Below are 72,089 nucleotides of genomic sequence, written 5' to 3' on the forward strand. Positions count from 1 at the left end.
CTATTCGACATGCTGGCAGGTAGGCCACGAAAGTAAATGGTTTGATAAAAGCTAAATTTCCAGAATCACAGTTGCTTTACATTTGGAGCTATATAAAGGAAATAATCAAAGGCCCCTGCTCATATAAATATTGCTGACAAATTATTATATAGATTAATCTTTATTTGAACTTTGATCTAAGGTACAGTTTTTTGCTTTATGATTTTAGTTCTGAGTGTTCACATTGCCATGGGTGGATGAATTAGGCTTGCCAGGTCAACTCTTTCTGGCTTCATACATTTGAATTAGATGCATACAATCATGTAGAAACTGAAAAAAACTCCTTTTCATATCTGCAGCCAAAGAGAGAGCAAAAACCCCTTGCATGTTACAGGTTGAAAAGAAGGAAAAAGAATTTTCCTGTCATTCTCAACACTGTAAAATCTCCTCATTGTAAAAAAGCTGAAGATCCATCTTGATCTAATTGCTACCATAGGATGCCATTACTTCAGCTCAATCACTAAGTGCAATGAATACCTTTCCCATCAGTGTAACAAATAAAAATTGCTCGGGGACCATCTTCCCCTTTCTTTTGCTGAGAAGCTATATGACAGTATCTAACAGGCTAACTTTGGAAGACTGGGACCTTTCTTGTTATAGATAGAATCTTGGTGCTATAAAACTATGGCTGAAGTCCAGTAATATGTGTATTACTGGGTAAATAAACAGCAATTCTTTTATATGAAAAGCATTCATTTTCCACCTCTCCTCCCAAGAGAGCTATTTGAAACGCTTACTGTTTTTCTTGGTTTCACGGGCATCCTCCCATGGCCAGGGACCAAATACTGGCAGCTCACGACTCACAATTTATTCCCATTGGTTTCTAGGCACACAGCCTCATCTCTTTTTTTTCTTCTGAAAAGTCATCAGCTTTCATCAGAGGAACTCCAAGTTCATCACCCATATAAAGCTTCATGCCTCTTTCTGGGTCTCCACTGCTTTCCGCTGGAAGAAAGACCCATTCTTTTCTCTAGGAAACAGAAAACACTGTTTCCTTCTCAAGCCAAACACCCTCAGGTGAGCCAGAGCAGAGAGCAGTCAATGATATCTATGACTAATCCACTACTTGCTCACCTGAATGCACAGCTCCCAGGTTGACAGAGCACTTGGAAACCTTAATCCATTGTGTCTGCCTGCAATCACTGCTTCATTGTGTTTTGTTTTGATTTACTATCTCAAAATGGAAATCATTAAAAAGACTGTTATAATCAAACATTCTCAGCATCTTTAGACATTTACTTTACTTTGTAGTCTGGAAGTAGTCATTAAGATATTAAGGCTTAAAATAAGCCTTCACAAAGAAAGAATTAGATGTAGCACTTTAATTATGAGGTTTTTAAGATGGTACTGTTGGAATCAATAAAATTTAGGAGCTATTGGTCGCCTCTCTTTTCCTGTGCAGATAAATGGTGTGTTTAACTGATGTGGTGGGCTATTCACAAAAGAAAACTGCCTTTTAAAAACAGCAAGTATAAAACATTCTGGCATTATTTGTCTCCAGTAAACCCACTAACACCAGTTTGGCATTTTAATCTAACAACTTTGGAACTCATGTACTGACCTCAAAATGTGTCTCTACAAACTGAAAGTGCCATTCACGTTACATTCTATAAAAAAGTAGCAGCCTAGACATGCTGAATTACCCTAACATGGTAACAGCAAGCATTTAAAGCGTTTAAAAACAGATCATCTCATAAACGTACACAAAAGTGGAGGAACTTCAAGTTAGTATTTTTAATAAATCTGCAGTTTTTGACCAATGTTCACAATCTCTCTGAACAGCACATCCTGCTCATCGTGCTAAGCCTGACCATAAAACACATGCCGAAGGATTTGCCATTTAAAAGAATTTGTAAACAAAATGGGATAATATTGTACAGCTCAATAGTTACTCAGCCACAGTAGTACAACTGCATAGCAGTATCACAGCAGCTGGACTGACAGAGCAACAAGAAATACTGTTTACTCTTCTGACCAACCTGAAGTATACAGTGAGTCTCCTTGTGCAAGTCTCCTATGTGTTTTGTGGGAACGCAGCACATATGGACTCCCACAATGACTTAAGAACAGAGAAGGCACAGAAACTATTGTACTATTTCCTTTCCACCCTTCTTAACTGGGGATGGCTTGGGTCCCAGAAAAGACTTCACTCAGATCACTCTTTCCCTGTTGTGGTGGGTCGACCCTGGCTGGATGCCAGGTGCCTACCACAGCCGCTCTCTCACTCGCCTCCTCAGCTGGCCAGGGGACAGAAAATATAACAAAAGGCTTGTGGGTTGAGATAAGGACAGGGAGAGATCACCCACCAATTGCCGTCATGGGCAAAACAGACTCAACTTGGGAAAATTAGTTTAATTTATTACCAATCAAATCAGAGTAGGATAATGAGAAAATAAAAACCAAACCTTAAAACACCTTCCTCCCACCCCTCCCTTCTTCCCAGGCTCAACTTCATTCCCAATTTTCTCTCAGTTCATCACACGCTGTCTCTGCTGCTCCTTCCTCCTCAGGGGAGGACTTCTCACGCTCTTCCCCTGCTCCAGCGTGGGGTCCCTCCCACGGGAGACAGTCCTCCATGAACTGCTCCAACGTGAGTCCTTCCCATGGGCTGCAGTTCTTCACATCCTTCAGGAACAGACTGCTCCAGCATCAGTCCCCTCCGGGGTCATGAGTCCTGCCAGCAAACCTGCTCCAGTGTGGGCTCCTCTCTCTCCATGGGTCCACAGGTCCTGCCAGGAGCCTGCTCCAGTGCGGGCTTCCCACAGGGTCGCAGCCTCTTTCGGGCATCCACCTGCTCTGGTGGGGGGTCCTCCACGGGGCTGCAGGTGGATATCTGCTCCACCATTACCCTCCATGGGCTGCAGGGGGACAGCCTGCCTCACCATGGCCTTCACCACCCGCACCTTGAGCACCTCCTCCCCCTCCTTCTTCACTGACCTGGGTGTCTGCAGGGCTGTTCCTCTCACATATTCTCACTCCTCTCTCCATCTGCTGTTGCACAGGGTTGGTTTTTTTTCCCCTTCTTAAATATGCTATCACAGAGGCACTGTCACTGATGGGCTCAGCCTTGGCCAGTGGCAGGTCCATCTTCGAGCCAGCTGGCATTGGCTCTGTCAGACATAGGGGAAGCTTCTAGCAGCTTCTCACAGAAGCTGTAGCCCCCCCCCACCCCCCCACTACCAAAACCTTGTCCCACAAACCCCATACACCTGTGCACTCTCACAGGGGACAAACAAAACTCAGCTGTCTATAGTTGCTACTTCAGTTCAAGCCACTTACCCCCGTATTAGCATAAGCCATAGTCTGCAACTGGCAGTTCTGTTTCTCCATCTTTCCACCTGACATTGATTTTGCTAGCCTGGATATCCATTTCATGGATCTTGGACAAACTGATAGTTTAGGTGAGACAGAAGCAATAAAACCAGAATGTTCTGTTAAAATGCCAACGACGTGATTTTAGCTATCATGTTAGTATCCACCTATCAGATTTTCACATCACAAGCTCGCTTATTTCTCCAAGCATCCCTAGAGATTTTTTTCTTCCTTTTACTTGGGCTGATGGTTGCAATCAGCATCTTACAAAACATTCAAAGTAAGAGTAGTTGTATTCCAGCTTTTTTCATCTTTATATATCCTGGTCTTAGTAAGAGTAGTTGTATTCCAGCTTTTTTCATCTTTATATATCCTGGGCTTAGTAAGAGTAGTTGTATTCCAGCTTTTTTCATCTTTATATATCCTGGTCTTAGTAAGAGTAGTTGTATTCCAGCTTTTTTCATCTTTAAATATCTCGGTCTTATCGTTTCTCTGCAAGAACTAATGAAGTAAAGGAACTAATGGAGTCTGCAAGACTGAAAACAGTGCTGTTCACAGTAATCTGTACTTTTCTCAACCAGGACTCCCATGGCTGTAAAGGGCATTTTACCCAAATAAGGATTAAAGGACTATATTCTTCTTATTTAGGCATATATTCCAATTCGAAATGGCTCTTGATAATAGGACAGCGAAGTTATTTGAAATCAACTGTTCTCAATATTACGGATCAAACCCTGCTTTCAGCTGTCAATGTATCAGCCTACGAGGGGCTCCTGCAGGGAGGGGCTCGGCCCAGGAGCGGGGCCGCAGCGCCCTGCCCCGAGGCGCAGGGACCGGCCGCAGGGCCCGGCGGAGCCCGCCCGCAGCTCCCCCCGCCCGCCTACTCGCCTGCCTCTCGGCGGCCTCACGGCGCGGCGCGCAGGCCCGGCCAGGCCGAGGCGGGGCCTGCCGTTTCCGCGGCAGCAGCTCGGCCGGCCGCGCTCCGCCTCGGGCCCCGCTCGGCAGGCAGCGGGCCGGGAGGCGCCGGGGGCACAGCCGGAGCCGCCGCGGCGGTCCCGCCGGCGGGATGGGGCTGGAGCCGCTGTTCCAGGCCTGGAGCTACTTCAGGCGGAGGAAGTTCCGGCAGTGCTCGGATATCTGCTCGCAGCTGCTGGAGAGGCCGCCCGGCGAGCAGGTAGCGGGGGCCGGGCCGGGGGGCGGGGGGCGCCGGCGGGACGGGCCGGGGGGCGGGGGACGCCGGCTGGCCGGGGCGGGAGGCGGTGGTGTCGGTCGGCAGCGGGCCGCGTCCCCGCTTCCTCGGGGCCCGGCCGCCTGGCAGGGCGAGCAGCACGGGACTCCCTCTCTACCTGTTGCAGCCACCGGAGAGGCCCGGTGTGACCCCCCCGTTAGCGGGCCGGGGAGGGCTGGGCCGCGCCGTGCTCCGCGGGGAGGAGGAGGAGGAGGAAGAAGGCCGGGCAGCGCCTTCTTACCGAGCTCCCTGAATCTCTCCTGAAGCGAGGCGGTGAGTGGGGGGCTGCCGGCTCCTCCTCAGACAAGCTCCTGGTAGGACCCCTCCCGCCTCAGCCCCAGCCAGGCGAGGAGAGGGGAGTGGTGCGACGGATACCTTGTATGGCTGGGAAGGAAACCGTGGGGGTAGTGGGGTCCCAGGACTCGCCACAAGAATTTTAACTCACTCAAGGTTTTGCAGAGTTAAAGGAAGAAAAGCCAAGACTGAAAATCAGGTCTGCTTAAGGTTGTTACTGTTGATTTTCCACAGATGTTGAGATATCACAGTTTCTGTGTGGACTAAACCTCATAAGGCACCCATTTTAGCTCAGCTTACGTGCGAGCATTACCATGGGACAGAAGGCATTTCCATTACTCTCTCTTTGCTCTTTCTCCATCTGCAAAGTCTCTGGAAATGTTGGGCATGTGTTGTTCAATACCTGCGTATTTTCTCACCCCTCTGTAAGAAGGAAGGATTTGAGAATGTTGTTTCTGGATTAATATTTATATGCATTTAAATATTTTTTATTGCCATATTTGGAAAACAGTAATTGAATGGACTTTATCTTCATCATAAATACTTTACAGTAAATTAATAAGTCTCTCAAAGCATCCTGTACCTACATATCTTGAAGGCAGTTCTTTTCATCGCAAAGGAAAAGTCTGTAAAGAAAGATGCACAGTCATACGATTGTGTAAATGTAAAGCACAGTAATTGTTTAAACTTGTATAGGGTAGATATTTAGAAGATCTTTTTGTTAATGTTATATACTGTAAGGCATCAACAAGGAGCCATCAGCAGAAAAAAATTTAGCAGAGAAGACATTCCAAGAAAATTGGTCCTGAACACTAAATGGGATTGAGTATTAGTTCTGTGCCAGACCTGTATCCTTTATGTGTATTTCCATTATTGGGTCTTGATACATGTAATCTTTGCATGTGGAAGTACAGCACTTGATTTGTGATAAAAACTTTTGAGGCAGTACAGATAATAACAGTAAATAAGAGTACTAAAGATCATAGTGCTTCTGTTGCTATTCATTTATAATTTTTTTAATTAGTAAAACATTTTTCAATCTATGATCTCAACATGGAAATATAAAGACAATTGCATTTCTACTGTGTGCTAAAGCTCAAGTATAAAATTGTTTTGTTAGACCTGGCAACTCCAAACTTTTGCTGGGCTGTTTCCAGTAGCACTGGGGAACTTGTTGAAGACATCTGCAACTGACAGAAGTGGGGTAGGGAATAGAAGGTGTACAAGGCTGGGAAAAAGGTTTAGGAGGAAAATAACACATTCTCCTCGGCGAAACAGGATCTTACATACCAGCAATATGAGAGTTTTTCCAAATACTATATAAAATCGGGACAAACAATTGATCACTTTAAATTAATCTTTGAAATGATCACACCAGCCTGTAAGCTTCATCTTCTATAAGAATGAAAGAGTGAAAACGTTTAAGATAATTATGCTTTGAGAAACAGTGGAGGATGGGGATATGAATGGTGTCTATACTACATCAAATCACAAGCTCTTAGAAGAGGTCTTATATGAAGTCTCTGAATTTTAAGATCAAGTTTCAGCAGTGTTTTGAAAAGGTACTTCCAGGTCATGGTTGCCTGAAAAGGACTGGACTTTATAACTTCAGTATGTTCGTTTCAGAGCTATATTCCTGTGCACAGATTTATGTGAAAAAGGTACTCTTCATCAGCAGTGTATTTCAAACCTACTGGAAAGTTTAGATGGAAGAGAAATGGCTTTGCTTTCTGTAGAGGCAAACTTGAAATATGGTTTGGTTCTTGCCCCATCTATTATCTATCTCTTATTAAGAGCTCTTTTTAAGCAGGAATTAATGACTTCTAAAATATTTTAAAATATGCTTACTTTAGCTTGGAAAATATCAGTTTAAGTATCTCTTTACCGTTTTAAAAGTGCATGGAATGACGTTTCAGTCTTTCTCTGAAAAGAGATTTCATAGAGCAATGTTCAAGTAAAGCACATCACAAGTTTGCAGACACCAGCAAGTGTTTTTTTACTCTATATAAGTACTTTATGTAAGTGGAATAACAGTTCAGAGACTTTTTAAAAAATAAAATAAATGGAGAGGTGGCTATTAAGTGGCAATTCAGCATGTTTCTTCAGAAGGATCATGGAGTATACTGTACTTCATGGTGTATAAGGTAATGGCTACACAGCTTTCTTCCATCATTCTTCTCTGTTAGTCCAGACAAAGAGCACAGCTCCTGACAGGAGAAGATGTAGCATTGCTTATACCACCTGTTTATTTTGGTACAGCAGGTTGGAGAAACAAGAATATTGGTTAAATAACTTTCAAGAGAGTGCAACTTGAACCAAACTCAAACCAGCTCAACATACAAAATCTTACAGCTGAAATCTCTTCAAGTAAAACGTTTTCTAATTATCTAGTTAAAATATAGCTTTGACGTTCATGGCAGACTTAACGTGGAATGGTATTTCTCTTCTTCAGTCAGCTGTGCTCATGATGTTTTAGACTTTATGCTTTTTATTGTAATCAACACAAAATCTTAATATTTACTAGTTATCTGTCCAAGTAAGCCTGTATTTTATTATTCTGCTTCTGATTTATAAAGCCTTGCAGGTCTTTTCCCTAGCTATGTTGTTGCACTTTCAGCTCATTATTTTCTAGCACTTCTTGCTTTCGGGTACCAATCTGTCAAATATTCCCTGCTAGACTTCAGGTACAGAATAAAGGAAGTAGTAATGTGCCTCAAGAATGTGTTTTATATGTAGTTGAAACCTTACAAACTATTTTGAACCTACTTAATACAACAGAATGAAAAAGCAAATCATGTTTATGTATTGCAGCATGTATAGTTTGCATTCAATAGAACCGGTATTTTTATAAAACCTTTGAAAGATACTAAAATCCAAGTCTGAACACTGAGGTAATTAGAACTCAAATAAGTGACATACGTTACTTAATTCTCCTAGCTTGCCTAGTCTAATACCATTTTACATTGTAACATATTTATTCTAATGGTAGCATATCAGTTAAGTTGCTGTAGTTGTGAATACTAGAAAAGTGATCTAAGATTACTGTTTTTTAAGGTTAATTAAGAATCCAAGACCATTCTCAGGCAGATTGACTGTTGATTCCCTAAGTCTGTGTTACTTTTGAAGGTGGTGTGTTAATGAAATCAATAGTTCATAAATATTTTGATCAAAGTTTATTTCTGTTTTCTTCAGCCACCTACCAGAAAATGGTGCTGTCTTCCATCTGTGTGAATTACCTTAGTAGTATTTTAGTATAACCTGGAGAAATATCTAAAATCAAGTATGTGTCATTTTTGGTACCTAACCAAATATGTGTGGTTTATTATGCTTAAAAAACACATAGCATTTCTAAAACATTTAATGGTCAAAATCTTAATGGGAGCACTTCTGCAAATCAGGCCCAAGATATGTCATGTTGGGCATAAGAGCGAAGAGACAAATGGCAACACTTACAGAAAGTTTGGATTAAGTGAGCTGCTGTGCAGCACGAGGGAATACTCAACTGCTGTAATCACTGTGCCATCTGTTCTCATCCTCTTGTCCCATATTCCACTAAGCATGTGCCTCCCAACCTCTGCAGCCAGGGAAGGAAGGGTCTTATAAGAACAGTAGCCTTGGTCACTCTTCAGGGATTCAGTTCTTTGAACAGCATGCATTGGGATAGGATATAAACCAAGCCACGGGAGATGGTATACCTTAAAGAGTTGCTCAGGAATGGTTGAGTTAAACTGTGACTGTGACAGGTCAGAACTTTTTCACGCTCAGACAACTAGCCTTCTCCCTTCTAAGACATGTCATGTAACAATAAGTAAGTAAAGACTAACACTGCGTAATCTGAGAGTGTTTTCATGCCTGAAAGAGATGACCTTGCTTGTCTGAAAGCCTGTCCATTTTTCCCAGCTCTCAGATGGTCTGCTAAATGATAGCACCACTCCTGCTCCGTTGCATCTGCAACACAGTCACAAAACTTGGGCAGCTGAAATCAGCTTTCTACAATAGCCTTAGAAGTAGGCATTTTTGCCAGTCACACTTATAAATGTAATAAGAAATTTTCTTGACCCGTACATCTTGATATATCTCTTAATTTACCACTCCCTGTACATATAACTTAGTATTCGGAGTAAGTTTTCATCAGAAGTATAACGACATCTCAGAAGTTCTCCTTTAAGAGCATGGTAAAAGATGATTTGAAGATCTCAAAAACAAGTTTACTGATAATCCAGTCAATATTTACATGTACATGCATTTAGAAGCTATCTTAAATGATGTAGAACTCTTTTTAAACTCTGTCACGAGATGCGGTAAGCCCTAGGAGATTTTTAAGGTATGGTGTTGACTTTCAGCCAACTGGGCATGAATGAGGAATTTTCTTACGTAGCAGTATCAAATGCTATGCTATTACAAACTTGAATTCTTAAAGAACACATCAATGAAATCCAAAATATTTTAAAATCAATTATGTTTTCCTGAAGAGTTCTTAATGAATAAAATGTGCTGAACATTTTGATAGAAGAATAATTAGCTGCTACTGAGCTAGATTTTATGGAAGATTGAAATATTTTTTTCTATAAAATGTCCTGTGCATTTGTCCATTTAAGAATTAGGAATATAAATTTTGTTGATGGAATTTACTTCTATGCTGACGATCTTATCTCAGGATAGATAAAAGCTATATTTTATATGAGTAGCATTTGGGCATATAAACACGTAAAGCACTGATGTTCAGTTTAATTATTTCCTATTGTAAGCAAACAGGCGTTGTCTTCTATGTTTATGGTAATAGCATGACCTAGAGGAAATACAATCCAGGGCTGTCGCTGTTGATCATCCTGATTAGTTACCTAATCTGATTACTCTTCTTTGTGTTCCGTATGTCAGATTCAAGGCAATAGCCAGCACCGATGTATGAGGCTTGCTTTAGTTTAACAATTAAAAAAAAAATGCCTAATGTAATTAATACACATACAGTAGGTGTCCTGCCTTTAACTTGATTAATTGTGTTCATTTGTCCTTTCTTCTCCCATGGTGAACTTTCAGCTACTATTACTTGCATACTGTTTTTTGTAAGGTCATAATAAAATTGTCACGGATATATTTATGTTCATGGAACTTAATTTGACAAAGCGTCTTCAACTGAAATCAGTTATTGGTTCAAGAGACTGTAATTATTAAGTTTATGCATAAAAATTAGTGGTACATACAGGGAAGTAATTGTTCCTGGGTAATGTTTTTTTCTGTTTCTGCTCTTAATCCTTTGAAGAGCATTTCTGGAATATACTGATTTTAATATTCTGCATGTATTAAATCATACTCACCTGAAATTAATTATAGAGTAAAGCTTTATTAGAATATAAGGTATGTAAGCTTGTTTCATTCCCTCTTCTAGGCTATAAGCATCAGCAAATTTATTTTTTCTAAATATTTTTGGTCTCCAAATAAACTGACTTTACACATTAACTTTCATTTTAAAATGCCCTCAGTGAATTTGGAGATCTGGGTTAAATCCTTCCTTCATTGCTTTTACAACCGTATTAATTTCAAAGGAGCTTTATATGTGTAAATGAAGAATAAATTTGACCTTTTGTTTTGAGATACAAGCTTACAGGGCAACGCTATTTGTTAATCCTCTCAAAGAAATCTTTATTCGGAATCTTGTTCGAGTGGATTACTTGCATGAGTAGCAACTGCTGGATCCACCCATGTTAAAATATATTATATTTTAATGTTAATTTTTATTGTTCCAGACTTGTGTTTAATGGGAGGGTTCTATCACCTGCTTGAGGGTTATTTAAAATCTTAAGTTACTACTTCTTGTCAAAAACTGAAACATTATATTGGGATGTATGAACAATGCATACTATCACCTACCATTATGAAAGGGCACTGTTTTTAGTAAGTATTATTGGTCAACCCTACCTTTTTCCGAAGTGATGAGGGATGTCATTTCTGAATTTTTTAGTAATATGAATGCTCCTACATAAGCAAATTTGGTTTATTTTTAAATTATTTTTTAAACTAATGAACAGTGCCTAAAGTAAGATGCACATCTGTAACGTCAAGGCATTTTCGAGTTAGTGTTGACGTAACATTCCTAACCTTGTCCTTGTTAGTTACTGTAGCACGTATGTTATGGAAGATCGCCTACTGCTCTTAAACCATTTTCTAGTACAGCATATGTGCTGTAACACTTGGACAAAATGGGGTGAATAAAATGCAAGCTGAAATATTTCAATGACGTTTTCTTTATTACTTAGAAAGCTAGAACAGTTTATTCTTTAGAAGATGAATACTATAAATAAAACAACATATTAGAAGAACTTGGAGTTCATTTAATCATACAGCTAAAATATAAAGGCAGTTTCAAGTGCCTTAGTCAAGCCCAGGTACATCACAGACAGCTGAGATTAATCCCTCAATTAACGTTTAGTTCCATAGATATTGAATTTATAAGCTGTGTTATGCATTCTAACACCAGTGAACAAGCTTGTGATTCCAAATATGATCCTTAAAAGGCCACAGAAATTCCAGTACACTACAGAAGTAAGATGCGAGAGCATCACCAGTCTTCAGGTCCCTGCTGTCATGGAATTTACTGAATAAAAATGCTCAAATTGAAAGAAGTAGACCATGTCTCATACTACAGAGTAAAAGGGCGAGCTTGACCTTGCCATTCTCTTGGTGAAACGTGAGCTGGCAGTGTGTCGTGGCTGCAAAGGAAGCTAACAGCACGCTGGGCTGTGCTTCAGCTTGAAGACATTGGTGTGACCTAATAGCGGTCTTCTAACATTCAAGGAGGTTATGAAGAAGATGGAGCTAGGCCCTTCACAGTGGTGCATGGAGTGAGAGGCAGCAAAGATAAATTGAAATAAAGAAGGCTTTGGCTTGACAAAAAGGAAAAACGTTTCTCTGTAAGGACAGTCAGGCACTGGAACAGGTTGCACAGGGGCATTCTGCAGTCTCCATCCTTGGAAGTTTTCAAGACCCAACTAGACAAAGCTCTGAGCAACCTCAGCTGACCTCATAGCTGATCTTGCTTTGAGCAGGGCTTTGGACTAGAGACCTCCTGAAGTCCCTTTCTAGCCTGAATTACTCTAAGGTTCTATAGTCAGTCTAATATAGCTGGCTTAACTGTGATAGATTTACACAAGGCCAGATATGTAAGAAATTTTCCGCTGCCTCTAGGAGCAGAAGTTATGTGACTCTACAAAAGACTAATAGTGATTTAGAAAAAGTAACATCTATCTCCTACCTTCCCTGTCTTTCCCCCTAAAGCTAAGTAATGCATTAGAGAGGAAAAATTCCTCCCCAGTTCCTGGAAGTGAGCAGCAGAAGCCCTGAAGGATAGTTCAAATATTGTATAAACATGATAATTAGATGATACATGGTGATAAACCTACATTTCCTATTGTTGGTATTTACTCACTTTTACCTCAAGTTTTCAAGCAGATGCAAGTTCCTGCTTTTTGGCTTGTAGTAAACTTCATCTGATAGTTTTCCTTTTGTTTATTAGATGGTGCAATAAGCCATTAGTTTGACGTTTATTCCACTTACAGCATTACTGTCCAGAATACAATAAATACATCATTTCCATCATAAAAGTACAAAAAAAAATTCAATATGTGCAGAAATTTTATTTTATGTACTTCAGTGATATCAGTGTGATCACCATCAGCAGCTAACAAAGGTGCACAAAGATTGATTTTATTACATAGGCGTTCTAAAGCCCATGGCCTAATAATCTGGTTAACTTTTGAGAGATTTGCTTACATCTTCCAAGTTTTTCTTTTCTTTTTTTTTTTTTTTTTTTTTTTTAATGTACCATTTTTCAGTTTAATAATTCTGTAGTGTTAATTTAAGATTTGGCCAACATGATCCAGCAGAAGCAAGAAAGCAAAAGGTGTCTGAAAAATGTACGTTCTGCAAATCTGCTTTCATTATGTAAAACATCGATTAGCTCCCTAATGTGTGTAAGTTGAGAAAATGTAATAAAATGGAAATTTGGATATATGTGTCAGAGAGACAATGTTTGTGGAAAATGAGGTGGTCACAGAGTACAGTTCAATTTTTTTGTTGTTCTTTTTATTGTTTAGCATTTCCATTCCTCAGCTTCTATTTCCTCTGTTTTCAGGAGCCTGATTCTGAATACACGGTGTTTCAGGTAAAATTCTTTTCATAAATACAATTATTAGATACAATCATTAGAAAGAATTTCTGATACACTGAATAATACTTGTTTTGTTGTTAAATCCTTAATGGCATATATTTGTTTTTCATCATTGGTAAGGCAGTACATTTGATAAGGGGTATTTTAAATAGGCAGCTTTTATATTTGATAGAAGTTTATTTCTCTCACGTATTTCCTGTAGGTTTATTCAAAGGTTCAGTAGCTTAGTGCCTTCTAAAAGCTAAATTGAATCTATTTTGAACGGAATGACCTTCATCTGCTGATGAGATTAGGAAAAAGCCAATGTGTATTTCACAGACAGAACAATGTTTATGCTCTTAGGGCTCACTTTGATGTTTCATTTAAGGCAATGTAATGGTGGGCTGTTACCCATGCCCTTCCTGCTCCTACAGCTCATTCTCACTGCCTACCTTCTGTAGACTCTGATAGTCTTGAAGCTGCATGATGATGCTTTGCATAAGTGGTTGAAGACAGAGTAATTGATTAGTTTTCACTCTCTCCATATTAGCACTAGATTACTGCAATGGGAAGAATAGTAATGTGCAGGTGGTGGCATCTTAGGTTAGCAAATGTAACGCCCATCTACAAGAAGGGCCAGAAGGAGGATCCGGGGAGCTACAGACCTGTCAGTCTGACCTCAGTGCTGGGGAAGCTTGTGGAGCAGGTCATCCTGAGTGCCATCACACGGCACGTGCAGGACAACCAGGCAATCAGGCCCAATCAGCATGAGTTTATGAAAGGCTTGACTAACCTGGTCTCTCACAAGGTGACCCGCTTAGCGGATGAGGGAAAGGCTGTGCGTGTTGTCTACCTGGACTTTAGTAAAGCCTTTGACACAGTTTCCCACAGCATTCTCCTGGAGAAACTGTCTGCTCATGGCTTGGATGGGCATAAGCTTCGCTGGGTAAAAATCTGGCTGGCTGGCCAAGCCCAAAGAGTTGTGGTGAATGGAATTAAATCTGGTTGGTGGCCAGTCACAAGTGGTGTTCCTCAGGGCTCAGTATTAGGGCCAGTTCTGTTTAATACCTTTATCAATGATCTGGACAAGGGGATCGAGTGCACCCTCAGTAAGTTTGCAGACGACACCAAGTTGGCCAGGAGTGTTGATCTCCTGGAGGGTAGGAAGGCCCTACAGAGGGATCTGGACAGGCTGGATCTATGGGCCAAGGCCAACTGTATGAGGTTCAACAAGGCTCAGTACCAGGTCCTGCACTTGGGTCACAACAACCCTATGCAACGCTACAGGCTTGGGGAAGAGTGGCTGGAGAGCTGCCCAGTGGAAAAGGACCTGGGGGTGCTGGTTGACAGCCGCCTGAATATGAGCCAGCAGTGTGCCCAGGTGGCCAAGAAGGCCAATGGCATCCTGGCTTGCATCAGGAATAGTGTGGCCAGCAGGACCAGGGAGGTGATTGTCCCCCTGTACTCAGCACTGGTGAGGCTGCACCTCGAGTACTGTGTTCACTTTTGGGCCTCTCACTCCAAGAAGGACATGGAGGTGCTGGAGCGTGTCCAGAGAAGGGGAACGAAGCTGGTGAAGGCTCTAGAGCACAAGTCTTATGAGGAGCAGCTGAGGGAGCTGGGGTTGTTTAGCCTGGAGAAGAGGAGGCTGAGGGGAGACCTTATTGCTCCCTACAACTACCTGAAAGGAGGTTGTAGCGAGGTGGGGGTCGGTCTTTTCTCCCAAGTAACAAGCGATAGGACAAGAGGAAATGGCCTCAAGCTGCGCCAGGGGAAGCTTAGGTTGGATATTAGGAAAACTTCTTCACTGAAAAGGTAGTGAGGCACTGTAACAGGCTGCCCAGGGAAGTGGTTGAGTCCCCATCCCTGGAGGTATTTAAAAGACAGGTAGATGTGGTGCTTAGGGACATGGTTTAGTGGTGGACTTGGCAGTGCTAGGTTAACAGTTGAACTTGATGATCTTAAAGGTCTTTTCCAACCTAAACGATTCCATGATTCTTTGATCTTTTGGCTCCAGCTCACAGTCAGAAGAGATTAAATGCAACGTGAAATTGCATCTTTAAATACAGCTCAGTAACATATTTTACAAGTCTCCGATTACATTCCAGTGAAGTCATTGAAGTTGTTTGCATACAAAATCTTTTCAGTGAAATACTGCCAGATATGTTCTTGACTTGGAAGATAACCCTTCACAAGGTAGTTGTTGCGTTCTGGGTTTTTCACTGTGTACAGAATAAAATGTATGATAATGGAAAGGGTTACTGGAGAATGAACCCTTTTAGAAATATGCGTTACCAGATTCAGAAAATACATTTAGGTTTAGATTTTAAGTTTATCTTTTTTTAATTTCGTTTTTGGACTTTCAGGAACAAGAGGAAGATACTCGATTCAATGACAAACCAGTTCTCAGGAACTATGTGAAAAACACTTTGTCACTTTTCTTTCTGGAGTACAGACTTCCTAAGAAATACTATATCACATTTCTGTACTTACAGTACTTAAGATATTGCTTCCCTCTTTAATTACTATTAGTTATTGTGAAGTTCTGTTCTGATTATGAGTTAAGCAAGCTAAATCTGTTATTATGTTGTGAATATGTGGGTTGTCTGAAATACGCTGTCCCTTTCTTGTTCCTACTGTTTAAGTGCCTATTTCATAAAAATGCAAGTCTTCTTCATAAATGCCAGACACGTTGCTTGTCACGAAACAAAATTATCGATCCCGCAAAGAGAGAGCAGATAATATAAATGCAATCTGAGGCAACAGTTTGAGTGGAGAAACTTGTGCTAAGTCGATGTGTAAATAATATTGTCATGTGGTTACTCAGAAATGTGTGCATTTATTTTTATGGCTTTTTGTGATTATAAGTGAGCCTTCCTCTCACTGTTGGCAGTGTGGTTCTTCCAGTTTTGTGCTGCTCTTATTCATTTTAATTGAAGTTTTTCAGCTGAAATTCTTCTGCATTAGTTTCAGATTAAACCTTTACAGGTTTTCACTGAGCGAAAAATCTGTGCATTGTACTATAGTAAATTACTAAAATTGTGTACTTTTTTATGAACAGAATTGTTAAAATTTTTCTGAATAACTGAAAACTGCAATGCAGAAAGTAGGCCTCATACAAGGATGAAGTAGCTATAGGAAATACCAGGACTACTGGTGTAAATTCTTTATAGATAGTCAACAGAAGTTGAAATTACTGAGCTGTTAAGAAAATCTCTGAACCTTGCATGAGTTTTAGGTCTCATGTGATAAAAGACACGCTTATGAACAAAAAAAAAGATCAAAATTTGTTGGGGAGGGTCTGTTTTAACAGAGAAATGTACATCTCAGGTTTTCTTTTAAAAAGTAGAACAATAGCCATATGCCGTAGTTCTAATAAAGTCCTATGTGATTTTTTACAAATAAGTAGCAAATTGTTTATGAATGAAAAGGGTGTCAGAAATGTCATTTAATTCTTTAGAAAAAAAAGATCTTTTTCCTACATCTGCCTTTGTATTTGTGTGCCAGTATACATTTCTAATTCTTTTTCCCACACCTCGATTTTTCAGATATTCAGCATAACTGTGTGCATGCACAGAAATGATACTTTTGTTTCATATGGGTCTTGTAACTAGTAGTTAGGAATTTTGAATTGTCTTCTTGTCTCCCAAGGTAAAGGTCATCTTTCTATAGTTTAAGTAATGAATTTGACATTTTTCTCTCTCCTGCTGTTTTGATCAGAAGTCCTGTAACAAACATTGCTGCAGGCAATACTCTAATCTACAGACTGATGTTTAATTAAGGAATAATATGCAATATTTGAATTTATTGTTGGCTGGGCAGCCTCAGACTAGGAGCTTAAGACTGGAAGAGCAGCCTAAGGAATCTATTACTTATGACAGATATTTGTCCAATAATGATAAAAAGACATGTTGCTTTTAAAAACACATTATCTGATGTTTGTTACTGGAAAAATCACCATGATATACTTATGTCTATGTTAAAAACTGGCCCCAGTTTTAGCAATTAGCGTAGAGAAGTTGCTACTTTCAGTTCCCAGGAAAAGATCATTACTATGGGCAGCTTTTCTTATCTCTACTAGGAAATTAGCCTGTGTTTGGCCGAACTGAGAGCTCTAATTTCAGCATGTTCCCAATGAGACGTGGTGATGTTGACTTCAGACATATGTCTTTGAAAAAAAGCAGAGTACCATCAAGGTGTTAAAAATTCAACAAACTAAATACTTCTATAGAATAATGAAAAACAGTTAAGGGTGTTGAACATCTAACTGCAAATCTCAATGCTAATTAAAGGTTGTCACCCTACTACATAACAAGAAACTAAAAGATAATAGAGCAGATCTGGATTATGTCTGTCTGGCCTAGATTCAAATCATCCTGCCCTGTTCCTTCCTCTTCGTACTTGAAAAAAGGTTTCTAATTGTGGTTGAACTGACTGGCTAAATCCCTCCTTCTGCTTGGAAGAAAGTGCTTTTAAAAAGAAGAGTTAAATATTTCAACATTTTTAGATATACTTTCTTTTTGATAGACAGTTATAAAGTTGCATAGAAATATGAGGGAAGTGTAGGGGAAGGGGTGGTCTGAGACATGATGCATGAGAAGTGTCCCATTAAATGATTACTTAAATTCTTAAATAAGCCTGAGGTCCAGATCTCCTATCTCTTATTTAAAGAGCAAATGTTTCCATGTGTTCGACCTTTAGTTCTATTAAGGTAGCATCAGTCTGTTTCTATTTTGAAATGTCTTCTTAGCAAATATTAAACTGCTTTTCCACAGACGGCTGTACCCTGTGTCAGAAAAGAAACTAATCTAATTGTTTTGGCAGTGATTTTTACTGTGGAAAATTTATGATGATCTGTTCAATATCTGAAGGAAGATCAGGGATTGGTCTTGTGGCTCCCTTTATCATGCCAGCTCTACGAGTACATTACAGGCATATTAAGTTATCAAAGTGGTTAGATCTGCACTTACTTTGTTGGTACTTCCGTATGGCTGCCACTGGTTTTTTTCCCCATTGATTTGGTGTCTCTACAGTCTACACAAAGCTTGTCACATAGGCTAGAATTATGCTTGCCTTTCCACACTGCTCATACAATCCTCCAAGACATTTCATGTAGTAATTTGTCAGTTCATTTCACTAACAAGTACGTCAATAATCTCACAATCTGAGATGCTTAATGTATACATTTACACGTTTTTTACAGCTGATGCTTTGAACAAAGGAGTTTTAGATTATCTTTCTAAAGACTGTCACTTGTGGATAGTAATGTACTGTATCTGTAACTACTGGTTGAAAGATTTTCCGTCTTTCTTTACAGATGCCTGGGAAAGGCATTATTTTGCATTACGGTGGTTTACTTACCTTCCTCTCCCATCCCAATTTAAATAAGGTGTCTGTCAGTAGTGGGTTTTGAATGGCACTGATAGCTGGGGATTTCTTCAAAAGCACAAGATCTCAGAGAGTTGCCTGTGACCATGACTTTTCATGAGGCATGAAACTCTGTCCTCCAAACTCAGTTACTATAGCTGTTCTACTCCAAAAGAGTTGTCTAAAATCTTGGTCCCCTTTCCACTTCCATCAGGCAACTGATGGATATACCCAGCTGTTTAAGTACCTTATTCAAGCCTATTAAAACTGTGAGGGGAAAAATAATTTAAAAATGGCAAAATTACTGATTAGAGTATTCACTTGGTGTCTTGAAGATATTTTACTTTTTACTTTATCCTTATTCAGGCTGCCTGGAGCCTGAAAACACGAGCTTTGACAGAAATGGTGTACGTGGATGAAATCGATATGGATCAAGAAGGAATCGCAGAGATGATGCTAGATGAAAATGCCATTGCTCAAGTCGCACGTAAGAACGACTTTCACTTAAATATGTTGAAGCAACAAGAGCTCTTTTGGTCAGGATTGTCATCTAGCATAAAATAGTACATACTGAGGTGACCTGATACGGCTTTTAGCTATTGCTACAAAGAAGGGTTTTAGATTGTTTTATGGCTGCATGGCAATGTTGAGATACACCACATGATCTTGATGTAGCGCTCAGGCCTGTCAGACAGGGGTTGAGACAAATAGTGTTTTGTCAGCTTTTCCTCTACATCTCTGTACTCACTAGCTCTTTTCCGTCAGGGCACCGATTTCTTTTACTCCTTTCTGGCTTCTTTAGGCACTATGGGGAAACTAGAGAAAAATATATGCCCTTGATGTACTGTGAATCTCATCCATATGCCTGTACTGTAGGCAACAGTCTGGCCAAATCTGACATCACCTTTTTGTATCATTTCCCGCAAACATTTTCTGAACTGATATTTTCTCTTCTGCTTTTCTCTACTTTTTCCTCTCTTCCTTCCCAGGGCAGTTCTTAAGCCCTGTCACTGTATCTTGTATGCAGCTCTTTTCAGCATCGTCAGTTCCCTTCTAAGTGGGCAGTAATTAGTAGTCTTCCACTAGTTTTTGACATTATTTCTATTTTTCTTTGCTTCTTTAGTACAGTCCACATGGGAATTTTTATGCATCTTATTAGATGTGGCTCTTAACTACCTACCATGTCAAGGAATTAAAGGGAAGAACTGGACATAGGCCAGAACTAATACTTGAAACATTAAAAGCTTTTCTCTTTTGGATAGAAGTAGGCAATTGCACATCTATCTGATTACATTTTTAAAATTTGTCATTACATGCTTGGTCACATCTAAACAGTCAAGCAGTACTCAAACTGTGTTTATACATTATGATAATCTAATTACATGTATCAGTCTTAAAACAGCATAATAATATAATTTAGACTTTTATTTGATTTTATGTCCCCTGTGGTAGAGAAAAAATCATTTGATTGAGAAATAAGGCATTCTGGAAAAATATGCTCATACTGTATTTAAACAGAAAAAAGGTGACTTTCTGGATAGTGTGTCACAGATTTCAAAGCCAAAGAAAATCATTATGATAGTGTAGCCTGCACTCCTGAATCATTGAGATAAGACTTTGCTATTCGTGCTTCAAATCCACTAGATGTGCCTGAGCTAGTATATAGTTTTTCAGAAAGTATAAGAACTTTCCAGAGGGAAAGAACCCCCTACGGTCTTTAGTAAATTATTAAATTTGCTAGTTTTTATCAGTGTATGCCATATCTTTAGTTGGAATTATCAACTATAGCTCCAGCTGTTACTTCTTTGTGTACATTTTATGCCTGATATGAAGTCTTTATTTTCAAAGGTGTGTTTCCAAAGTAAATAGTTAAAAATGTCATTAAGTCATCCAGCAATCTTTTCTTTGGTAAGCTAAACAATCTTCTCATTCTGAGGTATATCTTTTAATTTTTGAGTTGAGTCTTGAAACTCTCTTCTTAACCCTTTCCAATTAATCTGCGTGCTTTTTCAGTTGTAGTCAGCAAACCAGACAGCAGTCCACTGACACATAGAAAATAAATTTTTATTCTACAGCTTGATTTTACTTTCTTTATACATCTGAAGTGTTTTTCTGTTACACTTTTATATAAAAAGTAAGCACAGATATCACTAGGGAGGGTGCAAAGAGGATGGGGACAGTGTTTGCAGTGATGCCCAGTGGCGGGACCAGCGGCAGCGGGCACAAACTGAAACACAGGAGGCTCTGTCTGAACATCAGGAAACACTTTTTTTACTGTGAGGGTGACTGAACATTGGCACAGGTTGCCCAGGGAGGTTGTGGAGTCTCCCTCCTGAGAGATATTCAGAAACCGTGTAGACAGGGTCCTGGGCAGCTGGCTTTAGGTGGCCCTGCTTGAGCCTGGTTGGACCAGATGACCTCTAGAGGTCCCTTCCAACCTCAACCATTCTGTGAGTCTGTGATCACTTCCACTTTTACACATGATTTAATAAAAATGGGTGCTTGCTGACTGTGGGCTTTTTCTTTTGCTCTTAAAGTGTCTTAGCCATAGTTGGTCTTGACTCAGGGTCTTTTACTGGGGCAAATCTTCCAGGATATCCTCCCCCACTATAATTATAGCTTGCAAACTTAAAAATTTGTAGCCATAGCTCCCATATTGCAACTGGTATTGTCTGTACTTTGCGTACTAAGCAGTGCAAATCCTTTTGCATCAGTTACGTGTCCATTTCAGTTTTGCATCTCTCCTTATCTTAGTTTCCAGATTAAACTATCTTAATAATGATTTTGCTCTCAGCCTTGCATTATTAAATAATTACTAAATTGTACAGGGTCCACTGGAAACAACTACTTTTCTGTGGTTCCTCTTCACACATGTATAATGGAAATCTGTCTTCCACCAGTTTTTAAATTTTTATAATTTTGCTGGGTTAATTTTCCATCAGTCTTGTTTAATAATAAAAATGACCTATAGCATCATTTTACAGAAAATTCCCAGTATGTTACCTTTGGACTCTTAACACCATCAATTTTATCAGCTAAGGTTGTAGTCTTGTTTAAAAGTGTTACCTTGACAACATAGTTTTCAGAAACTCATACTAATTAGTGTTATGGATAATTGCAGCTATTTCATTAACTAGGGAGTTAAAGGAGTCATCTGCAGTCATCACTAACTGCTGAAATTATGCTCTTAAATTCTGTCGCTCTTAGTGGTCGCATGCACTGCTGTGGCCTCTTGATGCCTATTTATAGCTAGTTCAGTTGGGATTCTCAAAGTAAGGACTGAGTTGCCTGGGGTGAGATCAAGGAAACTAAATCTTGTAAGCATTCTCCTAGTACACCAAAAGGACAAAAGAATTGTGGTTATTAAAAAACATGTCTGGAAAAGGGTTTTTAATGGCCTACCTTTTTTATATTATTGCGATAGTTAAAAAAAAAAAAGGCTCATAAAGTGGAAGACTAGTTTGATGTCTGATAGCATGAAAAGTTGAAAGCCACTTTCTCCATTTCTCAGAAGAGTGCCCTAGTTATCATGTTAGAAACTGTGCTGGGTGGACTCTCCACCCTTTCTGTTGTGGAGTAAAAAATTCAAGATTCACAGTACTATAAAGAGCAAGTACTATAAAGAGCAAGTAAGCAACAGAGATCCTAGTGTGGCCAGCCAGAAGAGAGAGAGTTTTGGTCCATATTTTAACATCACTTACATATTTAGTTGGTTTTGCTAAGGAGATCATGGTTAATACCTTTTTTGTGTCATTTAACTTTAAATACAGCTGTAGCCAGCTGGCTACTATAATATTGGAGTCAGAGGTGCTTGGTAATCACCATGGATTAAAAAAGCTAGAAGGTATTTAGATTGAGTTATTGATTTGGACAAGTCTACTAAACTTGCTTAAACAATGGACTGGTAGTATCTCAGAGGTGATTACAGCTTGAGGGCGGGAGAGAGAGAATTCTGAAAAAGGGCAAACTTGGGCTTTATCTTGCGGGAAAAAAAGAAGGACGGAAGCTATCTACCTATCAGCTTAACTTCAATTCTTGGAAACATTTGGAATAAAAGCAGTTCATAAGTATCTAGAAAGTAATTAGATGAGTAGCAGTGATTTGTCAAGAACTGGCTGTGTCAACTTAAATCGCCTTTCTTTCTGTACATGGGAACAAGCTGTAAACAGACCAGAAGGTATAGATGTCATATCTTGCTTTTAACCAAGTTTTTAAAAACATCTCTTACAGATTCACTTGGGAGGTTAGAAAAACTGACAATAATCAAATGTCAGTGAAGGTGATGAAAAATCTACATGCAGAAACTATTCTTAATATTCCACTGTCAAAACAGAAATATGTGAAAAGGGGGACCCTTCATCTGTTCACCTGGTCTCAAGCCAATTGAGTATTTTCATTGACGACCTGTGGATATGGATGAGTTTGAACTTTACTGTGCCCTAAATTGTGGTTGGGGTTCCTACATGGGTCTAATGACATGAGATATCATTCTCCATCTGCCCTGTAGCTGAAGGTTTTGGTTTAGTTACTCAAGTCTGGGTGCTATTTTAGTCCCAGATAGAAAAGATACCATTTCAAATTAGTATGATCTCATTGTTCCAGTAACCTTTCTTACTTCAATGCTTTCTGTTGCTCCTAAGGTGTTCTTGAGAATTGTTGTGGGTTAACCCTGGTAGGCAGCTAAGCCCCACACAGCTGCTCACTCACTTCCCTCAGGTGGGGTGGGGGAGAGAATGGGAAGGGTAAAAGTGAGAAAACCATGTTCACTGTGGCAGGTTTCTTGCAATAGTCTGACAATTTATCAGTAGCACAGTGCAGTATTTGTTTTTTGTCTTCTTTGTCTAGTGCTATGCCCCCTCAGTTTGAACAAAGACATTTCCAGTTTATTGTAAGACACAGTAATTTTTTAAAGTCCCCTGGATGAGGGTGTAGTATCTCAATGTGAAGTGAGAAATGCTCTTATTTTATAGGACCAGGAACGTCTTTGAAACTCCCTGGAACTAGCCAAGGTGGAGGCCCCAGCCCAGCTGTTAGGTATGTGATTGTTTATTTTAAAAACTGTGACTAGTTACAAATGAGCAAATCCTAAATTTAGCTTCTGAAAATTAAATGCTTCAGATATAAGTGTTTAAATTCTCTATCGATAAATACCAATCAACATAAGGATAATGTGCTTAACATCTTCAGGCCGGTAACTCAATCAGGAAGACCTATTACAGGATTTGTGAGACCCAGCACACAAAGTGGACGGCCAAGTACTATGGAACAGGCTATAAAAACACCTCGAACAGCTCTCACAGCTCGTCCGATTACTAGTGCTTCTGGGAGATATGTCAGGCTAGGAACGGTAAGTTGTTCGACTGTTCTCAGAATGATGGCTTTCTTGGTCGTGGTGTCTGGTACAGTGACATTGTAGTTGACTTAAAAGCTGCATCTAAACTCAAGTTTGAAGGAGGTAAGCATTTTTAGATTTTTGTTTAAATTGTTTTCAAAGTAGAGTTTGAAAATGTTACTTCTTGTTAGTTTGCTAGTCTGTTTATATAAAAAAAAAAGTACATACATTCACAAGTTCACAAAAATTAACATAAATTCCTAATTCACAAGTTCTGTGAGACTCATTTTTATTCACTGAAGGCCATGAAAAGACTATGACATGATTTCACCCTAAGTATGTTGAAACCTTCTCCAAGTTTTTCAGTTTACTACAAAACAATTATTAATCTCTGAATGTCTGTCATTTCAGAAGATAAGGAAAATAAACTATACTAGTTTTATCCTGTTGGCAAAATTAATAAACAGCAACTGGCACAAATATGTAATACAGATTAACATCACATGAATGGCAATATGTGGTATCTTCTCACTATTGCAGGTATGAACTGATCTTTCTAAATCTTTCTTGAAGATTTTTTTTTGTTATGTGTCCCAAATACCTTCAGTCCATCTAACAGTTAGTCCAAGCTACACGCTTTTAGGCACATTATGGAAATAGTGGAGAGAGGGAAGAAAAAGGTAGTTCCAAAAGGTAATTCATGCAGCCTCTTTCAGGGACTATATGGGAGTAGGGCAAAGTCCTGGCTTTCCGAAAAGATGAAATTCAGTAAGAAGAGTCTGTACTGTACAGTAGAGCAGTGCACCTACAAATGCTTTGTTTGGGTTTTTTGGCTTTTTGGTTGGTTTTTTTGTTTGTTTTTTTTGTATACTATTAATATTTTGAAAACTTTCAGGAAAAGTGTAGGGGATCTTCCCACTTAAAAACTTCTTTCTCCCCTTCAGGCTTCAATGCTAACAAACCCAGATGGCCCTTTCATAAATCTGTCTCGACTGAATTTAGCAAAATATGCTCAAAAACCCAAACTGGCAAAGGTATGTAACTATTTTGGTTAATGTTGTGATATCTTTTTCTTATTTTCTGGCATCATTCTAATGTAACTGTACATGGGATTGGGGATACAAACAATGACAAACTGTGTTGTAGATGTAAAGTTCAGAAAAATAGTGTGTTACTTATCTTTTGACAGCAGTTACCAGACTTGAAATTGAAAATATGTCTGAAGACGTCATGTTGAAAGTATAACCTAGGAAAAGCATTTGTATAAAATAAAATATTCCATTGGTAAATAACCTTGAACAGTGCATACAGGAGTGACGAAGGGCAACTAAATAAAAAAAAGCCAAGAGGGAAAAACCACAGCAGAACCCTCCTTAGGGTCCGGAAATACAGTTCTGTGTACAAATAGATGGCAATCCTGTCCTAAAAGTGTTCAAGTGGTTTGGATTTGTCTCTTTGATTTTATGGCATGAGTTAGCACTTTTTATATAAAAAGATTTCATCTTTTTGTTCAGAATTCTTCCTCATTTTCAGTTGAGATGTTATGATTGACAGTCATTGAAACTGAGACTATCTGCCCATAGAACAGGTTTATCCAGGTTATCTGCCTGTCTTAGGGGTTTCAGCTCTGAGTGGAAGGGACCTAAGAGTTGTGTAATGATTTATCACTTTGTGGCCTTTCAGTTGAATCTTTCCGCAACACAACCAGTTAGTTGTATAGATGAAAATGTTTTCTGTGCATACGTTGTTCACAAAAAACAACTGTTGGATTGAGACCAAAAACTCGTTTTGCACAAGGTATCAAACAACTTTCAGACACACTCTCAGGGGCTGTATTTGGCTAGCAACCTAGAGTTAAAAGAACCTGTATGTATTCAGTCTATTTTGAGAAACGTAGTGGTGAACACTGTTAGAAGACTAGCAGTACCTAATAATCTACTGGTGGAAATTAGCTCCTCCAGTCCAAAACTTTAGTTAATAATTTTTCATAAATGATTAGCAAATTCCTTTGCTTTTTAAAACCTGATCTAGACTGATTAGACTGATTGCTTTTCAATGTGGTTTTCAAAGGAAATAAATTTTGTGTGATTGCACTGTGTTCCTCACCCACTCCTTACATCTCTGTCCCTTGGCCTCTTAACCAAACTAGGTAGAAGAATAGATATCAAATATAGTAAGTTGTAGTCTGGTGAGATAATGAAAGACTTCCAGACTATCATCTGAGGGCAGTTAGAAGTCAGTTTTTTATCAGTTCTGAAAAAACTGCAGGCCTTTTGTCCAATTATGTCCTTGCCAGCAGTCAGCCAGCACACACATTATTCTAAATCCATCACAGTCTGTAAAATAGGGAGAATGTAAGAAACCTGGGAAGAATTAAAAAACACAAGACACATCCATAAGAAACTAGGCTTAGTTCTTCTGCATGAACATAGCTAGTTTTTAATTGTGTTTGGTAACTCTATATACTATTTAAGTAGGTAGCTTAGCTTTCAGATGAAATACTTATTCTCATCAACAGCTCTCAGGAATGAGAAACATATATAATTTTAACAATTTTTGTTTTTCATTAGCATTTTGTGGGACAATGGGGTAGCTCTGTCTTCCTTCAGTTTGGTATGAAAAGAGGCTTAAGCCAAAAAATGTAAAGCAACAGTCACAGAAACATCCATAGGCAGCAAATGTACTTGTCAGATTATGAAGCTAATACATTATGACATTAACATTTCACACAGAATGTAAGATCTAAGTTTAAATTTGGAGCTACATGGTTTTATAACGTTTTTTTAAACAAGACAGCATTAAGGCTAAAGTCAAAGCAGCAGGTGAGACTGTAGACAGCACTATGTTAAGAATCATTGATTAAAGTTTTAAAACTCTTTGAGCTGTCACCTCTCCCAGGTGCAAAAGGATGATAAATCTTGCAACTATTAGATTCACATAATTAGCCTGTCCATTCGTGTTGGTATATACTCCCCCTACGTACTTCTTTCTTATGTGTTTGCAAAGTATACTCATCGCATCTTTTTTTAGGTTAGATTATCTATCTTTTTATTGCATGACTAGGTCTTCCGATGTTTTGAAGTATACAGGAATGCGGCTTCTGTCTGACTAGCATCAGCCATGTTAAGGACTAGCGCAGGAAACTCCGTAGTAGACATATGAGAGATCACCTGTCGCCAGAGCGAGCCTCTGGTAAATTCAGTTAGCATCTGGTTTATGGCATAAAACAGGAGCTTTGTCTTTTTTAGCTCGTGGATTTTTAATAGAGTTATTAAGATAACTGTAGATATTTTTATCCAAGTGAATGTTCAGTCATTTAAATCCTTTTGAAGGTCGGGTCCTATAGATAACAGCAGTAAATTCCTCGTGCCAGCCATGAAAGAAAACATTTTTTTATCACTTTAGATTTATTCACTTTTGCTGAATGCTTCCCTGTTATTGAACTAGAGGAGGAGATGTTCCGCTACATCTTTATTTTCTACTCTTTTGTTATCCACCTATTCTAATCTCCCTATAAATGTGTTTTTATTTATAATTCTTGAATGTCTTTTAATCATCTGTTTGGAGTCTTTTCTGGCCAAAAGTAGAAGAGAAGTAGGTTGTGGTTTACTTTGCTCACCAGACATGACACTTCATTAGTAATTCTCTAGTTTCCTTAAGGTAAATCTTTTAAGAATTCTGTCTAGGAAAATCTGGCAGAAGAGTCATGGAAGCCTTTAGTAGACTGCTGTTTCGTTCATTCTTTCTTTCCTCATGGGGCAATATTTTCTTTTAGTTTTTTATAATGAATAGTAAGAATTTAGAAAAACCTTCTATTCTTTTGAAGCAATTAAAACCTGGGATTTGTATGCAGAAAAAGGTCAAGTGAGTTGAACCTTACTAGCACCCATACTACATTTCTGGAAATAGAGGCTTCCAGTCTCCATTTAGTTATCTAGTATCTTTCAGCATCATGTTACTCACTTAAAAAGCCACCCCCATTACCTGTTATATACTCTTCTATATTCTAGTGCAGAACAGCTACAAGGTAGTATGACTTGCTTAACTTTATACAGGAGTAAACAAAGATGCAGTTATATTGCCATGCAATTGTTGTGGGCTTATGAGCAGTTACCACAGCACAGCTGATGCATCTAACTTGTTTAAGCTTTGGTATTATGATGGTGTGTTTGAGTTTCAGAAGCACAATATTGTTAGCATTTATCATTTACAAATAAAAAAGAAGTTTTTCCTTTACAGATCCCGAAATTCTGTATGGTTTAGAGTTTTTTTTGTCCCTAAGGCAAAACTTGCTCAGCTTACATTCTTAACAAACCTCTGTTTAATTGAAGTAGATTTTGCATTACATAAGCACCTAACTATACATTGCAAAAAGTCTTTGTTAGATCACTTGTTGATTTTACAGTTAAAAAGTCATGAAAATGGTATCAGGTTTTCAAATCTATATTCAGTTTCAAATTATAGCTGACTTTAAGGACCAAAGATAAGACAGTTCCACTAATCTCTTGCAACAAATTAAGAATTAAAATGCTTTCCTGATAATGACAATGTAGCACATCTGTAGTTTTTGTCTATTCAAGTCTTAATTAAATGTAAATGTCAGCAATTGTGATGTGTGAATGTGATTGCTTTCGCGAAGAATTTTTGCCTAACATAATCAAGCTTCTGTATTACTCTAAAATAATATTACCAATTTTTATCTTCATATATGACAATGTTTTAAATATTTTTCTGACAGGCATTGTTCGAATATATTTTTCACCATGAAAATGACATAAAAAATGTGAGTAATTCATATGTTCCATTTTCAGTTTTTATTAAGTATCATTCGGTTATTTCTGTCAGTATTCTGCGAAACTAAGGATCCAGATAGTACATCACATCTGAGTACAGAAGTGAAGCATTAAAAGTTGTTGAAGAGAGAGAAATCCTTTCTTACAGGGGTGATAATTAGGGATGATAATTTGCAAATACCAAGATATGGATTGCTCTCTTTTTTGAGAAGCCAAACATTCTAATACTTAAAACTAGGTCCCTCATCTGTCAACCCGATATGTTATATGTATCTAATGATTTCATGTTAACAGAATTTACTGGAGCCTGAGCAGTAGCTGAAACTACATGTCAGGTAGCTGAGCTGCCTAGAAAGTTCAGAGTTCCTGAGAGTAAGCAATAAGTTACAGAAGACTGTTAACAGAAGGTGAAAATATCTGACAAAATAGTTAGTGACTGAATTGAACATCATTTGACATGTTAAACTACTGAGACTATTGTTTGTGCATTTGGGTGAATAGAAAGGAAAGGTATTTGGTGAAACTGCGAAAAAATAAAATATCATTAGGACTTTCGACACTTTTTCTAGAAATTTAATTTCATAGTGCTGAGGTGTTTTGTGGCCTCAAGAGACAGATTATATTGCCCATATGATTGTCTGTAACATTTATTCTCAAAAAGTTTTCAGAATTATACAGTTTCCCTCTTACCCTATCTGAAATTTTTATTCTGTGGTTCTTCATATGTTACTGCACTGAATGGGTAAGATCAAGTTTGGGTACACATTGTTTAAACTTTCAGAAATAGATAAAGGTTGCAGAACTTTTTTGGCAGTTCACCCAGGGAAATAATTAATTTATGCAATGAATAATGTGTCAAAATATTTCATTATTATGTTAGATATATGCACCCAGTTGAAATGGAATCAAAATTTCTGCTCAAAGTTTGTTTGAAAGAACTGTTTGTGTCAGTAATGCATAGCTGACTAGACAGTTATTGAATTTTCTGCAATACTACTAACTGGTGTGTGATTAGATCTGAAGTTAAACTCTCCAGTTAATCAATAACACATAAAAAATATTTTGTTGTCGTTGACATAGATCAGAACCATTTCCAAATGTACTGCTATGTGAAGCTTTTTAATCTACTATCAAATGATTATAGTTGTACACTGTCAATTTATTGCATAGCGTTCTCTTAAGAGGATTGAAGTGCAGTGCACTATTAATCCAAAATATGGTTGAAACAGTAAGTGCAGGTGTCGGAAATGTCAGAGAAATAACAATTAACATTTACATGTTCTGATACTGAATATGAAGAACGTGCCTGGGTTTTATGCCACTAATAATTAAAATTTATGTTGTTGGTTACTGAGAACTCAGTTCACTAAGAATAAAAGGGTCACTTGGTAAGACGCCACATGTGCCTGTGACCTACGCTTTAAGGGCATGCAGGATCTCTAGGATAGACAGATAATTTCATATAATGCAAGGAATTTTCCAAGCACTCCAGAAAAAAATTGTAAGATGTTTTTACACTGTACTGCATGTATTTTGAAATCCTTGCTCAGAATCCCAAATCTCTGTCTTGCAGGAAAAGTTTTGCCTATGGTTTGTTATGCACTGTAGCCATTTGAATAAATATCCGTAAGCAAAGAACTGTCAGCTTAGTCACTAGTGTTTATTGTGTAATGAGAGGGAGATCAACATGTTTGGTTAATGATAGCATCTTGTAGGGAAAAAAACTGTGTCACACCTCACAGTATGAGGTGCCTTTATAATGTAATGTGTATCTCTGAAGAGATTTTTTTTAAAAAATACTGTTGTTTGCTTTCTGTCTTTTGCTTTCATTCCTCTCTTCTTCTGCACTTTCTGCACCATTTTCAATATAATTCTGTTCTCCAAACTGTCCTCCCTTCCTTTTCAACCTCATGTGCATTAATTTTTCTTAGACAAAAAAAGAAATACTTTAACTTCTACTTAAACTTGGCTGCATCACTGTTTATTCACCTCTCCTACCAATGGCATTTCACTAATTCATTTTCTTGCTTCTCCCTGAAAAGAATTTGGTCGCTTATGATTCAGCAGAGAACCAGCACATATGTTAACTATTTAAAAGGTGATCTGGATCTTGCTTGATCACCCATTAGAACATTCACTGGCATCTCTTGCATCTTTGTGTTACCTGCTACTGTGTGATGTTGCACATTCTTAAAAAACAAAACAAAACAAAACAAAACACTTTTCTGCATGACATGAGATGAAAGAGCTTGGAAGGCTTGGAAGCCTGGGGAATTGGTTTAAGTTTGTGACCATATAGACTGAAAAGCCTCTACTTGTGGACTTTCTGCATGGGTGGAATTGGAAAACCAGTTCCTGCAGTTTTGCAAATAAAACACAAAAGTAGTAGTGACAATATCCTTCCTTTGTCACTGTGCTCATCTGGAACAGTCTGTACTGTTCTCAACTGCATTATTATTTAAGAAGCAAAGGCAGTTTTATTATTTATCATCTGTTTAGTATTCAGCCAGTATATAGAAAGAAAAAAAAAAAGCCTCAGCAATTCAGTTGAGAAGTATCATTAGTCCATGTGTGTTCAACTGGACAAATGATGCCAGGAACTTGGTTCAAATTAAAAGTAAATACATCTGTAATCCATCAATTATCAGAAACGTGGGATGCAAGAAGAAGAGAGAAGCACTGAGCTTTTTCAGCACTTGAAAATGTATTCAAAAGTCTTTCAGCTTATTTAATAAAAAAATAAACAGTTCTCTGAAGAAATTACTATTACCCTAGCCATTATTGTTCTTGACTTGTTTCCTTTTAAACACATATACTTAATAACTGACTTTCTGTGCCTCTTGAGCTATTTCTAAAAGCCGTTTTATGCGCTAAATGCTGTAAGAGCAGGGCAGTTTAAAAGACTTGTCCAGAAATAGTTCAGCTGCTACTTTTTCAGCAGTAGACTGTGACATTGTATTCTGCCATTATTCACAGGTGGGTAATGATGCCAAGATACTTTGTCCTGAGGAAGAACAGAGAGTGTACAATATATACTTGGGGCCAGAAGTCATGACCTCTGATATTTCCTTAGTTCTTCCTAATACTCTGAAGTTTATACTCTCTGATAGAAATCTATTTATAATGGAATTATGTTAGATTTACCAACTACAGAAATCTGGAAGACATTCACCAAAAGAAATTGTGTTAAATTGACTATGGCTAATGTCATTTACTCAGCTATCTTATAGACTATCCTGTGTTGATTTGTGTACAAACAAGACTTCAGTCAATACCTGTTGCTGGGAGAATTATTGCTATTCAACAGCACGTGAAAGAAGCGGCAGACACTTGCTATCGTTTCCATTTATCTAATTTCTTGGTGCATACAATATTATGTATGAAATTACTAAGTTTCAAACAAATGTACGTTTACCAATTTAATTTTGCAATACAATAGTAAATTACCACAACGCTGCAAGCTGGTTTATACTGAGTTACAGCTGGTAGACAATTTGGAAGTGTTAGTTATAATGCAGTTTAGCTAGGGAAAGTAATGGTAAAAGAATGAATCTCCGAATCGTGCTGAATACAGTTACAATTAAACAATCTACATTCTTTTTCATTTAAAAACAGTTCTGATGCATTCTTTAAGAAAAACTTTTTTTTTTAAACAGAAAACCCATTAAGTATTAGGGGGTTTTATTATTATTAGTTGCACAAATATAAGAACTGAGAGTAAAATAAGTTTGTTCTGAAAGGCTTCCCAGGGCTCAGACTGTTATTGAAATGGACTCCTGAGTAACTATGCTAAGTGGTCTATGGACTAACAGTTTCAGCTGACCAGCACTTCCAGATGATGAATTATATCCTAAAGTTTATTAAAACTTTTGGAACAATCGGGGGTGGGGGTGGGGGTCTGATATGTACGTTAGAAACAAAAATCCTTAAAAGGACATACCAGTATCTGCCAATCCACAATCCGTGCTGTTTTTCCCTTCTAGTTATTAATACGACTGCACCAACATTCAGCAATGCACAGGAGTGCAGGGCAGGCATAACCCTACTGCTATTATAGATTGGTTTTATATTAACATGCTGTGCAGATTGAACATTGATTTGTATCTAAAATGTGCAATTAAAAAAGAAAGTTTGCAGCAAACTGAAATTGAAATATGCTAGCAGTGGATATTGACATGGCAAGATGAAGGCTTTGACTTTTGAAAGTAAATTTTAATCAATTTGCTAACATTTCGAAAGCCACACTGTTAAAAGATTTTGTTGTAATACCAGCAGAAAGTCTAACTACTAGCACAGAGAAAGCTGACACTGATAATGCGCACAGCCTTTTCAGCCAAACACTTCTTAGAAATGTTGGTAACATTTGTACTATTTTTGGATTAAAATTTTTGTGATTACTTGTAAAGTATCAGAAACAGGATTTTCCTATTCCTTGCCTACTTCCTTCATAGGAAAGTATAAAAATGGGACTTAATTTCAGAAACTAACTTCAAAATGAAGTCATGCTTTGTTTCTTGGTGTTAGGAATAAGATCCCAGTAAGAGTTCAGGATCTGCACGGACAGATAAACTGCTGATGTTAGCGTCTACTAAGCCTGAAGCAGTCTTAGTTCCCACTCTCCAATTGCAGCCAGAATTGTTAGCCTTGCATAAAATAGTTATCAGAAATAATTAGCGTACCAGAAAGAAAGCTGAACGTGTAGCTACAGAAGGGATTGTTTTTTGAAATTCAGTCCTTCTTGAATACGTGTCATCAGAGCACTCTAAGGAAAGCTCTTTGAAGCGTGTTATTTGCAGTATGATCCTTACTCATTTCAAGGGGCTGCTCATGCTGCATTAGAAGCAGCTGTGGTATTGGACAGACACACACATTGCTTGTATATTTGTAAACGCAACAAAAGTAACTGATGTTTTAACATCAACTACTTTCCCAAATTTTCCCAGTACAGTACAAAATTGCTTATATACCTTCAGATGAAAGAAAATATTTGTCTGAAAGGGAAACTGATAATTTCTGTCTTAAAGCAAGGTTCTTCCCCATTATAGCTGTAGGTCCAGAGGCCCTGTTGTGCAATTTGCAAAGCCATTAAGAAACAAAGGGCAACCGAGATAAGAGCTGCCATTTGAGGTCTTCAAGGATTCCACCTAACTGGAAGAAATAGTGACTTCAGAGTTGTAAGCTTTCCTCAATTTTCTCTCTGCTGTCACAGAGGCAGGGAATGATAACTGTCTCTCTTTGAGGACAGCATCAGTGCAACTCCTTAGCCTGAACTGCTACAGAAAATAAATTATTCTTTCTCACAGAGCCGAAAGAGAGCAACTTGTCTTAAGTTGTCATAGCTTCGCTGACTTTGCTGTGCCAGGTCAAATCTACACCCATTGATTACTTGCAGCTTCATTTGGCTAGCAGGAAGAATAGGAATCAAACCCAGAGGTAGATGTCACTAAATTAGTCTCTTTCTAGTATTTCAAGTATTCAGATTTTTTTTTTTTCCTGGAAATTATTGGTTCCTCTGCTACTGAGTGGCCAGTATACAGAACTTTTCCATATTGTTCCTAATAGATAGCTAGTTTCTGAGTTCTGTGCTCTGCAAAATGTTTATGAAGACAAAAAAAAGGTCAGTTCTTTGTTATAAAAATGCTGCATTAAAGCTTTTTAGACTATTTCTGATGATATCCCTAAAATATAAGTAACAAACGTAGCATGGCTATGATATGTTCTGGGACAAAATGGAATTTCAAAAAAAGGAACACTAACAATTGCTTCTTTGGTGGGTTTTGGTACAGAACACACATCTATTTGTTTTAACAGAAATGTTGAAATTATAGATAAAACATGAAAAGCCTTAGATTCTGTTTGTGGTGGCTGATGATAGCACCTTGATTAGCATACCTACTTTTCCAAGTTTACCAGGACTTTCTGTTCAAAATTTTCTCTGTACAAAAATCTTTACATTGTTCACTTCTTTCTTTTTCTTTGTGTAAACATTGAAGGTATTAATGTTAAGATGATGGGTTTGTTTTGGAAGGCTCTAGATTTGGCAGCCCTTGCCACTGAGCACGCACAATTCAAGGACTGGTGGTGGAAAGTCCAAATTGGGAAGTGCTACTATAGGTAAGCCGTTGTTCGTTTCTTCTGTGATCAGTAAGTATGAGTGCATGACCTGAACTGCTGGGTATATTGCGCAATGCTGAACACTGAGAAATAGTTCAGTAAGTATTTAGTTGGAGAGTGCTGTGCTTACAGTTAAATCTCCTTTAATATACAAGGAGATTATGTTCAACTGCTTAAGGTAAAGGCATCAACATAGAGTACCTTTAAGTAACTGAATTAGTTGCATCTTCACCTTTGTTAATGTCTTGCAAAGTAGTTGTTTGAAAAGTCAGTAAATAAATGCAAAGAACTATTGTTAAAATAGACCACACAAAATGAATATTAGAATATTAGCTTGAGAAATTAACTGTCAATGAGGGCTTCAGGTTGATGAAATAATAAAAACTGAAATATTCACGTTAGACACTTTCTGCCAGAGGTACGTTGCCCAAGAAGTACCAGTTCCAAGGATGCCAAGGCCTCAGCGCTGGCATCCGATACCTGAGCATCTGATACAAATGACTTGGGAGTACCCTCACACTGTGCAGCGATAACACCTCTCTGAGGAAAGAGTGGCAGCAGTGGGGAGGAGAGCTTGTTGCACACAGTTTGGAGTGGTTGCTGAGGATCTAGCTGTGATTGTAACAGCCAGTTCTGCCAAATCAGGTGAAACTCCCCCTGATACAACCCTGCTTCCCATAATTCAAACAAGTACTGAGGCAGCTCCCCCCTTCATTCTTTACAATGTGTTTGTTCCATGAGTGTAAAACATACGGATACCATATTGGTTGTTAAGAAACTGAAGCATCATCTGCAGTCTTTACAATTCTATAAGCAATTCTTGTATGAACAGGCTGATAATACAAAGCAGTTAGCCCTTTAAAATTCCATGTTGTATCTTGGCTTGAAACTATTGCTTCTTTTTAGATGCCCAAACTAATGAAATTCTTCACTATCCTTAACCTTTATTTGACACTCTTTAGAAGATTAGACTGATTTTTTTTTTTTTGAGCTTAGAGGTCATTCATCACTTTCAGGATTTTTATGAATAGTGTTATAGAGACTAAAGCATCCAAGCAAGCACATGTACTTCCAGGATCCAAAATTACCTTATGTCCCCAGTGGCTGTGTTTCTGTGCTTTGGCTGGCTTGTTCTGGCTGTGTTTTGTATTTCTTCACTGAGTATATGTGCTCTTTGGCTGAAGGAAAGAAAAGGCAATTTGCATATGAGAAAGTGTACCTTTTTGCTGTTGTTGAAATGGTACAATCCTCATAATTTTGTAGTCTATATAGCATTTATAGATTACTGCAAAATATTCTACAGTAACACTGCAAAACAAATGCTTTTGAGATGAAACAGACTTCTGTGAGGTTCATGTGCCATATACTGCCCCCTCCCAAGCGATCTGCTGGGACAGTCTTAAGCTGTGGTGCCCTTTACAATGCAGCATGTTTTCAACACACAATTAAATATTTTTAATATCAGCAATAGAAGTTTCACCATTTCCCATACAAGGCTAGGAGAAGGTGTTTTATAGATGATTAAGCATTCCCAAAACTTTACAGTGGAGAGTATCTACATGATCTTTGCCATGAGTGAGGAAATTCTGCTCCAGAAACATGTGGGTAGAGGTTGAGGCATGACTTTAGCTGCTCATTTTCTACTGTCCATTCTGTACAAAGAGCGGGAAGGAGTCCTATGAAAATGAGTACATCATTATTCAGTTAGCACCAGAAGGCTGCGTGTCCAAAAGGGGGCCAAATTTAATGAATTTGCCTTTTTCATAGTTTTGAATGGTTGTCTTTTTAACCTTAATGTATTTAACAGCATGTTTTTTGTTAACATGCTCACAAATATATGACCTTAAAGTATGCTTTTGGGCAGTTCATGTTTCATTTAGCGTGCACCGCTTCATTATTTAATAAGCTTTTTTTAAACAAAACAAAACAAAGCAACAAACATACTCTCTAAATCTATCTGTTGTCTCTTTAGGTTAGGATTATATCGTGAAGCCGAAAAACAATTTAAGTCAGCTCTCAAGCAACAGGACATGGTTGATACAATCTTGTATTTGGCAAAAGTAAGTCATAGATTTGCTTGTTTAAGAATGAAGTGAAATTCCAGACTATCCCTGAGAAGTCCATACACCAGAATAGCCGAGTATTGACCTTGATACACCATTAAGTTTAATAGTGTGTGATCTCCATATAGACCTGAGGCAATACATGCTAACAGTTGAAATTGAAGTCTATAGTTTACAAAAAGGTTTTGGAGCTTCCAGATTTAAAAAAAAAACCTCCTACATTACAGTATTCTTTACTCTAAACTCTAATGCAGATTATGTAGCTAAAGAATTTTTGGAGTTCCAGTGTGAAGAACAATGTAGCTATATATGGTCTCCTAGAAAACTAATGCAATAAATCAGTAAGCAAAGAGTGAAGCTCAAAATCCTAGTTTCATAAGCAAAATCAAAACAAAGTGAGCTTAAAGGAAGCAATTGGAGACCTTGAAACAGAGAATGTTCTGTCAAAATAAAGGCATTAAAAGCTTTATAAGAAAAAGTGGCACAGCTAAACCTCAGAATTACTTGTTTACCAGGGTACACATCAGATTCTAAACATTTTCCAAGACATTCAAGAAAAGGTGGCCTGTGAGAAACTAGAACTGCATTTTTCTTCCTCTTGTCCTAGAAAGAGATGAAATCAGTTGCTCTTTTTCAGCTCCCTTTAGGCTAGCTGTCGCAGGCCTATCCAAAGGTCATCACTACTAGTGGGTAATTCAGATATTCATATTATGATACTTGCTTTACCTTTACATTTCTTGAGCAATTTACGTTTTGTATTTAAATGATCGTCATTGCTATCTGGAGACTTGTATTTAATACAGCAGTTGGAGTTAGTTTACTCAATTGAGCTTAGTAATTCTAGATTTCTGTCACTACTGGGAGTCATTCTGTAAAACACATGAGCTACACAGAGTGATTAAATTGGCAGAGTAATTGAATTAGCAAACAATGATTCGTTATGGGAGATGTGCATCCCCCCACATCATTACTAGCTCAAGCAGGAGCTGCATTTGAACTTCTGCCTCCCACTCCATAGACCAGCTTGCTCAAGTGTAAAGCATCGCATAACATGATTTAGTGACTGTGGGTGGACAGGCAATAGCGTAGGGCACTGAAACATGCCTCAATCTGACAGTACTGAAAAGATAAGACTTGAGTTAAGCAGCCATTAAAAAAATAATAGGATTGCATCAAGTTCTGTGCAAACACACTGATACTATGTTACCAATTAGTTTTCTGTTTATATTCATTACTACAAAAGCTATCCGGGTTTTTAAAAATATTTTCCTGAAAGCCAGCTCTCCCTTGAAATGTAATTTATGAAAAGATAAAAGACCAAAAGAAAACTAACAAAATAAAGAGTCTTTAAAGAAGTTGGGGCTGCTGAGAAGTTACAAAGTATTTCATGACCCAGAAGAGCTGGAAATGGGATATTTTTACCAGAGATAAGAGAGATACCAAAATGAAAATGGAGCCATTCTGCGTTTAGTATCTAAAACTTAATGATGGTAGCTGTAGTACTCTTTAAGAGCAGGTCTCCCCAAAGCAGCTACGAGTACATGGAAGTTGTCCCGCCTGTCTTTTAATTTCTTTTGCCACTCATCTGGACAGCAGCTCTACAGTCTGCAGAGATGTTGGACAGTGTGATATGCCACTGGATGTGGGAATTACGTAGTAGAGTACTGTGGCTGTGTTGCCTTAGCATAATATTTGCACGTATCTATAGGGATGCAAATAAAGAACTTACGACTTTAACTAGTATTTTCATTGTTGGCACTCAAAAGTCCATGAAGCTCAAGAGAAGAAGCAGAAAATGTGTTTGGAGGTTTCTTAGGTGTTCAGTTAACGTTGATATTTTTTTTACATGGCATCACAAAATATTTGCGTCAGGATACCAGTCACAGATTCTTCCCCTTTTTTAGTGATATCAAGTATTAGCACTATTTAATGTAATATTTCTCCAACAGGAGCACTCAAAACACTTTTCCACTCAGTGGGAGACAGATTAATCACTCTAGCCATCTCGTTTCCCAAAGCAGGTGTGCGGGGTTTTTTTCCTTTGCTGTAGCTGTATTTACCATACCCCACAACAGGAGGGCTTTACAGTTGTACTCTCAGACAGCTGCAGAGGTGGCCTCTATCAACACGTTGGTGCCCTCTATCCAATTCTGACACAACATTATCCACATCACATGTTGTCATAATCGACACAGAAGCCAAAATCAGAGAGACCAAACTGCCCTCTTTCTGTTACGGGATTTTATTGTTTGTGACAGGAGAGATTGGCAGAACAGTAAGGAAATTTGAAAGTGTCACTGCTCTGTGACACTCTTTTACTTTGACAAAGTAAAATATTTTGTTATTCCAGCACTACCAACCTGAATATCCAGTTCTTTCAAGCCTAAACATAAGTTTTTTGAAATATATTAAACAGGAAAATATTCAAGGTGATATCTTCACCTCTGTGTCAAAGTATATTATCTTGATATGATAATAAATAACAGGTTACTTTTTTGGCTTATTAGTAATGTCCAGATGAATTAATAATGTCTAGATGATATGCATGCAAATTTAATTATCTGAATTAGTCTGTTTATCTTCATTACAGAGATTTATTCAGTATTCACTCCATTATTTTCCCAGTATTATTCACCATCTTAGCTAATGGTTTACTGCATAAAGGGAGGTGTCATCCCTTTTATTTATCTCCCTTGTTAAAGAGTAGTACAAGTATAAAAGTCAGACATTTGACATTTATATACACTTTTTATTTGCTTAGGTGTATTTGCGCTTGGATCAGCCTGTAACAGCTTTGAACCTTTTCAAGCAAGGGTTAGATCGATTTCCTGGAGAAGTGACTCTTATTTGTGGAATTGCCAGAATCTACGAGGTATGCACCCACCATGCAGTCCTTATTGTGGCCAAGGTTAGCTGCCTGAACAAGAAAACAGAGCCAATAGTTGAATATAACTGTAAGGTCATCAAAAATTAACTACACTGATTTTCGGTATCACTAATGCGAAACAGATAACATTACACAAAGATACCAAAGTAATGTCAGGGGAGGCTTGCGGGCTTATTTGTTTAAATGGTTAATCGCACTAGTGAGATCTTATTTAACCTTGACACACAGAAGCAAGTCCACGTTAATCAAGTGGTCTAGATGTCCATGTAGCTAGGTCTACTTTATGTATGTTTCATCATACTAAAACTGCTCAAGTCACCAACAGCCTGCTAGCAGGATTAAACAGCAAAATAGTCTACTCATCAATGTTGTCTTTATTAGCACTATGTGTTACTGTTAGTTTCTTAAGCCAGTGAGAACAGTTGGAATGTGAGTGTTTCTTAGTTTAGGAGATAGATGTTATTTTAAGTAGGATTAGTTTTAAAGTAGTTTCATTTTAGCTTGGTAACCATATATTTTGTATTTTAAAAATGTGTACTTTCGTGTCAAACAGTGGACTTAATATTGTTTTTCACTGAAAGTTGGTAATGATGCTATTCCAGAACAAATGGTCTAAACAAAGTCATGAATTTATTTTTTTTTTGTCTACGTTCATACTTGGCATTCTTTCCTGTTCTCATCATTCTCATCTAACCCCTAAGCATTAATCCATTTTCATATTAAATCCTTTTTGTCCTTCAGCAAGAAGGAAAACAGCAGCATAATTTTTGGAGGCTTTTCTTTCTGAATTGTTAAACAGTTTTTAATATGGGTATTATTTTGCAGAACCATACATAACATTGCATAACCCTTTAAGGAATTATTAAAGAGCAGCATATAGTTGACAGGATCTAGTTTTGCACTGACGCCTGAGTGCGGGATTATAGCTTCATTAGCAAAGACTTGAAGTGCAGCACAGGGCTGTTCTCGTTACATAGACTCACAAGTGGAATACATGCATCAGGCATCTTAATCAGTGCTTTTCTCCTCTGTTGCTGCCTTTTGACAGTAGGAAGAGTTGTAGACCTTTTTTGGTTTTAAAAACCACATTATTTTTAAAGGGACTGCTTTCATACTATTTCCTTTAATCACAGGAAATACATTTTTTCATAGCTAAATATGCTATGAGGTATATGAGGTTAAATAAAAGCTGCTTCTTTAGTCATGTTGAGAGTACAGTGTATCTACAGCATACAGGTAGAAATTATTCCTCTCTAACCATAGAAATGTGGTTTGATCTTTTGATTTATTTTCTTCTGATAAGGGGTAGAGTCCTCTGGTGACTTGAGCTCCTCAGAAACAGTGTGATGTTGTTTACAGCAATGAGTTCACCCTAATTCATCTTCCAAGTAGCATACATCCAAGCATATATTTTTATACAATATAGTTCTCTTAACTGGCATATCCTAGCTAGCACAAGTTTTGGTAATAAATCTGTGATTCCTGTTTTCAAAGGCATGTAATAATTCTTCATATAGAATCATAGAATTGTTTAGGTTGGAAAAGACCTTTAAGATCATCGAGTCCAACCATTAACCCAGCACTGCCAAGTCCACCACTCAACCATGTCCCTAAGCACCACATCTACCCGTCTTTTAAATACCTCCAGGGATGGGGACTCAGCCACTTTCCTGGGCAGCCTGTTGTGTTCAGAGCAATTCATCAGTTGACTTACAAAGCATTGAAAATAATTGAGACGCTGACTGGGGAAATAAGTCTACTGTATGTTACCATACTGGGAAACGGACTGCACAGTACTGTCTATCACAAGTCATTGTGCAAAAAGTAGCAAACGTCTATTGCACGTGCTAAGCTTCTGACCAATCTTTTATTTTTTAGAAAAAAAAAAACAACAAATAAATTTCTTTTTGTAACAATGGCATAGAGTTAATGACAGGTGCAGCTAGCACTGATAAATTAATATGCATTCTTTTTATGGATGTGTGTGTCACTTGTGAAGATGCCCATCGGTGATGTTGCATTGTACGATGAGAGAACTCCTAAGAGCGTACATAATTAATCTCAGTTAAGTACAGTACAGGGCATAGATAAAGCACTCAGTAGATTGACATTTTAATAAGTTTTATGATAAAAATCGGTGATAAAAAGTAGAATTAATCTGATTTTTTTCCAATTGTATAGGATATGAACAATATCTCCTCAGCTGCAGAGTACTATAAAGACGTCTTAAAACAAGATAATACTCATGTGGAAGCCATTGCATGCATTGGCAGTAACCATTTTTATTCAGACCAGCCTGAGATAGCACTGCGGTTTTATAGGTATCTACACTTGTGGGAAGGGAGGGGGAACTGAACGTGTGGGAGGATACTATAAAGGGTTGATTTTTGTAATGCTGATAGCAAAAAAAAAAGAACATTAGGAGATTGGCATGGGAGGATGAGGGAGCATTTGGACACATAGCACCATGAAATCAGCATACCAACTTACGTATCTTCTCAGCCAGTGATAATTACATCTCTCTCTCAAATAAAATCTGTCATCGTTACATGCGGAGTATGTAGAAGTATCAACAAAGGTTATCAAAACAGTTATTATTTGATTAATAAACAAGAAATGATGTTTCACAGCATGCGGCAGTTTGAGAACACTGGACCTTACTCTCATTTTCAGTTGCATTCTGATACTTCCTATTTAGCCCTTTGAAAAACTCCACCTGAAGTCACGAGCAGTTGTGACTGCAAAATCCCTTATTTGAACATTGGCTGGGGCTCCCCCATGTTTTACTGAAAGCAATGAAAAGATAGCGTTAAACGATGCTGCTTGCTTTTTATTTCAGTACAGTCAGAGTGTAAAGAAGCCTGACTCATAGAATCATAGAATCGTTTAGGTTGGAAAAGACCTTTAAGATGAAGTTCTTAAGTCTAAGAGCAGATTAAGTCAATATAAGCACTACCATCTAATTTCTGTTGGACCTGAGCTCTTTTATCCTTTAGGTTCAGAAATTCACAGCCATGCTGCAGACAGCAGCCCTCTTTTTCCCTGGCCCTCTTAGCATATCTGTTTTTCCTATAAATATTAATAAACAGAATTTTTATAAAACATCTCCATTCTAAAAGACACATTAAACAACATCAATTTGAATAAAAATCCGAGTTATGCTTCAAATATAAAATTAATGTAGATTCATATGCTAGATGTACAAGTACTGATTAGAGCAGTGCTGAAGGACAGGAATCAAGCAAAAAATTGAAGTCTGAAGAGTTATAAAAAGTAACTGCAACAAATTACAGCTTGATTGAGATTGAGGGCTGGAAAGAGGAAATGGAGAAAGTCTGCGTACGGCTCTGTCTTACAGTAAAGTCAGATCACGTGGCGCAGTGAAAAAGACAGAAGTTACCTAATTAACACGAAGACTGCTTTGCACAGCTTTGATTCTACTAATCAAAAATGCCCTGCACTGCCCTTCATGAAACCTTTACCAAGCGTAAGACTTAACACTTGGTTATTACACCCTCTCAGAACAGGGAGAAAGGAAGAGAGAACTTTGTCATTTAGAACAGAACTCTTATGTGAGATTAATCTAAAAAATAAATTAAAGAAATATTTTCTTTCAATCTAGACGGCTCCTGCAGATGGGTGTTTATAACTGCCAACTTTTTAACAATCTGGGCCTCTGTTGCTTCTATGCCCAGCAATATGATATGACACTATCTTCATTTGAACGCGCACTGTTTTTGGCTGAAAATGAGGAGGAGACAGCAGATGTGTGGTACAACTTGGGACACGTGGCTGTGGTATGAAAAATATTAACAACCTTTCTGAATAAATGTAATTTTACAAAAACTGGAAAAAGAATAACTAGGAAGGAGTCATTGCCCTACTTTGAAATATGAAACGCGATAGCGTACAGGATAAAGTGCAGTACAGATTAAAGGTTTATTTGCGCTTCAGTAGAGAGGAAGAGACAAAAGAAAAAAGTTCTGTACATCTTCACAGAATGTGGCTTACTCCTGCTAAAAGATGCTCCCTCCCCGCCGTCTTTAACCTTCCCTTCCTTCTGAAAAACTGCAACGTGTACCAGCCCTTGAAGGCCTTTGCTGCAATGCAAGCTAATTTGACAAAAAAAATGAATTCAGGATATTTTTCTCTGAGCTGTTATTTGTGTTACGTGGAGCATTAGACCAATTCTGTTGTCATAAAAATACATATCAGCAGCATGTAGCAGACACTAAAGTACTATGTATTTCATAGTTGAGAAGGCATGTTCCTCTGTCTTACAGGCATCTATAGAAATACTGTGTAATTGTGTGATACAGTTTGTTAAATTTCTACACTAATTGGCATTCATTGCCCATTTTTGCAGATGTTCTTCCAGAAGTTGTGTTAGATTTCTGTTCAGTGGCATGCCCAGAATAAGGTTACTGAATAAAGTTTTTGACAGCTTTCTAATATGAGGTGTCTTCAAATGCTGATTATGATTTAACTTAAGTCAGAGAGAAACTCGACTGTTCATCTTGATTGTACTGCAACTAGGATAAACGCGTTAATTTATACTGCATAAAACATTGAAATTTGAACTGATGTGCCTATATTTTTCAGCATTTGTCACTTTTAATGTTTCACCTGATGCTGTATCAGTGTTGATCAACACACTAGAGCATTAAAGAGTAGTCAGCTGCTCCATACAAAGAAATTAATCTCCCTTAATTTTTATCTTCTAAAAACTAGGCTTATATGTGATTTTTTTTTTTTAATCTGTGTCGAGACAGAGAGGCAAGATGACTTCCCCTCTGGAGACATCTCTGTTTTTCTTGCCCTACTATAGACAATAGCGGATAGCGTAGTCTTTAGATGACACTTTGGTCATCTAAAAGTTAAATTAGATGAGGTGGATATCACTTGGAGCATGGACGTTTGTACTGGAGAGAAACGATTCTGTCTGGAGGAAGAATAAGAAGCAAATGAGAGAGTCTGGGAAGAAATCACATATGGTTCTAATCAGTGTGTTTTTATTGTAATTTGTATTCCATGGTAGTACATATGGGTGAAAAGATACTCCAGACAACAAAACAGATGCATGTTGTTTCCAATCTTTTCACAAATTAAAATACAATCTTACTTTTTAGGGGATAGGAGACCTGAATCTGGCTTACCAGTGTTTCAAGCTAACATTAGTCAACAATAATGACTATGCGGAAGCTTACAACAACTTGGCTGTGCTGGAAATGCGAAAAGGTCACGTTGAACAGGTTGGTGTTGAATCTCAGCCCAGGCAGAATGCTTCCTTTGGCCCTTTTATACTTAAGAAACATGTATTTCCCTGAGGTGGAGGCACCATATGAACATCTAGGTTACTATTAGAGGCAGAAAACATGGATAACTTTGATGCATGTTTCAGTGTAACCTCCATGTTGTCATGCCATCTCCCATTAAACTGCTTATTCTTAGGCATATCCAAATGGTTGATCAAAGACACACAAGGTTTACAGTGACTTTGCAGTTGTTGAGATCTTTTTTCTGAATTGATACCCAAAATAAAACCCATCACTCTGGAATCATCACTTAAATTACAACTTTGACTAGATATTCAGTCTATAAATGTAGATTATATACTTGTGTTGGGTGGCAGAAGACAGCAGTCAGATCAGCTCTTAAAAGATTTCTTTCAACAAGGAGATTGCTTTAGAATTTTGTCCCAAAGCAGCAGGTTCTTGATAAATACTTTTGCATCTGCAACCTTGGTGGTTCGTCTTACCTAATGTGAGTAATATGTACGGTGGATTACATACATTCATTTTTTATACACATGCAGGGAAAATTAATATGCATTTGTTGGACAGTTTGAACTACTGAGGGCTTGTTTTAATCCTTATGGGAGCAAGCCTGTTTTGATGGATTCATATATACATCAGAGAGCTACAGTGCGATATAAAGACTTGCAAATACCTTTTTTAAGAGCAAATTCTCAAAGTTAACTTTATTCAGATAACCTAGCAGTTACCATGGAAACACTGAAATGAACCCAGCACTGGATGTTTCCAGTGGCAAATAAACTTCGGGTTTAGTTTCAGTTTCATAATGAGTAAATTTACAGACATTTAATTCCGAGGTGGACCTTACGTCCAGTTGTGGAGGTTGTGATTGATAATACTTAGCACTGCAGAGCCTTTCCATTATAATCGCTTCCTGTCTATTTTATTTTTTTTAGTAAAAGCATTCACAAGTTGACCTGAATTTTGTGTTGGATTTACAGCATGAAAATGCACACTCTGATACTCAATTTTTTATTAGCTTTTAATGCTACTGTTTTGCTAGTCAGAAAAAAAGTTAATTTTATTAAAAATTTTGAGAGTGAAAACTGTCATTTTTATGATAAAATTTAAGTTTTTAGGGATGCTTAAGACAGGGCTGTCAGAGACAACAGATAAATACAGTGGGGAGGGACTTCAAATAGGTTTTTTTTTTATTAATGTGTTCTGTTTGGTGTTTAGGACAGAATTGCTTAATTGAGTAAGTCCCAACATGTTTTTTCTGACTCAACCAAGAGTCTTATTCAGTTCAATGCTATTAAACTGTATTATGCCTAAATGTACTATTGGTATAACTCATACATAGTTGAAGATGGCTTTCTTAGTAAAGGCGTAGTAAAGAAAACACAGGATGATTTCTTTTAAGAATAATGAAAATTGCATTAGATTCTTGTTACCCTCCCTCCCTCACAGATTTCACGATATATTTTTTTTTCTTTCTCTACACAGGCAAGAGCTTTGCTGCAGACTGCTTCATCTTTAGCACCTCATATGTATGAGCCCCATTTCAATTTTGCAATACTCTCAGAGAAGGTAACGCACTATCCTATTCTTGTAATCTAAAAATTGAGCCTTGGTGGGGCAGTTGGGTTTTTATTGTTATTACGGAGAATTGCAAATAGGTAAGACAAAAGAACGCAATGCATAAACACAAGGAAAACTAAAGTTACATTTTCATTTTAATACCCAGAAGCTTTGTGTGTAAAAGCAGTCATTCAAATGTTTGCTTTTGAGAATAAGCGAGGCCAACTAGCTATAAAGTAATGTTGTTATTTTCCAAATGAACAATCTGTTAACAATTACATCTACAGTCTTTACAGTCGTTGGCTTTTTCAGAATGTGAAGTGAAGTAGTATCATATGATCTATCAGTAATTATAGAAAGAATATCATTTATTCATCCCATGACCTTACTGATCTCAAAAGGAAAGTCTGTTCTTCAGCTTTGCAACCTTTGAATTTTGTCTGTTAATATGAAAGACATACACAGTGTGTCAAACACTGAATTAACAGTGTGTCCAACATTCCTGTTAATAAGGAGAAACTTGTACAAGTCCTTATATTTTTCACGAGAAAAAATTGCTTCTTTGCTTGTGCCTACACCTTCAAGATTCTGTTATGAGTCTGTGTTGTGTGGGCAGCCCAACTCCTACGGATACTAAAGTACATGCGTCAAGGGGAGAACAACCCATTAATTTGTAAGTGTATCCTCTCCATTGTGAAACATAAGATGGTTTTGAATAATTGCATTCTGCACTTACCGATTAAGGAGTAAATCCTAGCCTGCAAATGTCTTGTTACGTAGCTTTTGCACAAAGAACCTGCATAGGTTGTGGGAGAAGACAGATGGCCAGATCAGCTAGCTGTTGATGCAGTGTGATAACACAATCCTTAGATTCAGTGTAAGGCCATGGTTTACAAAACATAACTTCCCTGGCCAGGACCCTGGTTTCTTCCCCAAGAGACTTCTTGCTGCACTGAAGCTCTGTGTTGACTGATGCACAGGCAACAGAGGCCTCCTACTGACACTTGCCATAGCTTCTTCCTTTCCACCCAGGAGCTATCACTTCTACTAGGTGTGTTCCCAAACATTTGGGTTCTTTTTGCTGAACCCACTTTCTGAGATGCTCTCCTTACATACACTTCATCCTTCCAAAAAGTGATGGCTATTTAGGAAAAAATAAAGTTCCCGAAGTAGGGAACAATGTGGGAACATACTTCTAAAAGCAGCAGAGGAGCAACATCAGCTCTCTAACACTGTTGTGCCTCTCTGAGGAAGCAGGAAATCACATGGAGTTGCAGCTTTTACAGAGGCCTGATTGGTTGTGTTTTGCCTGATTATACAACAGCAACTCTATGGAGTTTAAAAACAAATCTTCCATTTTTTATTCCTCCTCACTTCAAGGACTGGGCATGGTGTACCTTGTTGTCCATTCTCCAAGAAGTCAGGTGGAATGGGATATAAAGTTACTGTCTTGAAGCATCCCTCCCATTAAAATCACATTTCTGTCTTCTCATCCCTTGATGTAAGGGGGACATAACCCTGAGTTCAAAGCCTCCATACTGACTGTTTTATTTGTTCACTCTCAGGACCAGCTATGTTTAAACATTTGTGAGCATCAGAAACGTACTGCACAGAATATATGACACAAATACCGCAGTGCTTGGATTTACAAAATTAGTTTGTGTGTTTATTACAGGTTGGAGATCTTCAGAGGAGTTACACAGCTGCTCAGAAGTCAGAAGAAGCATTTCCAGGCCATGTTGATACACAACAGCTCATCAAACAGTTAAAACAGCACTTTGCTATGCTCTGATGAGCATATTTTTTATTATGTAAAAACAGTTAGCCAGAGCATATGTCCCATACATCTTTTTGAAAATACTAGCTCAAAGTAGATAAACTATACTTAATGCATTCCTGTGACAAAGCCTGTGTTACTTTGAGTAGCAGGAAAGGTTTAAGAGTCCTAATTAGTTTCTGTCATCTTAAAACATATCACTTATTAAAATGCAGGTAGAACACATGTTGCAACTACATACAGCAGAGATTACAGGAATGGCAGGATATTGCCAGTATGACAACGTTGAAATAATTGTCTGATATATGAGCAAGTAAGACTCCATTTAATATTAATGAACATCTTAAAGGATTTTTTTCTGACTTTTCTGCAGAAAAACGTGGTTTTAAATACTCCTGTGTGACGTTCTGTCAAGTAATGCAGAGTAAGAGTACTTACTAACTTGGCTTTTGATAGTACAGTTTCTTACTGAATGTTACGTTTTAAAACTAAAATACCTAAAAAGAATTTAAAATACATATGTAAAGCAGAAGTTCTTATATTCCTTGTTGTACTGTATGAATTAAATAAATTCCAGTTTGTATGGTTTGTCTCATTTGTTTTTGTAAGTTAAAATTATGTCCTTATTGCCATGAAAATTAGAATCAGTGATCTTAATGTATTGTGAAAGACTGCAGAACTGGTATGAAAGAGCATAAATATGTGTGTTCCTGTCTACCCAGATGAGAGTTTATTCTTGATCTCAGTGAGGGAAAAGGGTATTTAGAAGCTTGCAGAGTTAATTACTAATAATTGCGAACAAGGCACTGATTGGGTGGTTACCTGTGCTGCTACATAAGCACTATTGCTAAATAAAAATTTGGATCATTGTAACTACAAGAATACTAGTAATAGCAACAAAGACTTTCTCTCTGTCATATATCTTTGTGTTCTAACTAAAAGGCATAAATGTGCATGATTTCCCAACTTGACCTTTTTAAAAGACCTTTAAGACATGTGAGATGTTAAGGCATTCTGAAATGGCACATCCTGAAAGAGGCCTTTAAAATCTTTTCATGTTTCCGTGATATATTAAGGGATTATCTGGGCTTAGGGAGCAACCCTAAACATGCTTACGAATATGATGTCTTCCTTTTTACCCTTCGTTGCTTCCCCACCCTCCTCTTTGTATGACCGTTGTAGCTGGTGAAGGCAGACGCTGGGGAGCTTGGAGAGGTGTACCCACAGGCTCCCCCACAGAGCAGTCTGTAGGTGACAGTCAGAAATACTGTCATTAACTGGTGTCGCGTCGTGTTGTGAAACGCAAAAGCGTTATGGGCTGCATAGATGCAGCATCTTTAATGGAAATTTTATTTTCTCCACATTGATCTTTATATTGTTGGAAATTTGTCACAAACTAATAAAGACAGAACCTTAGTTATCAGTAATTTTCATTACCTAAATAAGATTTTACTTTCTGCTAAAAAGGAAGAATTTACAGGGAAGTTTCATCCTTTGATCTACTGTACTTATGTCTTCCCAGTTGACAGTGCTAAACTTAGGAAGCTACCAGAAAAGAAAATGTTTGTCTTAGCAGTTTAAACACAACTGTTGAGAATTTTTGAATGTCATATTATTAACTCAAAGTATTTTTAAAATTGCATCGTAAATAAGATTATTTCTACATGAACTGGAACAGAAACTAGTAATACAACTTCAGTTTTTAATCCAGTGTGGCAGCTCAGTAGTTCCTCATAAGATCCCACTTACCGTGACCGCTGGTCAAGTTAATGATCTGAATAACTCTGCTTTTTAGCAAACAGTACTCATTAGAACATAGATCCAGCGTGATTATTTTTTTAATATTGGGGGATGAGTGGAGAATGAAAGGGAAAACGCTTATGTGTAGTAAGGAATGCTTTACACAAGATGCTTGTGCAAATTAATTATAAAAAACCCCACCACCTCACACACAAACACACAAAGGTCTAAATAAGGATAAAAACCTGGTTAGCTCCCTAATGTGCAGCATCTGCAAGCCATTCCAGATTTATTTTACATGGTGTATTTTGATTACCCCAAAAGGCAGCAGCTATTTGCTTTGTTGACCTTTCATCCCCCGAAGCAAGGGTACAACAGTATTTTTTTCACGACTAGCATACGTACAAATGAAATAAAATGTGGTAATGAGAAGAGCACCACAGTGAAACAACAGATGAATGAGCAGGCTGTTTGCCGTGGAAGAATCTTTCGATTTTGTTGGATGTTAATTGGGTGCAAGCTCCACTGAACAGATGAATCGGCAGGCCCTGGGGCAAACCGCCTTCAGCTGATTGAGGACGACACAGTACAACACTGGGCATCAGAGCCTGTACTCATCTCTGCAGTAGGATCATGTTAGGACGGTGTGACCTTAATATTGCAAGCCGCATTTCTGTAGCATAGAAATCATTTTTCCTCTAACCTGTAGCACAGCTCCAGCTATGTCCAGCCAGCATTTATAAAGCCTCTTGGGAGTGGGAAGCAAAATACAATGAAAAAACAACACAATTTTTTACTCTACAGGGGAGGTGGTGTCCACAGCAACGCTGCCTGGAAGGAAGCTCAAAGCAGGTTGCTGGGCGGTCTTGAAGTTCTGTGTCCGTGCAGGAAAGGTCTGTACAGTTTATGGCTGTTACCACCAATTCCAGCCAGTCTTCTGACCGGCCCTCTTGCTGGGGTCTTCCTGATGAATGAATCCATTTAAAAGTTGATAATGAAGGGTTCGCTTATTAACGGATTTTGATCGTTTTGCAAGACGTTATAGCCACAGCACCAGCTGCAAAACTGTGGCTGAAATTAATCAGAATTCAGTTAAGGGTTGTGGATGATTTTGGCTGCAAAAAACATCCTCAGAGGTCGCTGGGCAGTACAGGAGCAGTTTGCCACTAGGTGCCAGTTCAGTCACCGTCAGACTTCGGCTAATGATCCCATTTTGTTGTTGCTGCTGGTGGTGGTGGTTTTTTCCTTTGATTGCTTCCTATCTTTGTAGGCCAGAGGGAGAGATGTTGGGGTCATTCCATCTGATCTCTGATATGACATAGGCCAAACATTTTAAGCCAGGAGCTCTTTTTAATGAACCCAGTTTGTGCTTGACTAGCAATTACCTGCCAGAGCAGCAGCAAGTTTTGGTACAAAAAAGCTACAGCATCTTCCGTGAAAGATTTAGTCGCTCTCACTACCGTATGTTTGTCTCCTTTCTGCTGGATGATTTCAAGCTCATTCGTGCCCCCACCCTTTACCTGCCACTCAACCAGTGGGTACTCATTATACCCCAGCACCAGCAGCTGAACCTTCGTTAGGATCTGCCACAGCTGAGCAGCACCGTGGCCATTTTGCCTCCTTTAGGCAATACCTACTTTGCCTCTGTCACTAGAGCTGTCACTGGCATCTGTGATGGTTATTTTTGACCAAATACAGTTTCCCTACCACAGAGAGCATGAAATAGAGAGCTTAGAAGAACCCTTCGCGTCAGCCCACTTGTCTACACGAGGACATGCCGTTTTACTCCAAACAGCAAGGAGCGGTTGCTGTGAAAACTTACTGGCAGGTATCAGCTATGCCCCTTTGGCAAGGGCAGAAGTGGACAGTCTGAAAGGCAGGTCAAAAATCAGTTCAAGACAAGGGCAGGGGAAAAGCAGCTGCCTACCAGGAAACTAAATAAGCTGAGTAAAAGGCTGCGTGGGATCCCACCCTGTTCTCGCCTGCTCCAGAGGAAGTCTCAGAATTGCCATTTTAGCATGTTTCCAGATGAGAAACGTTTTATATTGCACACAGCAATATAAAACGTGGGGCACGAAGCCCCTGTGGAATCAGACTCAAAGAAAGGGTGAGCTTTCGTCAGAGGGCCAGGACAAGAGGCAGCTCACACAATTTTCTCTGCTTGTTGGAATTTATTTAAGGTCTGGGGCTGCTGCAAACTTCCAGTTCCCGGCAGATGCCTGTGTACAGGCAAAATTACACACTGTAATTTTGCACTGCCAAGCTCTGCAGGCCACAGAGCAGTATTTTACTGATATCCCAGCCGTCACTGCGAACAAGCAAGCAGATGGCTGGTGTAGAATGCAAAATGCCCCTTTCTCTATAAATAAAAGCAAACCTAAGTTTCTCTTTGTGCCTTAGAAGATGAATGAAGCAAAAGCCAAGAAATCCTGATATTCAAGTCATAGACAGACTTGCATCTCCAGTCACTCTCCAATAGCATTTTAAATCCTATGCTGGTAAGATAGTCGTGTTACAAATTTCCCTATTCACATCTGCAGAGTTTAGGAGTGCTCAGAAGCTGCAAATGCTCAGAAGCATCTGTAAGCAGGTGAAATCTGGGAGATATGTCACCAGAGAAAGCATTTTTTGTTGCAAAACTATCAAGTACACATACCCTGAGTTACACTGAATAACTGAATGATCTGTACGAGTACTCGATTTACCTTCTCCTTTCTGTTGGTTCGTTACAGCAATTGCTGAGTGCACAGTCTTCTCCCTTCTTATGTTTAGTTTACAAAAGGCTCGTAAAGGTTTAGCTGAAAAAGACTTCCTAGTTAGATACTAGATCTGTATAGAATATGTAAAAACAAAAAAAAAAGAGATCAAATCAATGAGTTTCTAGTAAAAAGCTCTCTTCCCAACACATAATGCATTACATTTAATTGTGTATGTGAATCTATCAGCACATAAGCATGTGGGGGTTTTCCCCATTTCTTGGTTGCTTTTTGGCAGGTGTTGCCAGTGAAACCAATTACATTGCTTCAAAGGTAAGTCTTGAAGCCATTAGAAATGAGATGCAAGAAGAAACAGAAGGATGCAAACCTTGCTCAGCACTATGGAAAGGGCAAACTCATTAAGAGCCAGGAAACTTGGTTCCAGCAAGTAGACCACCCCAGCAATTTCGTCTCATTTTTACATAGCCATAAAGTAATTGCGAAGATTTTACATTTTAGCTTTGGTGTTATTTTATACTACTATCGGTTCCATATTTTGCAAAGTCTATATCCTATAATAATGCCAAGCAGCTTTAAAGCTATTGCACATGTTAACTAATTAATCCTTACATACAATACATTTAGATCATCCTAACCAAGGGTCCTAAAACCTTTGATCAAGAGACTCGGGTCTATTTGTATACGAGATACTGCACAAAAGCTAATTTAGGAATGTAACCCTAGACTATTTTTATTCCTGTGAATTACCATAAGCCAACAGTTCAGGGTTCAGATAAAACCACGATCTTCTAAAATACGTGGTCACTGATTTTTTTTTTTAATTGGTAGAAAAAAAAAAGATGCACATATCTGTCCCAGCTTTTAAGGATGTAATTGTTGGTTATTCCAGACATACTGAGGTGGGAGGCCCAGTAGAAAAACTTTAAAAGCTTCTGACTTCTGCCTGCAGTCCTGCAATGTCTAAGGGATAGGCTTAAAATGCTGTGTCATTACCAAGCATTTATTTATTATGGTATTAAATGGTAGCTACTTGGATGTATGCAAGATTTGAAATTGAACATAAATCCTGGGAAGGCAGGCTAATAAGCAGAGATCACAAGCCATGCCAAGGTCATATACTAAAAACCTCTGCAGTATAACAGAGATATCATTGCTACCTATGTGCAAGACATCCACAAATAGCCTATGTCTTCAAATCAGGCAGTAGCTGTATACAGCGAAGGAAATAACTCTCCAGGAGTTTCTCAGACCCCAGTCTAACTGAACACTGAGAAAGGTGGGTGGAATGGGAGATCTGGTTTTGCAGGGGTAGGCATATGTACACTTGCAAAATAAAGAAAATTAATGGTAAATAAACATAATGTGGCTACTTATAAATGACTGAGGTAATTTATACTTTGCAGCCACACCTGTGATAATCTTTATTACCTTTATTAGCAGATGTGTATATATTTATCAAACAGACTCATTTTTAAGCAATTGCAAGGAAAGCTCAGAAACTTTCAAACCCCTGGCATTATGCGACAGGTCTCATACTGTCTACCTGAATACAACATCACCTTTAAAGAAAAAGTTGGACATACTCAGCAATCTCGAGAAGTGGTTCTAATGCAGCTGAAGCTTCAGATGCTCCAATGCCTTTAAAAACAAAACCCAGCACCACCAGAACAGATGCCTTTCCTGATAGATCAAAACTTAAAAAAACTTGAAACAAAGCTTGAGTAATGACAGATATTCGATTTTGAAGGGGAGGGAGACTTGTTTCTTGGGGTAGCCCATGACTCCTGTCACATCATCACCTGTAACTTCGTATCATGTTATCTTGGTGGACCCTACTGTGCTGCAACATAAGTCAATGACACGATGTAAAGTAACATACGTTGCAAGCAAATTCCTTTCTGGCTAAATACCTGTCATTTCTGGGCAAACAAGGTAATTCAGGTGCAAATCTCTTGAATGAGGAAGAGTAAGGGAAAACCTGTGAAGTGTTATATGGATTGCAAGCAATATTCTCATGTTATACTAAGCGGCACCTCTGGGTCTCTTGGAGATTTCCACCTAGCAGCATAGCCGACTTTTCCAAGATTAAGTTCTGTTGCAGCACAATAACATTTATAACCATGTGCAAACAGACGAACTTCACCCATACAGGTCTATTCAAGCATCCTGAGGAAAAATAAATGCTCTTGTTACATGGGATTCTAAAATGTACATACTATAAACAAATTCTTCTTCCCCCTCTGGAAGTCCCACTTTAGCTCAGGTTTAAAACAGCACAGCAGGTAGTTTAACAGGCCTCACATTGTTTGTGGTTTACCATAAATCTATTGGTCTTTAAGGAGTCCACAGAGCGCAGGGAAACGTCGTGCTGCTGCACCCCTGGGAGCAGTGCCGTCCTTGTCTTTGTGACCATGCACAGTTGAAAGTCAGTGCTGGGCACGGTCATAACATTTTTCTGCCCCTTCAGGAGTTCATATCACCAGACATGCTGAGTATAACAATTTTGTTTTAACAATAGCAAAGGAGCTAGATATGAGAAAGAAAGACAAGTGCTTCTTTCATGCTCTGTTTTCCACACATACCCACAGCATGTAGTCAGTTGTGTGCTTCCCATCAGTTGATTATACCTGTAGTAGAACAACTTTTTTCATCACTTCTAATTTCAGGGTTTTGTACCAATGTTTTCAACTCTACTTAGGTGATGAAACTGCTTACAGCAGAGAAACAGTAGATATGATAGCCCCTCATAGCTGCTGAGAAATGAGAGCACTCTCAGGCTGGGTACATCTCACCGGGCGAAAAGAAACCAGCCATCCTGTGGTGCTCCCAACCACAGTCAGAGTGGCTCTCTTACGTGGATAAGCTTCAGTATGAATATAGCATCTCCAGTCAGGTTTTGATTAAGCCTTAAGCAGCTAAAGATACACTTAATAAAAACCTCAACAGACAGCCCAGGATGTTGTTTTAAGGCTTGTCTTACCTTTAAAGGAAAGTTGTTGAGAAGAGGGGCGTGCCCCAGGGCTTTGCACAGCTCCCAAAGGCTCAGGAGGCTTCTTGCCACTTCCCTTGGCTGGCACACTGCTACCGGGGAGACAAGGAAAGGGAGCTGTGACCCTTTCCTGGCAGTGACCGCCCAGCTGCGTGGCTGGAGCGGGCTGCACATGACAGCTGATGTAAGAAATACCTTTAGTTTCTGGAATAAGACTTGCAAAACTGAAGTTTTTTTCTTAAAAGTGAGCTGAAGACAGGAATCATTCTGATCACTGTGAAATCCATCGCTGGATCAGACACTTGATCTGAGCTACCAAGCAACCTAGGAATCACTAACGAATAAGAAGTGTGGTTTCTTCTCTTTTCTCAGTTTTTATGACCTACTTTCATCTTTTCTCTCAGGATATGTTCATCCTGCCACGCTGCACTTGCACTTTCCATGACTTCATGTTCTGTTTCCAGGCAGTTTGGTCTATATGACCCCAAAAGCACTGCGTTCCTCCTCCAGCTGCTGACTGCGTAAGCTTGGCTTTTCCCAAAGAAATGCATTCCTCAGACAAGCCTCAGTTCCATCCGCTCGAGCTGTCACCGTGTCAGGCCAGCTTTGCCACACAGCCACCAATAACTGGAAGTGGTTCAGATTTGCCATTTGCTTGAAGAGAAATGCAGAACAGTCCATTTCGGTTGGGCTTGTCAGCTGGATGCTTTGGGTTTGTCCTGTGCACGCATTTGGAAAGCAAATTCAATTTCATTTGATTGATCATGCTGACTAACAGAAATTTTGTCCTTTTCCAGCCTGATAACCTGTATTTAATTTGATGTCCTTTTCCTATGTTCTGGAGGCTTAGGAGAAGATCGAAACAGTAGACATGAGCAGTATTTACTTTTATCTATCTCCACTGCCTCCTGCTCTAACACACTGGAAACTCCAGAACATTTTAAATCTCTGTAATTTCTAAAACGTATGGTGACAATAGAGATTGCTTAGAATAATCTTCCCTGAGATGTTCAAAGCAGCCCTGTCAAATTGCCGCTGCTAAACATGAGACATGCTATTTGGACACCTTCCAGACCCACCTCCTCTGCAGCGCATGCCCTCTGTGCATTTACAGCGCTATACCATAGCTTTCCACTTCGTGACCCTACATGTCACAAACAGAAAGCTGGACCTGTCGGTGGCCAGCCCGCCTGCTTCAGATGGCACGGGAGGTCCCCGGACAAGCACAAGGTTGTGTATCTGTACCCTACAGGGGAGCTTATGTTGCCCAAGGGTATCCTGTGCTCCTATTCCATGGGCTCGCACACCACTGTGGGCCCTGCCGTGCTGGACCGGGCACAAAAGGACCCAGATAAGGCAAAAGGTCTGCACCAGTAGCAAGAACTTTGCTTCTGTAGCCCTGCGTGACAGCAGACAGTTGAACACAAGCCAGCTGGCAGCCAGAGAGTGCGTCACACCAACAAGCAGCTAAGAACCACGGAGGAAGTGATGCTGGAGAGAAGGGATCTTATGTGGCACCATGCTGCAGAGGTGCTGGGGCACAAAGATCATAAACAGTATCAGAAAAGACTGAGAGAATAAAGGAAGGAAAGGATTGTACTGAAAACAAGACATAGGACAGCCAAGTTCAGATAGTGTGTTGATGGCCATGTTAGGTGTCATCCCCACAATCTCCTGCTGGAGCAATAAGACTGGCTGGAGGCCACCTGGCAGTGAGTTCCCTCTGTCAGGAGGGACCAGGATGGATCATGAAAAGGACAGAGCGTGCTGTGAGCAGTTACAGGTGGCCCATGTTCTCTGCATAGGGTCAGCACAGAGCAAGTGAGAAGAAACTGTGGTGGCAAAACTCCTAGATGTCGGAGGAAGGTAAAATAGCAGACAGATCTGAACAGAAGTCAGCTGATAACAACATTACTCCACCAAATATCTCCTGGATCTGGTAGAGGACTGGAAAGTTTCTTTCTGATTTCAAATATTGAAGAATATGTGCTAAATAGCACTGAAGTAATGCTTATTTAAGCACTTTGATCTGCCAGAAGTGTGCCCCTCAAGAGCATTAATGAGGACTCAGTAAACGCAAGAGTCCTTCCAGACCTACCTAAAAATCAGCAGCTTTACCTCCCCATCACCTGCACATCCTTCTTAGCTGGCAAAAAGCAAGGGGGAATGGGAAGCCCTGAAGAGATTATTGAAAACAAATTGTCATGGTGAAGATTCCCCATTTAACTGTTTGCTCTGCCACTGCTCATGCATGCCATCTCAGTGCTGGCGCGGGAGGGAGGACCCACAGAGCAGCCACCTACCCCGCCAGCCCCCACAACCTGCACGAGCCCTGGAGACTGGAGCTTCAATCTGCCGTCCAGCTTTTACAGCCATGGGTAGTGTTTTTCACAGAGCATATTCGTATGTATGATTTAAATAAAAACACAGGGTTTCCCAGGCTTCTTCCATGTCTGGTGAAGCCACAGTGTCTGTTCCACTTTGTGTTCGACAGCTCTCCTCACATCTCCTTACACTGTGCCAGCCGAGGAGCATGCATTTGTCTGAGCTTGTTATCAGGGTGATCCTGGTGAGCGCTTAGTGCCGTCTGAGAGAAACTGAGTGTCTCTGCTCCTGCTGAGGGCAACAGATGCTGAAGATGCTCAGCACTTTTTCTGATGCACCTTCAACCTCAAAATAACTAGCATCTTTCAGTATCCAACATTTCCTATCATTGCAGAGCGGCGTAGCATATTGTCCCTATGATTTTGTCCTTTCCCTCTCCCGCTTCCCCCCAGGCTTGGACTGTCCAAAAGGAACGGAAGCTAAAATATCGGTACAAGGTGCCATTAGCGTGGCAGCCTTCAAACATGTTAATGGGATGCAAAACAGGGGCTCAGGTAAGCTAGATCATACAACACAGCCACTGACCTGCCAGTTGAGGAATGTTAATCCAAACTGCCTGGTGCTCCTCAAGAGGCAGTACAAATATGACTGAGGGCCAGTGAGGATACATGGACCTTGAAGAGCTGTGTGAGGATCTCCTGACAGGTTATAGTCATGCTTAATGAAGAATATCAGGTAGCAATTACATGTTGGGTTCCAGGCAATTTGATCTGTTGGTGAGAAGAGAGACCTGGAAAGGGCAGGGCCCATGTTCTGGACCCAGCTGGTGCTTCCAACCTCAGCACCTAGTGCTTTTCCATGCCTTCATTTCCATATGTGTAAAATAAAGCTAACAGGATTGTTGCTGCTATTGTTATGATAAATTAATGCATTTTCTGTCAGCTAACCCCCTTTTTCAATGCTTGCACCCAGTGAGCACTGTTTTTTTTGCGTGAATAGTCCTCCTTAAGTGATGATGAGAGGCAGTGGGGGGGGGGGGGTGACAGGGCTGAACTCTTAAAGGATTTTGTCTTTGATTTCCCTCAGTAACACTCACAAGCACTGGGAAAATAAAAGCTGTGCAGGAAGCCGGAGCGCTGCGGGCGCGCTGGGCTCACAGCGCTTCTCCTCCTCTCAGACAAAGGCAGCATCTTCCCTCGCCCGCCGTCACCTCCCATTAATGTCAGGGAAGTTCAGTTGCTGCAGCTTTTGCAAGTGAAAAGCTAATAGGTTCGTGAGGAGGGAAAAGAGGCCGTTTGTCTAAGTAAGATAATGCTAACACCACAAATGGCGAGTCAGGATTCAGAAAATAGCATTTCTTTTTAAATCATGCAGGAGGTCCTCTTCATTTTATGTATTCCCAGGGCCTGAATCAACAGCTGCCCAGACAAAGATATTTAGAGAGAGCAAACAAAAAGGAGGCTGTTCACCCTGAGCTCCAGGTACAAACAGAGAAGAAAGAAGAAAATGTCACATCTGCATAAACCCTGGATGGCTCCCTGATGGGTATAAAAATACCTCTTTTGAATACCATCTTGTAACTACAAAAAAGTTGAGGTAACCTTTTCGTATTTTCAGCAAATATTTCCCTTCTAATCCTAATGTCATTTTTCACTTGGTAAAAATGCAATCAAATCCCAAACCCGTACATCATTCTGTTGTTCAGATCTTACATCCATTCTGTTTATTCACAAAAACATAAATGTTTTGTTGCCATATCTTTATTACAAAATATGGAATATATAGCCTATCATTCACTCTGGAAACGTGTAATGCAGAATGGCAAAATAATTGCTGGTAGAGTCAGAAAACTCCTGAAAAGTGATTATTAATGATGAATTCTGATAGAGTAAATAAGATTATTGCTAGAAAATGAGAAATGAAGATAAGAAAAAAGCATATTGCCCTAGAGGCAAACTGTGCTGCCTCAGGAACTTCGGCTTTCACAGGGATACAAGATTTTTTTCAAGATACAAAACATTTTTGTGTCAAATAAATTATTCATACGGCCATTACTCATCACTGATTTCCTCTCTTCATGCTCTTCCACATACACACAGAGATAAGAGTCACCTATTCACCAGATTATCAAGAATATCACAATATTCATTAAATCTTCACATAGTCCATATTATGGGCAGTTTTTGTAGCATATTTAACCCCTAAGTCAGTAAAAGGCTGCAGGACAAGAGCTAACAAAATATTTCCTATGAAAAGGATGGTGCTTTGAGGAAGGAAACCGTATATTTAGTGCAGCTAAAACTCACAGTCACAAAATACACAAACCCTTGTGAGAACCAGAGTTCATCCATCAGCAGCTGGAGTCCTGACAGCCTTTCTAGCACTATCTGAATAGCAAATCACCTGTTTTCACTGCCTGGATCTCACCTTCTGGAGGAAGCCCGCCAGCCCCAGGAGAAGGTAGGTGTTCATCATCATCATCCTCTTCCCTGACACTCCCTGGGCCCTTCACAGCCCAATGCTGGAGGCAACTTCCATGCATCTCTTGCCCGATACAGGCACAACAAGCCTCTGGAACAGCTTAAATAAAAGCAAAATGAGAGGGAAGCAATGACAATTTGCCAGGATCTTTATTTTCAGAGATTTGAAATGGAACAGGTCCTTCCTACATGTCTCTTTATCAAGAAAGCCCACCACTTTCTGGGGAAGTGTTTTAAATGCAGAAATTCATTGCCTCTTTGAAACATGACTGGATAATAAACACAATTTTAGGAGGAGGGAAAAAAGGTACACATTTAAAATACAGAACCAAAAATAGCATTTTCTACCTCCAGGACCTCACTGCTGCTCCCTGCGTGATGCAGTGAGCAGGTGCAAAAGGTACCAACCACAGCATACATTCATCTGGGAAAGGATAATAATGTAAGGAAATATTTAATGTGTTGTTTCACAGAAAGATTGCTGGTGCCTGATAAGGAACACAGTCATAGGATATCACATGTACAGTGCAATTTGACTCAATTGTCAGTGAGAAAGAAAATAAGGCTGAAAGCTGGGAAGAAGAAACATCTGTCATTTGCAAACCCAAGCAGTGCAGGGGAAAGGAGGGCAAGTCACGCTCTCCTGGGTTTGCGGGGCTCAGATTCTCTAACCATGCCGTATCCCGAAATAATGCTTCCCACAGCACTCTCTGCAATGCAGTCTACAAAAGTGGAAGTAATCTGGGCTGCACAGTTGACTTCAGCTCTGATAAAACACTCAGTTGTGTTATAGAATCCCGCCACGTTTATGGGGGAAGAAGCCCTAATTCCTACGTGACCATTCTCAGGTGCTTCCATGGTTTCTAACACATCCATAACCCTTGTGTCTTTGCTGCCGCATGGATCTCCATCCCCTACCTCCACTGAGATGGCAGACCAAAGGACCTCGCTAGCACATCGTCCCTCAAACATTCACGTGCTGCCCCCAGGCTTATCTCTAGCAAGCCTGGTTTTACCCCTTTCCCCCTTCAAATCTAGTTTAAAGCTCTTTCAATGAGCCCTGCTAACTCCTCTGTGAAGATCCTTTTCCCTCTTTGAGACAGGTGTACCCAGTGTGTTGCCAGCAGGTCTGGTGTTCGTGTAGACTGACCCATGATCAAAAAATCCAAAATTCTGTCGGTGATATCAGGCTTGGAGCCAGGTATTCATCTGCTGGCTCTTCCTTTTTCTTCCCTCATCATTCCCTGCAACTGGAAGGATAGAGGTGAACACTGTTTGTGCTCCTGATCCCTTCACCAGTCATCCCAAGGCCCTGACGTCTCTCTTGATTGCCTTCAGACCTCTAGTTGTAACTTCATTGCTGCCTACCTGAAAAATCGATAATGGATAGTAATCTGAGGGCCGTACCAGGGTAGGAAGCTTTCTCTTCACACCTTTAACCCAGGCCGCAGGGAGGCAGCAGACTTCCCTAAGAAGTGGGTCCAGTCTGCATACTGGGCCTTCTGTTCCCCTCAGGAGAGACTCTCCTACGACATTGACCTGTCTTTTTTTCTTTATGGAAGCAGTTTTGACACAGGGTGTAGGCTGACTTAACCTCGGTGACACCTCCAAGCTAGATAAACCATCGTCCTTGTTGTTGTTTGGTTCCACTTGCAGCACTTCATACCTGTTAGGCAAGGGCACCTGGGAAGGTGGGGCAGTCACGGAGGAGACGCGCCTGCTGCGCCAGGCAGGAACTTGTCTCCATTGCCCCCTGTCCCTTAAGTCACTGTGTTCAGCCAGCAGGAGAGAGGATAGGGAATCCTCCGTATCATGCGTCCTGTCTGCCTGTTGGGCCTGTCCCAGGGAAGGTAGGCTGCGATTCCACTAGTCTGTCTCTCTCTCGCTCTCCCTGATACTCCTCAGCCTACTCACCTCCTCCTGGAGCTGCGCCACTAAGCGGAGGAGTTGCTTTACCTGGGCGCACCTCCCACAGGTGGGCTCACTGCTGCCCTCCGGTACTGGTGTAAAAGCAGGGCACACCCTGCAGCCTGGCACCTGGGTGGCAGCGTGTTCCCGACGGAGCTCTGCCTGGGAAGCTGCGTCAGTAGTGGTGGGTGCTTAGAGAGGCCATGGCTTTCTGCCGGGTAGATACCATTGCTCCCTGGCCGAGCTGGCAGAGCTCCAGCGCCCTTCCTGCGCGCCCTTCCACATGAGCTGCTGCGCCAACTGCCGCCCCACGCCCTTGCTGACGTGCCATGCCCTGTTTGCCCGCCCTGTTCGCGGCGCTCCTGGTCACTAGCGCTCCCTGTGTGTAACATTCATGTTATTGTCAGTATGCCAGGAAATGTCATTGCTTTTTTTTGGAATATACCATGTTAGAAAATCATTTGGGGTAGGATTTTCGTTTTCTCATTGGCTTCAGCAGCAGACGAATGCTTTCCTCGCTGCAGGTCAGCAGATCGGCCAAGTACTGCCCTGCTGCCTCCCGCCAGCACGTGGCACAACGGCTTCCAGACTTGGCAGCTGCAGCTCCCCCATCCATGAGTTAAATCAGCATTTGTGCGTTGTGGCCTTTTTTTTTCCTCTTCTGTGCAACATCGCAGTTTTTCAGGCTTCAACAACAGTGACAGGAGCCCTCAGCGCCCTGTCACAGCATTGCACTGTGAGATGTCTTTTTGGCAGCTCCGGGTTTCAGAATGATGAGTTGAACAGCCTGTATCCCTCGGAGTTACGGGTGCTGGGTCAGTGCTTCAGTGGGCAAATCTGAAGACCCCATTGGGCCAGACTCCAGTCAAATCCAGGACAGACAGACCGTTCCAGCTCCAGGAGCTTAAAACCTGGAAAACCAACTGGGATGCCTGGCCACCTTACTTACTTACTTACCTGGTGGAGTGCCCTTTGGGAAAAACTCCCTGGTGCTATTCAAGGGGGGTCTACATGACTTTAAACACTTCACTTCTCAATGTCTCAGCTCTTTGCTCATAAAAACAATGTGGCATAATTCCTTCACCTACATGGAGTTGTGAAATTAATTATAAATTGCTTTGAGTTCATTATCTGAGAGGAGCTATAGAAGTGTGACTGTTATTTTTAATAATGCATAAGTAATAATTTATTTAACATTTCTCAGTATTCCTCATCAGGTTCCTGAGCCTGACTGCACTTTCCTGCTCCATCTGCAAGTTCTCTCATGAAAGTTGACAATAAGCTGCAAACTTTTTTGTTGGTTTTTTGTTGTTTTTTTTTAAGATAACGAGATACTGTGTCTCAGTCATTAAAGTTGTGGCACCTATTCTGTTAAAAAATAGGATATCAAATTTAAATGGAATAGGATATGACACTAAATGCAAAGAATCAAACAAACATCTACTTTGTAAACATAATCTGTTAAATCCAGTAACTAGAATTAGTCTTATTTCTCTGCACTGAGTTTATGCTGTGCTGTAACACGTTCGTTTCAAGGCCATGGTGTCTGGATGGAGCTAAATAGACAGTTTAAACACTGAACGCTGTGTGCTGTGCTGTCTGCAGAATCAACTTGTGTTTCAAAATGACACAAAAGGACAGTAACTGTTTATTTAGATGACATTGAACTATACAAAAGGAAAATATTTTTCCAGGTAGAAAAGAAACAAATAACAATGTGTCCTACCTATAATCTGCATTGCAGGGATACATGTCTGGAGTGAAGCAGACAAATATTCAGAGGCTGAGGCATGAGGCACAGTCTGGCTGGTAAAAGCTGGTAGACTTTGCCAAGTCAAGCACAGAAAGTCCTGAGTCAGCCTCACCTCCAAAATCAAGCAACTGTAAATATAAAGCAGTTTGGATCTATGTTATTCTAGATTTTCTGGAGCTTTCTGTCTTTTCTGTAACAGCAAGAAACATCCTGTGGATTTGGTTTCAAATGGAATCTGAGCTTGTTCTCTCATTGAGGGCAAATGGCAGCCCCAGAGGAAAACCAAGATACCATTGGGCTTGTGGGCACTATGGCTTGCTGTGCCTGTGTGCTGGTTTTGGCTGGGGGAGAGTTAATCTTCTTCAGAGTAGCTAGCATGGGGCTGTGTTTTGGATTTGTGCTGGAAACAGTGTTGATGATAACACAGGGATGGTTTGGTTACTGCTGAGCAGTGCTTACACAGAGTCAAGGCCTTTTCTGCCTCTCACCCCACCCCACCAGCGAGCAGGCTGGGGGGCACAAGAAGCTGGGAGGGGACACAGCTGGGACAGCTGACCCCAACTGACCAAAGGGCTATTCCATACCATATGACGTCATGCTCAACACATAAAGCTGGGGGAAGAAGAAGGAAGGGAGGGACGTTCAGAGTGATGGCGTTTGTCTTCCCAAGTAACCGTTGCACATGATGGAGCCCTGCTTTCCTGGAGATGGCTGAACACCTGCCTGCTGATGGGAAGTAGTGAATGAATTCCTTGTTTTGCTTTGCTTGTGCGCATGGCTTTTGGTTTGCCTATGAAACTCTCTTTATCTCAACCCACGGTTTTTCTCACTTTTACCCTTCTGATTCTGTCCCCATCCCATTGTGGGGGGGAGTGAGCCAGCGGCTGGGTGGTGCTTAGTTGCTGGCTGGGGTTAACCCACGACAGCGTGGCACAAGAACAGGAGAGGCTGATGGCCACCTGAGCTTTAAACCCAGGTAAGGAGAAACATGTGTGTCCTTCCTTGGGTTTAGCCTTCCTCACAAAGATACACTTGCTAAGGGCATTCCTGGAACAAGAGTTGCAGCATCCTTGTTGCTATTACCCTTTCTCCATCCAGGCCACTCAGACAGAGGCAACTTAGACAACCTCAAGAGTCACTAAGTCTTTTCACTTCTATTTCCATGGAGCAATGAAGCCAGCTCTTCTTCCTCAGCAATGCTGGAGCTACAGACAGAAAAAAGGGGTATCATCAAGGCATGAACCCTCAGCACCACCTGAAGATGGTGGCAAACTAGCCCTGGCTCTGCAGCCTGGCGCAGCCCCGGGGGTGCTGGGTGACTGCAAGGGTAATGGGAGGGAGGCAATGTGCAAGGAGCCTGTTTGTCTCTTTGTGGCTTTTGCCTGGCAGCATCTACAACAGCTACGAAGCAGTGGGTTTCAAGGGAAGCAGTGTCACAGTCCAAGAAAGAAGCAACTAAAAAATGTTTCTGTTACTGGAAGACATGTATTCAAACTGATGCTTGCAGGAAGAATACATATTGGAGAGGAAGAAACCACAGCCTCGGTCTCACTATCAGTTTGGTTTATGTCAAGGACTTTGATGCGGAGAGGCACCTTATCTGGGCTTCAGCCTCCCCATGAATGCACTGGTTAAACAGGGGGAAGGAACAGGAAAGGGGCACAGCAAAACTTCAGGAGTTTGCTCAAGATGGTGTGAGGAGCAGTTCAAACAAAGCCCTTATGATTAAACCCAAAACCAAATAAAACAACCAGAGGAATAGCTGTCCAATTTTTATTTCCTAAATGAGACAGGTGTAGATAAGGAAAGTAATGGTTGAGGGGTGGTAAAGAAGCCACCTGAATATGCACAGTCTACCAGTCTCAAAGAACTGAAAAAAATTATTGTAGGTGACTCTAATATATACAGTACACACATACACACACATACTACACATACATATGTAATGTGCATATATACACACATATGCCACATGAACCGTATGCCACATGAACCATATGCCCTTCCCAGGTTCCCACAACTCCTAGGACATGTGGCCAGTGGGTTGGTGAGCCCTTTTTAACAGAGACCATGTAACAGAGCACTGTGCTGTAAGTAACCAGCGAAATACTTTCTATTAAGAGAGCAGACTGCCCCCTTATTTGTTGAATGCTCATTTGTCATCTGCTCGGATTAATCACTTGGACATCAGTGACAGAGAGAGATCTCGATTTTTTCCAGGTCCTAACATTAGCTCATACTGAGACCAGGACCCTCCAAGCCAGGCTGCCTGCCAGGCAATGCCGCAGCTTGTCTTCCACTCCAAGATGTTGCCCACCGGTGCAGCTGGTCCGACTGGGGAGGAGGCAAATGAGGCACGTGAGCTCACACAGTGTCGGAGACCTCACTGCAGCATGCGTGAGGCCAGCCGCACGGACAGCAGAGACTGGGGCCAAAGGAGCAAAGCTCATGCAAAGACACGAGACACGACATTTCTGTACAGAAGGGACCTCTCAGACTGAGGGATTCATTTCCTTCTAAAGAACCATCCAGTAAAACCCACTTTCTGAATGCTTTCCAAGAAGTCTTGCAGATTACCAATTACCTTATGCATCTAAACGTATCTTCACTAGCTAATTTCCCTTGGAAGAATGATGCTATTGCCTTTTTGACATTTAACCAACCCTTCTGCATTATGACTACACCCAATGGAACATCTTTTAGACCACACCATCCATACCTTAACTATTTTTCACTTAAAAAACACGGACCTTGTAAAAGAGTGGAAGAAATGGTGGAATATGCAGTAAAGACCTGGAATTGAGAAGGAAAGTCGAGGCTGATATAATAAGGTGGCAGGAGCTGAAAAGAAAACTATTGTATTACAAATAAATTATGTGAAAGGATAATGTTTTTGCAAATGTTTTCTAAGCAAGGCTTTGAAGTTTATAAATTGTTTAGAGCACAACTGCAGTGGGAGAATGATGTGCTGAAAATAAGAGAAGCAAAGCACTGATTAGAGCACTGAAGGTTGCAGCGGAGCTCATTGGAAAGCCACTTTTATTTATTTACTAGTAGGAAAAAGCAATGGACATTATCCTGTGCAGCTTTCAACTGGGGAGGGATTTTTCTTCTGCTGCCTGGAATCCGGGAAGGTGTCATTTCTTTCATTAAGTCTCTGGTTTAGACACATGGACTTGCTGTGTCTGCCTTCTCCCCACTCTCCCCAAAGGACCGCAGCCACTCCTCTCTGTTTCTGTGCTCTTCCTTGCCTTCACCCATAACAGGGACTTCTTATGCAGCACAGGGAGCACTGCGCTGTCTTACTAAAAGGGATGTAGCCTTTCACAGCTGGCTCCTGAGCAGCAACCTGAAGACAAATAATAGAAAAAAAAAAAACCAAACACATCAAAGAGGAGGAAAAACAGCCTAGAAAACAAATGCAAACAAGAAGAAAATGACAGCTGCTGCCTTAAGAGTATTTTTCTCCCACGTAAGTGTAATCAGAGCTGCAACACTGTGTTCCCTGGCAGCCTCCAGTCGCCAGTAACTAAACCCAGGCGTATAATCCTGCCATTGTTTCTGCCAGGGGATGGCAGAGGGCTAAGCAAGGGTCAAAAGTTTATGAGAGGCTGTGGCTGTGCAGACACGTGGAGGGGAGCATGTTTTCGCGGCACACACGGCACTCCATGCGCTTGAGAGGTCACCGCAGGCAGCAGGCTGAGCGCCAGCCTGGGTGGGAAAGGGGCTGTGTGGGAGCTGCACCGGGAAGGCGAGAGCCAGAGCATGGCGTGCAGGGAGACCGGCCGGGGCTGGTGTGGGGAAAGGAGCCCCTGAGAGGGGTGGACGCAGAGGAGGGAAATGGGGAGAAAGGGAGGTAACGCTGGTAGAGGAGCATCACGGGCTGGGGTGACGAGAGACTGGTCTCGCACAGCCAGATGCTGCGTTTGGCAGGGCTGAGCAGGAGACAAAAGGCCTGTTTGGTCTCCCAGGACGGGGAAAATGTCACTAGCACAGAGATCATCCTACCAACAGTACTGCTTAAGCAATTGCTTTCTGTCTGCAATTATTTTGGAAAGGAAGAAAGAGAGCGTGACGCAGGGAAGCGAGCTGCACGCTAGCTGCTGTGCCATGAGGAGGGAAGTGCTGCTCTCTGCTGTATTTGTGTCCAGAGAGAAACACTCCACACCAAACAGAGTATCTGCTTAAAAGCTAAGAAAAAACCTAGCACCTGGGCCTTGGCCATCTGCAGCAACCCACAGGCTGTGACCTCCAGGAGGCATCCCCAGCTGCGCTGCCTGTGACGGCGGCTGCCGACGCTGCTCCAGCAGTCAGGCACTCTCTTTGCACATAAAAACTTGGCAACAAAAGCTTTTGACACCAATGACCACGATGGTGGGATGAAGACAAGATGCATTTGGGAATGCATGCCCCTCTCCTGTAAAGAGAGAACACAGAAATGCCCAGTTTTCTTCCACCCTTGGTTTTTATACTCTCTTACCTCCAGGCAAATACAGTGCAAGCTAGAACTGCCAGCCCATAACCCTGACTTTACCCTTTCTTTGTGCATTAAGTCTCTGGTATGAGAGACTTAAAGAAGAATCAAAGTCTCCACTATGTTGGAATGAGTTTCAGTCTCGTCTTCGGCTTTTTCATTTCCTGTGGTAATAAATAATTCTTTTTACTAATACCAGAGGAGTAATGGAAAGCAGAATCTCCATTATCTGTATCTAAGAGAAGAAAAGGAAGATTAGTGATCAACCTGATTGATCTGAGTATTATTGTTTCATAGCAAGCAGGCTCCATCAGTGCATAATTGCCTTCGCCGTAGAAGAGCCCTTGACTCACCTGAGACTGGTACTCACTGTGCTAGGTACGGACGTCTATTAAGAGACAGACCTTGTCCCCATGAGTCATCTAAGTGGATAAAGCATTTCAAAACCACAGGGAACAAGCAGATCCCTGAGCGCCAGGACTAGGCAGACCTGATTTCCCAAGAATATTTTTCCTGAGGTGACTGTTTTTGTATAGAAGAAGGTATAAATTCCTGAGTTTTATCTATGATTGGTATATATAAAAAGAGTTTATCACTTGAATCCTCTGCTGTCTAATAGTGCGTGAGATTCCCACCCCGGCTCCTTCCCAGTCAATGCACTTAAAGTCGGCCTCCTGCACAGAACCACCTGTGTTTATGAGAACCGTGAAAACATTGTCTCCTTCAGACCATTACCTCTCTGCCAAAAGTCACTGAAATTGGAAGGCATACTGAGAGACATACAGGCAGACAGTACAATCATGCCAAAACTCATTCCCACAGGAAAACAGTGACAAATTTCAGGTAGAACAGAAAACTGGATGGCAGGAAATATCACAAGGTTTCCTTGCTTTATTTTTTTTTTTTTTGCTTGCCTGTTTGTTTTCTTATTTACGTCCTTCTGTGACTTGATGTTGTATTGCTTGTTTTTCTCTCAGTAGAAGCTGCCAGTCAAACATCTGAAAGGCAGGACATCCAACCTGTATAATGTCATTATGAAAAACCCTTTAAAAAGCCTGACATCTTATTGCACTGATATCAAAGTAGTCTTTTGCAAATCACTAAATTTGAAGGAAAAATGAAAAAAAAAAACCAAACCAAAATGTTCTTCAGCTCTGAAGGAAACTATCATCCACTGGAAAGTGGTCTTTTAATCTTTACTGTGTCCAAGTCCGGAAGAATAATTATGGAGTTGCTGGAGGTGCAGAAAGTACAATACCAGACTAAGCCAGAAGCACTAGAAGTTGGCTGGTGATAACTAATTTCATGCTTGGTCATTTCTATGGGCTTCCTTTGCAGGAAAGATGTAGGCTGCACCTGGAAAATAGAACCACTTCCATGATATATTTTGTAATTTGTTACAAATACTCCATACTAGGCTGTCTAGCATTTAGTAGCAAACACCAATCACTTAGGTACCACATAGTCTAATGCTTGAAAACAGATTTCAAGTTCGTGTTATCACTAGATAGCACTTTTAGGTGCTAGACATTTCAGTTTTGAGATCAAGTTTGGTATCTAAATGATTCTCCAGTACCACAGTGAGGACCACTGTACAAATGCTTAAAATAAGGGATCTAGATGAAAGAAGAGAGAAAAAAAGGTCTTTGGCTTAATTACAGTGGCATTGAGCAGACCTGCAGTGTTGGGGCTGGAGTGCAAGGACAGGTTTTAGCACCCCCTGGCAATGCTGCACAGTGTCTCCAATGGCAAACTCAGCTGAGAGGAGTGATGAGAAAAACTTTTTAAGAAGCTTTGATAAATTAATGGTGAAACCCCCAGAGACGGGAACGTGTGTCTCGCACAGCAGAGAAAGCCATCTGGGGTCTTCCATGTTCGTAGTATTCACGGTGAGACTTAGGTTAGAATATAAGATAGATCACAATGAGAGCATGGTAAATTTTCTTGGCCATTATTGAACATCTAAACCCAAAGAACATCTGCTTTCTGACATTTTTACACCAGGAAGGTGTCTTCCTTTTCATTTTGAGGTTTTTGCATGATGAGAATGATTAAATATCTCTTCCTGTATCTTTGTAATGACCAGAGGTGCAGCCTTTAGTTCACAGATCCCATGACTTTAAAGTCTCAGTGATCTTTTGCATACCTCAGTTCCTCTACCTGTGAAACAGAGCTAAAATATTCATCTCTGTTTGCAGATTTAACGTCTTAAAACTAAAAGCACTTGGAGATTTTTCAAGCAAGCCTTACCAGTATGAAATTTTAATAAAATGAAATGAAATGAAATGAAATGAAATGAAATAAAATAAAATAAAATAATAAAATAAAATAAACCAAATCCTCAGCTTCCTTTTGTCAACATGTCAAGTTTAAGCATGAAGGATCAGAAGCATTTTACCATACTTAACATAACAATGTGTTTATTAATTTATCCAGTGGGCTAGCTCGTGTTCCCACTGAGGAATACATAATCCTTAGCTATTATTTAGAACCTTTCATCCACAGATGTCAAAATACATTACAAATGCTGCAGTGCCTTTTGTCAATGCAAAACTTCCATTAACATCAGTGGAAGAAGAATTAAGCCCAATATGTTTCCTTGAAATAAATATTTATTAAGAAATTACCTTGTTTGTTCCACCTCACTGTCTTTCAACGGTGAGTATCATCAGAGCATTCCCTGTTTACCCAGGGGCAGTGACTCATCCTTGCTCTGAAGGAGACAGCTCTCAGAGGCCAGCAGTCATCCTTGTCAGAGGACAGCGAGCATTGTAGGAGCGACTGACTGTATTACGCTGCCCGACTCCACTGAACGCAGCCTTCAAAGCAAACAAAAGCACAGATGTAAATTAATCACACAATTGCATTAGTGCCCTCTGAACCAGCACACTCAGCTAGTCCTCCACTGAACTCCGCTGTACTGAAAAGACCTTCAGCTGGATTACGCTTAATCAGAAGCATTAGCACTGAGTGCAAAGCGGTACCCTGTTCCCTCCCACGCAGACTCTCGTTAATGTAACATTGCCACAGAGATTTTGCTGTGATGGCAGCATCTGCAAATCCTTGGCCATGCAATAGTTTGGGTTGCATATGTCTTCTTTTACGTCAGTCTTTGATAGCCACAAGGCAGCCCAATGTCCAGGCTGAGAGGACAGGTTAATGCTGAGCAGCTAACCCTGCGGCATGAACCCTCTCCTCCAGAGCATCGCCGCTCTGCAACCACTTGGTGCTACTACTTCTGTCCAACAGAGGAAAATACACCTCGTAGCCTCATGTAGCACAGAGGATCATCCTCCTGCCCTGCCTTTGTGTCAGGACAAGGGCAGCTGGCCCTTAGGCACCCTGTTGGGAATTCCCACATGGTAATTTTGCTGCCATCTTCCCCATCCTCTGGATGCAGGACCTGACTGGCTTTACGTAGACGGGCTCTGCTGAGGTGCACTGGGGCTGTGAGCCACCTCCAAACAGGATTCCTGCCAGACAGCAGGCTGAGGAGGGAGTCCTCTAAGGCAGAAATG

The 72,089-nt window shown here is 40.0% G+C and overlaps 1 protein-coding gene and 1 long non-coding RNA gene across 4 annotated transcripts; one reads left to right on the forward strand and one right to left on the reverse strand.

Moving 5' to 3' along the window:
• The first annotated feature begins 4,302 nt into the window (after positions 1–4,302).
• On the forward strand, positions 4,303–48,780 carry TTC8 (tetratricopeptide repeat domain 8). 3 transcript variants are annotated; one of them, XM_087746974.1, is made up of 15 exons: positions 4,303–4,525; positions 13,002–13,031; positions 18,750–18,870; positions 23,354–23,417; positions 23,571–23,730; positions 24,660–24,749; positions 28,454–28,498; positions 34,537–34,622; positions 36,595–36,682; positions 39,447–39,557; positions 41,754–41,893; positions 43,195–43,369; positions 44,702–44,824; positions 46,334–46,417; positions 48,084–48,780. In XM_087746974.1, exons 1-15 carry the CDS (start codon positions 4,418–4,420, stop codon positions 48,198–48,200), a joined length of 1,542 nt encoding a protein of 513 aa, XP_087603100.1. In that variant the 5' UTR covers positions 4,303–4,417; the 3' UTR covers positions 48,201–48,780. The 3 variants fall into 3 exon arrangements, with proteins under 3 accessions (XP_087603100.1, XP_087603101.1, XP_087603102.1); XM_087746975.1 differs by lacking the exon at positions 13,002–13,031; XM_087746976.1 differs by lacking the exons at positions 4,303–4,525; positions 13,002–13,031; positions 18,750–18,870; positions 23,354–23,417; positions 23,571–23,730 and having other exon boundaries at positions 24,684–24,749; positions 34,502–34,622.
• An 18,442-nt stretch (positions 48,781–67,222) lies between these two features.
• Positions 67,223–68,753, reverse strand: LOC148056824 (uncharacterized). Its single transcript, XR_015702355.1, has 3 exons — positions 68,632–68,753; positions 68,308–68,514; positions 67,223–67,446 (listed from the first exon to the last, which is right to left on the reverse strand). It is a non-coding gene; the product is annotated as an uncharacterized LOC148056824 (long non-coding RNA).
• Positions 68,754–72,089: the final 3,336 nt, after the last annotated feature.

This window comes from Nipponia nippon, unplaced genomic scaffold (assembly GCF_047370975.1).
Source record: "Nipponia nippon isolate SJK-2023a ecotype South Korea unplaced genomic scaffold, ASM4737097v1 scaffold_11, whole genome shotgun sequence".
Lineage (NCBI taxonomy): Eukaryota > Metazoa > Chordata > Aves > Pelecaniformes > Threskiornithidae > Nipponia > Nipponia nippon.

Coding starts and splice junctions, on each gene's coding strand:
- TTC8 (XM_087746974.1), top strand. CDS start 4,418: ATGGGGCTGGAGCCGCTGTTCCAGGCCTGGAGCTACTTCAGGCGGAGG. Junction 24,750..28,453: donor AAAAACCCAAACTGGCAAAG/GTATGTAACTAT, acceptor TTTTTCTGACAG/GCATTGTTCGAATATATTTT. Junction 44,825..46,333: donor GAAAAGGTCACGTTGAACAG/GTTGGTGTTGAA, acceptor TTCTCTACACAG/GCAAGAGCTTTGCTGCAGAC.